The 72089-nt window shown below is 41.4% G+C and overlaps 1 long non-coding RNA gene across 1 annotated transcript; it reads left to right on the forward strand.

The window, feature by feature from the left end:
* Positions 1–18991: 18991 nt before the first annotated feature.
* Positions 18992–24300, forward strand: LOC139560155 (uncharacterized). The gene is made up of 2 exons (XR_011671874.1): positions 18992–19403; positions 19827–24300. It is a non-coding gene; the product is annotated as an uncharacterized lncRNA (long non-coding RNA).
* Positions 24301–72089: the final 47789 nt, after the last annotated feature.

Consider the following 72089-nt stretch of genomic DNA (forward strand, 5'->3'; position numbering starts at 1 on the left):
AGAGGATAAAGAGAGAATAATTATTTTTCACAGCCCGTTTTGCTCATATTTACCAAGGGTGCCAATATTAGTGGAGGGCACTAAGTAGCTGCATTTGCATTTGTTTAAGCTGTTTTCTAGTGACATTTATTTGGATACATCCATAACAATGAGCTAATGAGGCGCGATTCGCATGGCATAGAAAATGTGCTCACTTGTTAGGACGCTGTTGTTCCGAGGAGCTAGCCAACAACACAGCTACAGTAACACAATCACTTCAAACTGAAGCTGGAAAGACTGCAAATTAGCTGCCTTTCGTTTGACCTTTTTTCAATTGACATTTTTTTGTATATATCCATAACAATGATGCCAGCTGAGTCATGATTTCGACTGGCTGAGAAATGCTGCCTGCCTGTCTGTCTGTCTCGTCCCGACTCCCGAAACGTTCATTATTATGGGACAGCAGGAGATCGAATTTGAATATTGAAACAATGTTTAAATTGTCGGAGAGACAGACCGCAAAGTTTACACAAATCTACGCTTTTGAAAACTAAATGTTAGTCTAAAAGAAATGTGAGATAATGTCTAGGTGCTTTTTATAGTGGAGATCAAGTTTATAATTGCCTGGCTGTGCTGATGAGACAGTGGATTGCGCATTCAGATGGAACAGAGTAAATAGGCATTTTAAAGTAATTGATTTAGCCGGTGGCAACTTGTGAAATAGACACCTGCTGAAATGCGGTTTTAACCAATCAGCTTTCAGGATTAGACCCCCCGTTGTATAAAATTACTTAGCAAAGTTTTGTGGGGCCTGGGGCAGAGAGAAAAATGTGCAGTTTTAAAGCTAATATCATTCTATTTTACACATTTTGCCATGATGCTGAGATAAAATGTGTCTGTTTTAGAACTAATTTCCTGCTATTCTACACATTTTGCATGAGGTCGTCTAGGCAGAGAGATCCTATATATTTTGTATTTTGAATCTTTTTCTTTTCTTTTTGGTGGTGTGTGATTTATCTAATACTTTAACTAAATTGAATGCGGTAAAAATCACATTATTGTGAGAGCACCTTCTGGAAGAGTATGAATTAAGCTGTTTGAGAAGGTTTGAATCCTAAGCATCCTGCCTACACATTGTTTGAAGTACAATAGACCAACATAGCTCTGTAGTGCCTTGCGGTCAGAGGCCGAGCAATTGCCGTACCAGGCAGTGATGCAACCAGTCAGGATGCTCTCGATGTTGCAGCTGTAGAACCTTTTGAGGATCTCAGGACCCATGCCAAATCTTTTTAGTATCCTGAGGGGGAATAGGCTTTGTCGTGCCCTCTTCACGACTGTCTTGGTGTGTTTGGACCATTCTAGTTTGTTGTTGATATGGACACTAAGGAATTTGAAGCTCTCAACCTGCCTCATTTCAGCCCCGTCGATGAGAATAGGGTCGTGCTCGGTCCTCCTTTTCCTGTAGTCCACAATCATCTCCTTAGTCTTGGTTACGTTGAGGGATAGGTTGTTATTCTGGCACCACCCGGCCAGGTCTCGGACCTCCTCCCTATAGGCTGTCTCGTCGTTGTCGGTGATCAGGCCTACCACTGTTGTGTCGTATGCAAACTTAATGATGGTGTTGGAGTCGTGCCTAGCCATGCAGTCGTGGGTGAACAGGGAGTACAGGAGGGGACTGAGCACGCACCCCTGTGGAGCTCCAGTGTTGAGGATCAGCGTGGCAGATGTGTTGCTACTTACCCTCACCACCTGGGGGTGGCCCGTCAGGAAGTCCAGGATCCAGTTGCAGAGGGAGGTATTTAGTCCCAGGATCCTTAGCTTAGTGATGAGCTTTGAGGGTACTATGGTGTTGAACACTGAGCTGTAGTCAATGAATAGCATTCTCACATAAGTGTTACTTTTGTCTAGGTGGGAAAGGGCAGTATGGAGTGCAATAGAGATTGCATCATCTGTGCACCTGTTTGGGCGGTGCTACGGGTCTGTAGTAATTTAGGGAGGTTGTCTTTGTGTTCTTGGGCACAGGGACTATGGTGGTCTGCTTGAAACATGTTGGTATTACAGACTCAATCAGGTACATGTTGAAAATGTCAGTGAAGACACCTGCCAGTTGGTCAGCACATGCCCGGAGCACACATCCTGGTAATCCGTCTGGCCCCTCAGCCTTGTGTATGTTGACCTGTTTAAAGGCCTTACTCACATCGGCTACGGCGAGCGTAATCACACAGTCGTCTGGAACAGCTGATGCTCTCATGCATGCCTCAGTGTTGCTTTTCTCGAAGCGAGCATAGAAGTGATTTAGCTTGTCTGGTAGGCTCGTGTCACTGGGCAGCTCACGGCTGTGCTTCCCTTTGTAGTCTGTAATAGTTTGCAAGCCCTGCCACATAAGACGAGCATCGGAGCCGGTGTAGTATGATTATTATGTTTATATATATATATTTTTAATGCTTGATTATTTTATTTTCATGCGCTTTGAGATTCTTTCTGTAATGAAAAGCGCTATAGAATCTGAATAAACAATGATTATTCATATGACTAAGATTTTCTTTTTCAGTTTTAAAACAAGAAAGTGGAGACAATGCCACATCTTGTATAAGATCACTGTGTTCAACGTTATTAAGGAAATAATAAAACCATTTTTTGTTCTCATATTTGTTCTCACAGTAAAGGCTGGTTTAGACAGCCCTGAAGAATATCTAATAAACCTCCTGGTCAATACCAGATCTCCTACAAAACCTGGGAAGGAAATTAAAACAGTAAAACAGTACAAGTTTCCTCAGAGGGGATCTGGGTTCTGTAGTAGCCTTGTTATTGAAGCCTGTTTAATTCATTAGGAAAGCGAGGGGTGTTGGACAGTGTAGCAGCAGCATGCCAGAGAACAGGAGATAGGTTGTTATGACACATCACAGAATGAACTAACCGGAGGTAATGAATGGTGTTTCATTTTCTTTGGTTTCTGCTATGCAATATCAGATAGATGGCTCAGAATATTATTGGGCAGTGCACTCCTGTCCTTTTCTGTTCTCTTCGGTGTGTGCCCTACCTTCCGATATTGGTACAGAAGAGGAGCTGTTTTGAAGAGTTTTTTTGTGGAGTTTGGGGTAACTTTTCAGTACTGAGGGATATATTGTAGTATTTTTTATGTTGTATTTTTCTCTTTGCACCTGGCCCTTTTTGTCTCTATCCAGTTGGTTTATTTTGGATGTGACAGATAGACTTGTAGTGTGGACATTCCAGTGTTATGGATATTACGTTTGTTTGCAAAATCACAACTTTAATGTATCACAGAATAGCAGTTTTGTGTTCAAGACCACGTAAAGCGAGACCGATTCAAGGCCAAGACCAGAGCAAACCGAGTCCGAGTCAAGACCAAGACCAGACGGGGGGGCGAGACCGAGTCAAGACCGGGAGGGGGACAAGGAATCCAAGACTGAGTCCAATTCAAGACCATGATTGTAATTTTGTCAAATCACCACCATAATAAGAGTTCAACATGTCCATGTTCATATTTCAGAACAACATATGGATTCTTTAGACATTCAGAATAGTGAATAAATGCATGCTGAGGGAAGATAGAGCCACTCTACAAATTATTACTAACCCAAACACAGTGGGGAACAATGGGCCTTCTACATCTTCAGAGAAGGGCTAAGGATTTATAAAATAATTATTCAGATTTAATCTCTTTATTTTGTGTTGGAAAGGGTTAACATGAAGAAGAAACAAATCCAATCAGGATTTCTCTTTGCTGGTCTCTGTGGAGATACATCTAGCTAAATAAGTTAACCATTGGCTAGGCCATCAGAAGCTACAGTAGATAAAGGCATCTGCCATTCAACTGTATTAGGGAAAATGTTGGGAGTGAGAATCAACTAATCACATTGACTTAATGGGTGGGACCGTTTTTACAAAAACGTATGGAAACTGCTGCCTTCTTTAAGGCCAACAGGTCAATGCGCAATAGCAAGTAGTAGTTTTCCCACGGTCTAGCTAGCTAGCTTTTGTTGTTGGCTAGTTTGCAGTGGCTGCAGCAGGTGTTATCAAAGAGGATGTTCTTGCTAATTTGTTAGCTTCTCCCTTTTCAAAAATGCATTTAAACAAGTAACTTTCAAATGATCATCATCTGGTGGAACTTTGTTTTTTATTGCTGTTGTTATCCACCTCTTTGAAAATAGTTTATGTGTGTGAAACATTGTTGTATTTAAAGTAGAACTGACAGCATTTTAGCATCATGAAATCATATAAAAATCTGTTTATATACCCCCCCATGAAGAATATTACACTTTTAAAAAATGTTTCTGACAAGTGGCCACTAGATATGGTCATTTTCATGTTTTCAAAAATCGTTTGAGTGTTTGGGAATTATGTATACTAAGGCATTTGTGAAAATGTTATAGCAATATAGAGCGGGAAAACCGTTGTGCGTTTGGACAATTAATAGACAGTGCAGTAAATCAAGCCGAACAAAAACAGACTCCAGGACTGGAGTCTACACAGACTGGTGTACTATAGCCAGTCAGAACTACAATAGGCCTTTAAACAAACAAGCCATTAGCCACAGGCCTGCCATCATTCACTTTGAACTGGACTTTGTGTTTACAGGCAGTTGCAACAGCGGGACTTTAGATCCTTAGAACGCATTTGCCAAAAGCCACAAAATACACCTGAATGGATTCAAATATGTAAACAACACGAGAGTCCTCTTACATTTGGGATCTTTACAGTCATATTGATCAAGCAACCATTAAAAGGTAGGCTCTCTCTCCCTCAGTTATGCACATTAACAACAAGATCAACAACTAATGCGAGCCAGAGCAAGATGAGCTCAAATCTAACGAAGGAACATTAGATAAACCCTCTGAAACTTTTTCAGCTAGTTGGTAGTCAAAATTGCACTGATAAACGATGAGGAATTGTAGCATCCTCATCCTTCTGCAATACATGCTTGTCCCAACCATGCACCCAAGCTAACTAGCTAAAGTTGGCTAGCTAGCTACATCCAGACACAAAGGACAGAACACGTCACTGACCATTTTAGTCGCCATAGCAGAGCTGGTTAGGCTGTTTACTATCTAGAGCGTTCTTGACTAACTATTACTTTGTTGCCTACATTGACTGACACCGATCATATTCAGCGGGTGATGTGCATTCGTAAATTCAGCAGTTGTTCTGTGCTCTGGCAAGGGCTCTGAAATCGGAGTAGATAGTGTGAGAGCAAAATTACAAGATTATGTTATAATATGGTTTATGCGTCAAATAAGGTTTGATGAGTACTCTCATCTGTGTCTGTGGGTTGAGTTGGGCCTCTGGGGCTTGAGCTGACAGTTGACTTGGTGATAAAACCTAAAGGCCGCATTCCACAGACAAGATGTGGTGTAACCGAGATAGCCTGGAAGAGTAGAACATAATCCCACATTGTCTCAAAATCATCCTGGCATCTGGGAAAATAAGTCGGGGTGGGGTTAAAACAACACTGGGTGCAGCTTCATTAAATAGTACCTGCAAAGTACCTGCAACAGACGCCTCACAAGTCCTCAACAGGCAGCTTCATTAAATAGTACCTGCAAAACACCAGTCTCAACGTCAACAGTGAAGAGGCGACTCCGAGATGTTGGCCATCTAGAAAGAGTTGCAAAGAAAAAGCCATATCTCAGACGGACTAATAAAAAAAGAAAAGATTAAGATGGGCAAAAGAACACAGACACTGGACCGAGGAACTCTGCCTCGAAGGCCAGCATCCTGGAGTCGTCTCTTCACTGTTGACATTGAGACTGGTGTTTTGCAGGTACTATTTAATGAAGCTGCCTGTTGAGGACTTGTGAGGCGTCTGTTTCTCAAACTAGACACTCTAATGCACTTTCCTCTTGCTCAGTTGCGCACCGGGGCCTCCCACTCCTGGTTAGAGCCAGTTTGCGATGCTCTGTGAATATTGCATGGAATACCCTTCATTTCTCAGAACAAGAATAGACTGATGAGTTTCAGAAGAAAGTTCTTTGTTTCTGACCATTTTGAGCCTGTAATCTAACCCACAAATGCTGATGCTCCAAATACTCAACTAATCTAATGAAGGCCAGTTTTATTGCTTCTTTAATCAGAACAACAGTTTTCAGCTGTGCTAACATAATTGCAAAATGGTTTTCTAATGATCAGGCATCTCCCAGGGATGTTCTTGTCCTGCTAAGCATTGAAAATGTAACGAGTAGTTTTGTGTGTCAGGGAAATTGTATGGAGTAAAGAGTACATTATTTTCAATGTAGTTGTCAAAAAGTTGTCAAAAATTTAAATAGTAAAGTACAGATACCCCCAAAAACTATTTAAGTAGTACTTTAAATTATATTTACTTACGTACTTTACACCACTGCAGATGATATTGGTATTACTGTGCTGTCCTTTCAGAATCACAAACCTGTTGTCACACACTGAAGGCCAATAGGTTTGTCACTGTGCAAACATGTCTATAATAGATGTAAAGGCTGTTAAGATATTCATGTTTCAAGAAAGGAGTGTATGTAGTTGGCTTGGCGAAGCGTTTTTTGCGCTGACTGAATAGAAGCTGATAATTATGAATGTTTTACTCCTCTTGTCTTGGGATGAAATTACGAGTCCTCACTGTCCGAGACCAAACCAAGACCTAGCACAAATGTATCCGACACCGAGATAAGACCGAGACACTTAAAATGTGGTCTCCAGACCGGACTCGAGACCAAGAACTGTCCCGAGTACTACAACAGTGCCGAATGGACAAACAAAATGTAACTTTTGATGTGTTTGTCTATAGTACTTCTTGGGGGAGTGTATACACCAAAAAGCGGACTTGTCAATATTGACATGTTGGCGAAATAAAGAAAGTAAGAAGCGTTAAGGATGTTACATGAAATGGAATTTTGTTTGGGGGAGACTGAACATATTAGCAAGAGTTTGTAAGTCTTATGTCAAAACATGGATTGCCATTTCAAAGGAAAGGCTTGTCTGAACACTGTCAGATCTCCCCAAGGAGATGTGGGTGTGGAGTCAGGCGCAGGAGAACCAAGTTCTGAAGAAAAGGGCGTTTATTTAAACCAGCTCAAAATAAACAGGACACTGGACTAGAGCAGTAGCCACGAAACCCCACTCAGACACAGTCCAGGGAAAAACACCTGTTAAACATGAACTAACGAAAAACGCAACCCAAACTAACTGACAGTCAAACGAAAACAATCCCGCACAAAAACCCAAAGGAAATGTCGAGATAAATACCCCCCCCCTAATTAACCAAAATGAAACCAGGTGAAACACAAAACAGACATAACCAAAAGAAAAGGAAAAGGGATCGGTGACAGCTAGTAGACCGGCGACGACAACCGCCGAGTGCCGCCCGAACAGGGAGAGGAGCCACTTTCGGTGAAAGTCATGACAGAACACAAAAATTATGATTGTGAAGAAAATATTGTGATTTCCATTATTACTTTAGAGAGGAAAAAACTGTTATGGATTTTAAACCCTCCATTATGGATGTCACAAAGTCTTAAATAGACATTCAAATTGTAAAGATTTGGTGATCTAAATCTATAATAACACATTTGTTGTCATTTGGAATATTTGTAAAATGTCAGCAGAAGACATAGTACCTTAGGATTGCATAATTACAGATATTCTGAAAATAGGCCAGGCACCAGACCCTAATAGGTAATTTTTTAAAATGTTTATATAAAAATGTGCCTTTACCAGTTGAATTTAGTCACAAATAAGATTGTTTTGTATAAAAAACAAATCTGAAATATTGTAACAAAATAAGACAATATACTGTACATGTGTCTAATGCCAATCCACTTTTCTGGACACTGGGTGAAGTCAATATATTTTGGAGGGCTTTAATTTGAAAAGGACACTCCAGGACTAATCACAGATTATTGATAAACACTTTTCTCATCTTTCTTTCAAAAAAAAACTGTACTGGTATGTAAGAGAAATACATTTCAGCATATATATTAAGAGAATATATATTAAGAGAATCTTAGCTATAACACAATTTTCAGGATATCAACAATTGCTTCAGTAAAAAATCCTGAAGAATACATCACAAAACAAGCACACAAACGTACATTGTGTTACGTTAAAGATGTTACGAATAACATAATGCTGAAAAAGGATACTGACAACGAAAAGAAACAAACCAAGTGAAGAGTTTATTTCTAAAATGTTAAAAACACAATTTTTTTACATTTGAGTATTTTTCATCATAAATAATTGCTCATGGGTACTTTCACGTGTGTAAAATATTACTGTTCTCAGATTTTGAATTCATATGACAATACATTATATATCCATTGTTTAGCTGGAATGGAATGTTCGTATCCTGTATATTTGACTGTGATGTGTGGTTGTCTCACCTAGCTATCTTATTAAGATGAACGCACCTTCTGTAAGTCGCTCTGGATAAGAGCATCTGCTAAATGACTAAAATGTCAATGTTTTACAAACAGATCTCATTTTGCTGTATTGAATTATAAAATGTAGATGTCACAAATGTATCATTTGTACAGCTCTTTATTAAAAATGTAGTTATTTGTTACCTAGCAGTACTACTTGTTTCTCTGAGAGTGAGGCGGATATATGCCATTTGTCTCTTTGAAATAAAACCATGAAGTGATAGATTTTAAACAAATGCATGTCTGTCAGTTAACAACCCCATGCCATGATTAGATAGTGAAAAAACACTAATCTCTTTCATAATTTTTTTAAACAATACAAGCTAATTTACCAACATTTCTGAAAATGGATATATAGCATTTTGGAATGAAACTCGTACAGTATATAGACCATATAAAACAAGGATGAAAGTTAGCTTTACAGAGAACGTTTCTAGATGATCCGATGTGAGGTGCGTCATTTACAAAAACATTTCCTTAAACATTTTAGATGTTACATTTTCTGTCCCAGTCAGAAATGGGACAAAACTGTAGAACACACAAGCAAAACTCAAGACATTTACATTTGGTCTGTATTGATTCATCTCATCTTCATAATTAATACTTGGCGACAACTGTGAGTGACAAATCAAACTCTGTGAGACCTTTTTGAAACCCATGAAATATGATTGACTAAAATGCCTTTGAGACTTGGCCACCTACACTTTAATGTTAAAATTCATGCAATTTCCTACATGAACTCCAACATACAGACCTTAATGATAATTATGAATGTGGTTTAATTTGGAAATTACTAATTTGACTTTATTTGTGCATTCTCAGGTTATCTTTTACACGGAATCGCCCAGTGATAGTGGCTTGCCTTCAACGATCTGTAGTACATGATTGGAACACAAAGACCAACATCACAAGTCTCGATGAAATGCATTGAAAGTTTTGCCCATGATGGTTCTGCTCCATCAACATGGATATGGGAAGGAAGATCTGTCACACCCTGATCTGTTTCACCTGTCTTTGTGCTAGTCTCCACCCCCACTCCAGGTGTCGCCCATCTTCCTCATTATTCCCAGTGTATTTATACCTGTGTTCTCTGTTTGTTTGTTGCCAGTTCATTTTGTTTTGTCAAGCCTACTGTGTTTTTTCCCATGCTCCTTTCTGTCTCTAGTTCCTGTTTTCTAGCTTCCCGATTTTTGACCATTCTGCCCGCCCTGACCCTGAGCCTGCCTGTCGTTCTGTACCTTGTCACACCACCCTGGAATACTGACCTCTGCCTACCCTGAGCCTGTCTGCCGTTCTGTACCTTTCGGACTCTGCTCTGGACTACTGACCTCTGCCTGCTCTTGACCTGACGTTTGCCTGCCCCGTTGTGTTTGTAATACACTTTTGTTACTTTGAAACTGTCTGCATCTGGGTCTTCTCCTGAGCCTTGACAAGATCACATTCAACCACAGAAAATACACTAACAACATGTGATACACCCACATATCACTGAATACATCCTGTACTGAACATCCCAGTCACACTCACTGCATAAATTAGCATGTTTCCAGCAAGATATATTCTGTGATGGCATCCAATCTTCCTCACACAGAAGAGTATACTAACAGTAGATTCAATTTGACAACCAAACATTCCGTCCCAGGCTTATTACAGCAGCATCGCTTGTCCCAGTCGTATGTCACATATGCACCTCATCATACTGTGACTGCAATTGTTACTTCCCACATACAGGTAATACAAAAACCTAGTTTTCCAGAAGTGTCATGTAGTGTGGATCCATTCAGTGAAATATCATTGAATCTGTGTCCTGGTGTTATTATGGTCCAATCTCTTGATATTGTCACATACATATTTAAATTGTGTCTGAAAATAATTTCAACAAATGTTTTAACATACTGTAACAGAAAATCGAATTTAGATTGAATTGCTGTTCAAATACTGATGGCAAAGAGGAATATTACTGGAACAAGATATTGTTTTTGAAATAACATCTGTATTGTATTTGTCTGTCACACACATACATCGTATAGGCCCATGCTGGAAAATTGCAACATGATTACTACTATAAGCAATGTCAACATCAACTCAGTTGGAAGTCTTTTCAAATCTGAAGCTGTAAAGTACATACAAAACAAATAAGTATGTGATTTCTTTCCCTAGCAGGGTTTATGTTATTTCTTCCTATAGCACACGTTTCATTCTTGTAGTTTTCCTTGAGACTAGAGAGCAGACGTGAGTGAGACCGTGTATATTTTCTGAACACATCCTTATTTTTTCCCCTCTCCTCCTCGAAGGCATTCTACTCTCTCTTTTAATTACTGCTGGCTCCATGCGGTGAATGTGAATACGAAGGCAGAGGACAAATGTGTTCTCCTTCACCACACAAACAGTAGCGTCAAGACAAACAAATAGACTTTGAACACCACGGTTAACTCTACAAAACCGTATGTAAACTGTGCATTATAAAAACTAGGCAGGTTTGGGGAGAGACTGGGAGCCTCATCTCCCACCGAGACCCTCCTACTGAGGCGTTGAACTCCTCAGCCTGTATGGATGAGTAATTTTAGCTGGGCTAACCCACTCCCAACCGAAGGCAACCTCTCGGAGAGGCAAAGGGGCTTGGAGGGGAGAGAGTGTTCTATCTACCTTGAGTGCATTGCATTTATCAAGCCAAGATCTTTTGTCTGCAGGGGGAAAGAAAAGAGCAAGATGAGAAATGACGTAAGAACAACCCTATGGAGAATCCATTAGCGAGATGCTATCTTTAAAAAGAGTCAAAGAACGGAAATGAGTAAGCCTTTCTGAATTATACCGAGCTGGGATAGAGAGGGAAAGAGGGAAAAATCAGTCACTCATCAGACGATTTGCAGGCAACATCAAAGATAGCCAAATGTTTTCTTTTCAATGGTGACTCATAATGCTACACAGTGCAGTATAATATCGTTATTTCAATATTCTTCCTGCTTGACAATTCCCTATGCTTATGACTATTGTGATCTTAGTGTACTAAATGTACTCTAGTTTTCAGATTTTCCCTTTTTTTATTTCACTTTTATTTAACCAGGTAGGCTAGTTAAGAACAAGTTCTCATTTACAACTGCGACCTGGCCAAGATAAAGCATAGCAGTGTGACACAGACAACACCACAGAGTTACACATGGAGTAAACAATAAACAAGCCAATAACACAATAAACAAGTCAATGACACAGTAGATAAAAAAGAAAGTCTATATACAGTGTGTGCAAAAGGCATGAGGTAGGCAATAAATAGCCCATAGGAGCGAATAATTACAATTTAGCAGATTAACACTGGAGTGATACATGAACAGATGATGATGTGCAAGTAGAGATACTGTTGTGTAAAAGAGCAGAAAAGTAAATAAAATAAAAACAGTATGGGGATGAGGTAGGTAGATTGGGTGGGCTATTTACAGATGGTCTATGTACAGCTGCAGCGATTGGTTAGCTGCTCAGATAGCTGATGTTTAAAGTTGGTGAGGGAAATAAAAGTCTCCAACTTCAGCGATTTTTGCAATTAGTTCCAGTCACTGGCAGAGGAGAACTGGAAGGAAAGGCGGCCAAATGAGGTGTTGGCTTTGCGGATGATCAGTGAGATATACCTGCTGGAACGTGTGCTACGGGTGGGTGTTGTTATCGTGACCAGTGAACTGAGATAAGGCGGAGCTTTACCTAGCATAGACTTATAGTGGCCACAAAAACAAATGGTTCTTAATGAATTCCCTAATTCTGAAAAGTGATTTAAAGAACGGCTGTCTGTATCACCTTGGTCAGCTATAAATACACACATTAACATGACTGATTAATGGACAACCGCTGCAGAACTATACGTCCTAGTCAGTTCATAGTGGACTAGAAGTTATTTCAGAACCAAAGCTACTCCAGGGAGAGAGATTATGACTCTCAAATGGTGAAAAATCGAATAAACTGTGAAATTAATACTATTGATTGCACAAACTTAGAGAGTTCAGAAAGAGTTTGTAGAGGGGAATTTTAAAGACATGCTCTGGATATTTGGCGATTAGTAAGTACATTTTAAACCTTCTGCTTTGGGCTGGATGTGTCAATGTGTAGTTCATACATGCAGTACCAGTCAAAAGTTTGGACACACCTACTCATTCAAGGGTTTTTATTTATTATTTATATTTTCTACATTGTAGAATAATAGTGAAAATATCAAAACTGTGAAATAACACATATGGAATCATGTAGTAACCAAAAAGGTGTTCAACAAATCAAAATATATTTTAGATTCTTCAAAGTAGCTACCCTTTCCCTTGATTACAGCTTTGCACACTCTTGGCATTCTCTCAACCAGCTTCACATGGAATGCTTTTCCAAGTCTTGAAGGAGTTCCCACATACGCTGAGCACTTGTTGGCTGCTTTTCTTTCACTCTGTGGTCCAACTCATCCCAAACCATCTCAATTGGGTTGAGGTCGGGTGATTGTGGAGGCCAGGTCATCTGATGCAGCACTCCATCACTCTCCTTCTTCATCAAATAGCCCTTACACAACCTGGAGGTGTGTTGGGTCATTGTCCTGTTGAAAAACAAATGATAGTCCCACTAAGCGCAAACTAGATGGGATGGTGTATCGCTGCAGAATGCTGTGGTAGCCATGCTGGTTAAGTGTGCCTTGAATTCTAAATAAATCACAGACAGTTTCACCAGCAAAGCACCCCCACATCTCTTCCTCCATGCTTCGTGGTGGGAACCACACATGCTGAGATAATCTGTTCACCTACTCTGCGTTTCACAAAGACACTGTCGCTGGAACCAAAAATCTCAAATTTGGACTCATCAGAACAAAGGACAGATTTCCACCGGTCTAATGTCCATTGTTCGTGTTTCTTGGCCCAAGCAAATCTCTTCTTATTATTGGTGTCCTTTTGTAGTGGTTTCTTTGCAGCATTTAGACCATGAAGGCCTGATTCACACAGTCACCTCTGAACAGTAGATGTTGAGATGTGTCACTTGAATTCTGTGAAGCATTTATTTGGGCTGCAATCTGAGGTGCAGTTAACTCTAATGAACTTATTCTCTGCAGCAGTGGGTCTTCCATTCTTGTGGCGGTCCTCATGAGACCAGTTTCATCATATCACTTGATGGTTCTGCGACTGCACTTGAAGAAACTTTCAAAGTTCTTGAAATGTTCCGCATTGGCTGACCTTCATGTCATAAAGTAATGATGGACTGTCATTTCTCTTTGCTTATTTGAGCTGTTCTTGCAATAATATGGACTTGGTATTTTACCAAATAGGGCTATCTTCTGTATACCACCCCTACCTTGTCACAACACAACTGATTGGCTCAAATGCATTAAGAAGGAAATAAAATCGACAAATTAACTTTTAACAAGGCACACCTGTTAATTGAAATGCATTCCAGGTGACTACCTCATGCAGCTTTTTTGGTTACTACATGATTCCATTAGTTATTTCATAGTTTTGATGTCTTCACTATTATTCTACAATGTAGAAAATAGTAAAAATAATGACAAACCTTTGAATGAGTAAGTGTGTCCAAACTTTTGACTGATACTGTACATAGTATATAGAAGCAGAATTACTGTCATACCTCAATTAGTCACAAAATCCCTAGTGTGAGTGTTTAATGGAAGCTGTGTGGCACAATTTTTCCCAAATGTTTAACCATGTGGGCCAGACCCATTGCAATTTGGGCTCCAGCCAATGAGCTTCAGCCCTTCACAATTTGATTGACAGTTAGCAAGATCCACACACAGCAGCGCGAGAGAGATTGCAATGACGTGGTGCACATGTCTACACGAATGTGATGTAGTACACACTTTTCAGGGACCACTTTTGGCTTTGTGCGCTACTTTTAGAAGTACTGGCTAAAACATATACAAAAGTACTGTATTATCTCTTTAACCCCCAAGAGTCATTGTCCACACTCAATCCAATGCATCTCTGGTGGAAGGTGACCGAGCAACATCGGTGTTTGTCAGACTATGAGACATCTCGAAGATGAATATGACTACGAAAGATGAGACTCTCACGAACACGATGGTGTTATCCATTTTGCTCTATGACCTCCACAAGATAGCCCAGCACCAGTTAATCACATGTATGGAAGTATACATTGAGTGTACAAAACATTAGGAACACCTGCTCTTTCCATGACTGTTGATGTTGACCAGGTGAATTGAGGAGAGAGAGAGAGAGAGAGAGAGAGAGAGAGAGAGAGAGAGAGAGAGAGAGAGAGAGAGAGAGAGAGAGAGAGAGAGAGAGAGATATGCTCTTATTGTTACATATAGTTTGCACACGAACCGCTGCCCGTTTGGATTTGTTTAATTTTAAATTTCACCTTCATTTAACCAGCTAGTTGAGAACAAGTTCTCATTTACAACTGCGACCTGGCCAAGATAAAGCAAAGCAGTGCGACACATACAACAACCCAGAGTTACACATGGAAAAAACAAACATACAGTCAATAATACAATAGAGAAAGTCTATATACAGTGTGTGCAAATGAGGTAAGATAAGGGGGTGAGGCAATAAATAGGTCATAGTGGTGAAATTATTACTGTATGGTCACTAAACACTGGGGTGATAGATGTGCAGAAGATGAGTGTGCAAGTAGCGATACTGGGGTGCAAAGGAGCAAAATAAATTAAATAAATAACAATATGGTGATGAGGTAGCTGGATGGGCTATTTACAGATTGGCTATGTACCCTCAATGTGAACATACCATAGAATAACTACACAAATAGAATACAATTAAATTAATTCAATCAAAACAAGCACAACTTGTACATATCAAATACGGATCAATGTGATGTGCCAATATGCAGGTCCCTAAGGTCAATATTACAAAACGTTCAGAAAACCATTCTCTTTGCGTTTAACACTATGATCAGCAATTTAGTTTTGAATTGCGCTACACCCATGCTAAAGGCAAGACATGTCCTTCTGTACTGAGGGGACAGCAGTAAATAAGTATTAACAGCTTAGAGTTGATGCTAAATGTGGTGACAGAGAGACGTACTGTATATTGTAATGAATAAAAAAAGGGAATCAAGATCAAATGAATACTCACATACTGTATGTGATGATTTATTTGTTTTTAATTAATTCAGATTAAAAAAGGTTCAAATGATCACACACAAAATAATTCTCAACAGAACACATTGTACATAACATTTTCTACACTAGGAACAACATCTTAAAATTAAATTAATTCAATATATTGTGCTGGTTCAAATCATACACAAATTGATTCACATAGAAAACACCTACAATAGGGGTGACATGTCTTCTGAAATGTATTCAGATTCAACATACTATACAGGTTCAGGGGATCATAAAATCACAGAAAAAACGGTTAATTATGTAGCTTGGTTTAACAAAAAATTATTCACTCTGCAGTGATTTATAAAAAGAGCGTGCAGCAGCTGGTAAGTAGTTGAGCATGAAAATAAAAGAGAGCCGCACACTCTAGGAGCTCAGATGCAAAAATATTTAATTTACCAACGTTTCGACAGGCAAGCTGTCTTCATCAGGGTACAATCACAGACACTGCGGGTTGACTCGTTTATATATAGTGTCAAGACACACAGGTGTCTGTAATCATGGCCAAGAGTGGCCTAATATCATTGGTTAATTTCTCATATTAAAATGGCATAGAAAGAGCAACATACAATAAATACAAATGGATAGCATACGATCATAGACTCACTAAAGACCACAGTGAGTCTATGATCGTATGCTATCCATTTGTATTTATTGTATGTTGCTCTTTCTATGCCATTTTAATATGAGAAATTAACCAATGATATTAGGCCACTCTTGGCCATGATTACAGACACCTGTGTGTCTTGACACTATATATAAACGAGTCAACCCGCAGTGTCTGTGATTGTACCCTGATGAAGACAGCTTGCCTGTCGAAACGTTGGTAAATTAAATATTTTTGCATCTGAGCTCCTAGAGTGTGCGGCTCTCTTTTATTTTCAAGTTTTCTACTCCGCTAGCCAGCACCTCGCCTAAATAGGTGTGCGTTTCTTTTTCTTCTAAGTAGTTGAGCATGGTCATCAGATCTTGGTACTTGTTTTTTTCGATGGGCAGAGGACTCTCATATGCTCTAGGGTAGTGGCTTGCAAAATAGGGAGGTTGAGGTGTAGCTCCTTGTTTTGGTTTGGAGATCAGCCACGATTTCCATCCCTCAAATAGACTGTGGCTCTGTCTGGCGTACAGATTCCAAGGACCCTCAACTGGAATTAGAACAGAAACATGTTAAGTTCCTGACATCAATAAACAACTTTCAGTCAAGCATTAGGATATTTTATTGTTAGAACAACATCTTGCATGTTGATGGGATGTTAGTAAACTATTCTCTGTGCAATACCTGTGACTTTTAACCACCTCACTGAGGTGATCTGTAGTCCAGCTGGTCGCTTGAGGACAGAATCTGGGAGGTGCCTGAAGTCTTCACATTGCATCCTCATCACCTTGAATGGTTTTGCTGGTTGTGCTTTGAAAGATCATCAGGTGTATGAAGGACTGACACCTTGCGCCTCTTCTCGATGGTGGCAAAAGATCGATCACAAGGAAGAAAAGAATGACCAGAGACCATGAACTGACCAGAGACGAGCATCGACATCAGATTGAGCATCCGCCAGTTGTTATTCTGCCCACAGCATCTGTCACTGAAGATGATCAACTTGCGCACCTCTGGTTTGGTGAGTGGCGTGAATTTTGTCTTCACCCACTACAATATGCAGCTTGCCACCTCAATGGACCCTCGGTGTGCAATCCCCTCATGCCAAACACACATGTATGCAGGATCTTCTTTTCCAAGTTCCTGGATGCAAAGGTTAAAATTTGACAGCTGCCGCTGGTAGTAGACATTGGAGTGGGTCAGATTAGGGGTGTACATCACCCCCTGTAGATCTACAGAAATGACATGGCAGTCAGCATTGGGTTTAGCCCACTCAGTGTCAATTTGAAGCTGTGTGTAGGCCTTTTCAGCTTTTCGATGGTGCAACTCACTTTCAACTGCAATCTTCCTCTTCTCCTCTTCAGATGTTGCTGCTGACATCTTAGTGAAGAATGCATCACATTTGCCACAGGTGTCACTCCTGGGTTGGCCGAAATTGAGACTCTGCTGTTTGAAAATGTCCCTATAAACCCAGAATTTTGCAGATGATGTGGTATTCTTCTCTTTGTAGAGTCGGTACATTCGCAACAAATTCAGATCAGGGCTGAGGTATTCTCTGTGTACATCCCCCCTTCATCCGAGAGTAGTGGTTCTGGGTTCTTGGGAAAGATAGAATGTGCTCATTGATGCCCTCTTTCACTGTAGCATGTATCCGATGTGGCCTGTAAGGAGACAATAAGATGTTGTTAACTTTTTAGGGATAGGGGGCAGCATTTTCACTTTGGATGATTAGCGTGCCCAAATTGAACTGCCTCCTACTCTGTCCCAGATTCTAATATATGCATATTATTATTACTATTGGATAGAAAACACTCTGAAGTTTCTAAAACGGTTTGAATTATGTCTGTGAGTATAACAGAACTCATATGGCAGGCAAAAACCTGAGAAAAAATCCAAACAGGAAGTGGGAAATCATTTATTTTGACATAAATGGACATAAATGATGGACATTATCGAACAAAACAAATATTTGAATCCTACAGACGAAGAACCATATATGTGACATTAAAAAAAAGACATTATTATTATTGGACATCCTTTTTCTATAGTGAACCGGTTTCACAAGCTTTCCACGCGCTAATTAACCATAATTTTAAATTTAAAGATAGACTCTTGTGGAAAAACCGTTTATGTGCACCACTCAGAATGGACGGACAAGGGCACAAATTTTCTCCTGCTGATGAAAATCGCCGAAATGTGGGAAGGAAACGTAAAACAAAACTAAAAGAATGGAAAGACAGGCAAAGGAAGATCTTACGGGATGCGGGAAAACCCTATACAAATCATAAGGGTCAAGAAAAAACTGGGAAAAGCTGTCCAAAAGAGGTATGTGGAAGAACCGTATATCAAACAATCAAGCTAGCTAGCTATAGAGTACAGTAACTAACATGTATGTTCTGGGTTGTCTAATTTGTAACTATAGAGAAAACATATTAGCTAAAGTTCGTTGGCTACTAACTTATACATTATCGTTACAAATGTTATTGCTGATTATAGAAGAAACATAGCTAGCTAATCTTTCTCCGTCCAACGGATGATTCGACATGGCTACAGTAACTAGCTAGTTATAGGTAACGTTACACTGTATCCTGCAGGGAAGAGCGTGTTCCACGACGTGCAGAAAGGATTGTGGAAAGTTGACTGATGAGCGCAAGCTGCATCTGTTCAACAGTTTCTACACTGTCCCATACGAGAAACAACAAGCGTTGATTCTCTCCGGCTTAGAACAGGTTAGAAATAAGACAAAACGCCTATTATTATAATAGCTATATTGAACACTTGCATACCGTAATTTCCGGACTATAAGCCGCTACTTTTTTCCCACGCTATGAACCTCGCGGTTTATACAATGACGCAGCTAATTTATGTTATTTTTATTTTTTTCACAAGATTCACGCTGCCAAAAAACTGAGCACCGTCACATAATGTGACGTAAATCGAGCGCGCTCAAACTTCCCATCATTCTGATTACGGTAGTCATTTTGTCACCCTCATCATGGCAAAGACACGGAGAAATACATATGATGCAGCTTTCAAGTTGAAGGCGATCGATCTGGCTGTTGGAAAAGGAAATAGAACTGCTGCACGGGAGCTTGGCCTTAATGAGTCAATGATAAGACGTTGGAAACAGCAGCGTGAGGAACTGACTCAGTGCAAAAAGACAACAAAAGCTTTCAGAGAAGAAAAGCAGATGGCCCGAACTAGAAAATGAGCTTGAAGACTGGGTCAACACAGAGAGCAGACGGCCGAGGTGTTTCAACTGTGCAGATCCGACTGAAGGCCAAAACAATCGCCACCGCAATGAAGTTTGACTTTCTTGGTAGGCTACTGTTTACTGCTATTTTTTAAATTTTTGTTACAAGCCGTGTTTCGTTTAAAAGCCTATTTATTTTTGTTACAAGCCGTGTTTCGTTTAAAGGCTGTGTAAAGTTCATTTGTTTCAATGTACCGGTAGGCACTTGCGGCTTATAGACATGTGCGGTTTATTTATGTACAAAATACATATTTAAAAAAACTCAGTGGGTACGGCTTATATTCAGGTGCGCTTAATAGTCCAGCAATTACGGTAGTTTAACTTTGACAGTAATGATACGTACATTAACGTTAACTCTAAAAGTGCAGTGTTACACAATGGTGCAATACAAACTCATTCTGTGTATAGGTTGGGAGTGTGTGAAAGATGGAGGTCCTGATCAAGCAATACCCTAAATTCTGAATTTATCATTGTACATTTTTATTGCAGCATGAGGTGAAACGGAGACGTAAACCTGAGGATACAAAGGAGAACAATCGACGGAAACAAACCTTCAAATACCATGTACAGCAAGCAGGCCAGAGATTGAATGTGTGCAAGGTCACTTTCATGTCTGTGTTCCAGCTAACCAACAGCCGTCTTCAGGCAAGTGAAAATATTAATTAATGTCTATATGAATATCAATTACAAACATATTGTATTCTCTGTACTAGTTTTTAAGAACCTGCTAATTGAAATGTAATTGTTTTAGTCAGGTTATTCAGGAAAAGTTAGGAGTTCAAGCTCAGGCAGGTGAGGTTGCAGGGTCTCCAGATCAGGCTACTGAGGCTAGGTCTCCTTTAGAAGATGGAAGAGGGAAGCATAGCAATAGGTAATGCGCTATGGATTCCAGCCTGGATTATTTCACTATAGCAGTGCTCTAAACAATCTTCTAAACATTAACATAGAGTATCGAATGGATGAATAGCGAATTCTGAAACAAAAATACTTTTTTTTTTATTACTTTTAAACAAAATGATGGTAACTAAGTTGTCCAACTACAACCTGAGCATTGAGGACTGAGTGGCGATTACCTTCCCCCTCCCACCGGACGGCACTGGCCTAATTCTCGCCGCCCTACAGGACCCCCCCGGCCACAAACGGCAATGGCGTGACTGGGATTTGTACCGCGGTTATAGCAACACAGTTGCACTCTAAGGCAGGTCCCTAGACCATTGAGAGAATACAAGTTTAACCTTTCTAGGACACACGTTCCGCTAGCGGAACCCCCCCCCCCCACAACATTCCGCTGAAAAGGCAGCACGGGAAATTCAAAAATATTTTTTTTAAATATGTACCTTTCACACATTAACAAGTCCAATACAGCAAATGAAAGATAAACATCTTGTTAATCTACCCATCATGTCCGATTTAAAAAATGCTTTACAGCGAAAACACAACATATGATTATGTTAGATCACCACCAAGTTCAAAAAACACACAGCCATTTTCCCAGCCAAAGATAGGAGTCACAAAAACAGAAATAGAGATACAATTATCCTGACCCCTCCTGTCTCAGCCTCCAGTATTTATGCTGCAGTAGTTTATGTGTCGGGGGGCTAGGGTCAGTCTGTTATATCTGGAGTACTTCTCCTGTCTTATCCGGTGTCCTGTGTGAATTTAAGTATGCTCTCTCTAATTCTCTCTTTCTCTCTTTCTTTCTCTCTCTCGGAGGACCTGAGCCCTAGGACCATGCCTCAGGACTACCTGGCATGATGACTCCTTGCTGTCCCCAGTCCACCTGGCCATGCTGCTGCTCCAGTTTCAACTGATCTGCCTGCGGCTATGGGAACCCTGACCTGTTCACCGGACGTGCTACCTGTCCCAGACCTGCTGTTTTCAACTCTCTAGAGACAGCAGGAGCGGTAGAGATACTCTTAATGATCGGCTATGAAAAGCCAACTGACATTTACTCCTGAGGTGCTGACTTGTTGCACCCTCGACAACTACTGTGATTATTATTATTTGACCATGCTGGTCATTTATGAACATTTGAACATCTTGGTCATGTTCTGTTATAATCTCCACCCGGCACAGCCAGAAGAGGACTGGCCACCTCTCATAGCCTGGTTTCTCTCTAGGTTTCTTCCTAGGTTTTGGACTTCCTAGGAAGTTTTTCCTAGCCACCGTGCTTCTACACCTGCATTGCTTGCTGTTTGGGGTTTTAGGCTGGGTTTCTGTACAGCACTTTGAGATATCAGCTGATGTAAGAAGGGCTATATAAATAAATTTGATTTGATTTGAAGGGTAACAAAAGGTTCAATGATGATCAGATCATAGATATGCCGGAAAACAGGTCCGCCAAAATTAACTCCGTTAGCAAGGACGTAAACAATCACATTACTCCCGCTGTCACTCGAGACCCTATCCAGGGGCCGCTCGATCAAGAAAAAAGCCCACATGCTTTCACTATAGACTCGGATACAAATGTTGTGACGCACAACATCGCAATAGACAATTCCACTCAAAGTCCGATGAGTCGTTCTGTTTTAACCATGAACAAAATTACACATCACGCCGTTGTGAACATTCACTCCACTTTGTGGGGAATATGACTACAAAACGTAACTCAGAGGCCATACCTGGAAACAGTCCTGGAGGACTGCTTAACCTGTGATGCACTAATTGTTTCGGACTCTACAATATCGCTCATCTCTCCAACATTGTTCAATGATCTCAAAAGGGCTTTGAACCCAACTAAACGTTGGTTACAAACTGAATGATGTGACACTAAACTGAGGTTTCACTCAGACTTCCTTGCCTCTCACAATGCGACTCATGCTGAAACTACACTTCCAAGACGTATCGCTTGGTCACCCTGTGTATGTTACCAGCCTCGAAACTGAACATCTGTTACTCGAAGCAGACTTGATGGATCGTTTGGTCCCACTGATGGATTGGAAACGCAACCAATTGTGGTCACAGGTAACCGTGCCGTCTCCACTGACAACAATGTCTTCTCCTAGCGCTGGCTGCAACACAGTCACCCACAAGGAGTATCTGTCTAAAGTACCCCTTTGGAAAAATACATTTCGACACCCCTTGGTGCAAAATCTGACTCAAGCAGATATTATGATATCTTGTCACATTCAATCAGCAAACCTGATTGACTATTCTTTTCATGATTTCAAGCTAGCAGTCTCTGTGAGTGAGCAACTTCCCTCTTGCTTGGAGTCATGCAATACTGTGGCTAAGATTAACTTCTCTTGACCTTCGGACACTTCCGCAAGCACAACAACCACAACAGCCACTGAGTGTTTTGAAGCACAAACACCAGAAGATTTGGTTGAAAGGTTACAGCCAATCTACTAACAACACTGCTGCTGACAACTCGTACAAAGGGTCATACCTTTCTTACACCTGCGGGACAGGTACAGGATGGCAACAACAACTGCCCAAGTTACACCAGGAAAACACAATCCCGCCATCAGTGCTCAGACTGTCCACAATAGGCTGAGAGAGGCTGGACTGAGGGCTTGTAGGCATGTTGTAAGGCAGGTCCTCACCAGACATCACCGGCAACAACGTCACCTATGGGCACAAACCCACCGTCACTGGACCAGACAGGACTGGCAAAAAGTGCTCTTCACTGACAAGTCGCGGTTTTGTCTCACCAGGGGTGATGGTCGGATTTGCGTTTATCATCGAAGGAATGAGCGTTACACCAAGAACTGTACTCTGGAGCGGGATCGATTTGGAGGTTGAGGGTCCGTCATGGTCTGGGGCGAAGTGTCCCAGCATCATCGGACTGAGCTTGTTGTCATTGCAAGCAATCTCAACGCTGTGCATTAAGTACTGCAGTGCATCTCCTCCTCATGGACTGCACCAGATTTTCCAGTTCTTGCTGTGAGATGTTACCCCACTCTTTCACCAAGACACCTGCAAATTCCTGGACATTTCTGGGGGAATGGCCCTAGCCCTCACCCTCCGATCCAACTGGTCCCAGACGTGCTCAATGGGATTGAGATCTGGGCTCTTCGCTGGCCATGGCAGAACACTGACATTCCTGTCTTGCAGGAAATCACGCACAGAACGAGCAGTATGGCTGGGGGCATTGTTATGCTGGAGGGTAATGTCAGGATGAGCCTGCAGGAAGGACAAAATACTGTAACTTGGAAAGTATTTCCCCTTTATCTGTCAAGTTTCCATCCAATACATTGTGCATATATGAAAAATTATGAATACGATAAAAAGATAAGTATAAGATAATTTATCTCCTATAAACTGTGCATTAGTAAGTAGCCACGCCCTGAGTGAGTTCAGAGAGCGTGTCAGACGGACAGAGCCACCCCTTTGGCCAGAGTACATAAAAAGCCTTTGTAATGAAATTAATAGACCAGAAAAGCGTGGAGCGGTTGCTACATGTCTGAAATGGTTGGAACTTTGAACCTCAACACGAGGTGAAGAAATTAACTCACCTACCAGACCAGGACGTTGCCAGTCTGCAGCTGCGCGTGTGAAGTGGTTCAAACTCTGATTATCCACACAAGGTAGAGAAAGCAGAAAACTCCCCTCTTGAAGAAGTTCTGAGGAAACACCACATGACCACCAGACAACTAAGAAGGACATTGTGACCTCGTGGACAATCAGAGCCTTACACATGAGGAGACCCAACCAAACCCCTTTCCAAGGAGGCTTGGTTCCGACACAGATAAATGACGAACGAAGGAATTCACATGTAAATACATTCATGATTTCTTAATCAAAACAGGAGGTGGTTCGTGTGCAAAGTATTATGATTACTGTGAGAGTAGTTTCCAAATGTATCCAAGTGGTGTCTCTGTCTCTCTACCGGTCCCTCTTTTGGTAAACAATCTAAACAGTCATATGTTGTCAGTCCACTAGGGACCTTTGTCTCATGTAAAGGGTGTATGTTTATTCTGTGTTAATATTTAGTTAGCTAGTAAATAAATTATTAAACAAATTTGTGTAGTACTGATTCACGGCCATTGTAAGGAGGAGACCAAAGCGCAGCGTGGTAAGCGTACATTCTTCTTTATTAAAAGAACGAACACTGAACAAAGGAACAAAATAACAAAACGAACCGTGAAGCTAATATGAGTAGTGCAGACAGGCAACTAAACATAGAACAAGAACCCACAAACACCAAAGGGAAAATGGCTACCTAAATATGATCCCCAATCAGAGACAATGATAAACAGCTGCCTCTGATTGGGAACCATATCAGGCCACCATAGACATACAAATCACCTAGACCTACAACAACCCTTGACATACAAAAACCCTAGACAATACAAAAACTAACGTACCCACCCTAGTCACACCCTGACCTAACCAAAATATAAAGAAAACAAAGATATCTCAGGTCAGGGCGTGACACAAGGAGTATACAACATTCAGAATGATGACATGATAAGAGGTAAAAGGCTTCCGGTCAGGACGGGTCACCTGTCAACAATTTCCAGTGAAATTGGAGGGCGTGCAATTCAAATAAATAATCGTAAAAATTATGGATATTAAACATCTAGGTACATACAAGTGTCTTATATCGGTTAAAAGCTTCAATTATTGTTAATTTAACTGCATTGTCCGATTTACAATAGGCTTTACAGCGAAGGCATGCCATGCGATTGTTTGAGGACGGTGCCCTACATCAACATATTTTTCAACCAGCACAGACTAATATTATTCTGTTTGTCCTGTGGGTACCTTTGCCACTGTTCCACCCCTTGTGTGTTGCTCTGTCATGGTGAATTTGTTAAATAGTGATTACTTTTTGAAAATCTTCCTCTGATTTGCAATCCAAAGGGTCACAGCTACAACATGCATGGTCGTTTTGTTAGATAAAACCCTTCTTTATATCCCAAAAAGTCTGTTTAGTTGGCGCCATCGATTTGATTTCAACATCCAGACAAAGGAATCCAAAAAGCTACCGCTAAACTTTGTTAAAACAAGTCAAACTACATTTCTATTTATTCCTCAGGTACCCTAAAATGTAATTAATTAATAATATTTCATACAGAAAGAAGTATGTTCAATAGAAAAGTAAAATTAGCAAGTGGGCGTCCTCTTCGTCGCGCGCCCACAGACTGATTTCCAACTGTGACTCTCAGTACCAAAACAAAATTCTTCCTCGTTTTGGAAGAAACAAGCCTGAAACCTTGAACAAAGACTGTTGACATCTAGTGGAAGCCATATGAATTGCAATCTGGGTGCTGGAATTGCATAGGACCCATAGCTTTCCATTGTAATAGCATGGGATCTCTATTTTTTTTAACAAGTTAATAAGATGACTGTTTATTGATTAAATAGATTATACCTTATAGAGCTTAATTCGGAAGATGGTAACGCTTTAAACAACTTCTTCCGTGGTGCCCCAAATCCTAAGGAGTTAATTGTTACATGATTAATTGAATCGGTTAACAATTAACCATAGTTAGTGTATTAAATAAATAACAGTCATCAGATTAATGAAAGTAAAGTCACTTTATCAGTGTAGATGAAGGGGAGGAGACAGGTTAAAGAAGGATTTTTAAGCCTTGAGACAATTGAGACATGGATTGTGTATGCGTGCCATTCAGAGGTTGAATGGGCAAGACTAAAGATTTAAGTGCCTTTGAATGGGGTATGGTAGTAGGTGCCAGGCGCACCGGTTTGAGTGTGTCAAGAATTGCACCGCCGCTGGGTTTTTCACCCTCAACAGTTTCCTGTGTGTATCAAGAATGGTCCACCACCCAAAGGACATCCAGCCAACTTGACAACTGTGGGAAGCATTGGAGTCAACATGGATCCCTATGGAACGCCTTCGACACCTTTTAGAGAACATGTCTCACCGAATTAAGGTTGTTCTGAGGGCAAAAGGGGTTGCATCTCAATTAGGAAGATGTTCCTAATGTTTTGTACACTCAGTGTATATGGAAATAGGTTAGTGCCGAAAAAAAGGGGTTAAATATAATTTCCTTCAGATATAGGACAGACAATTTAAAACAAACTTCCTTATTCATTTAATTTTTTTACTATCTGTTTTTCCATGTATGAATTTGTTATTCAATGCATGTCTATGGGCAAATAGCAGTAAGGCCAAATGTAATGTTTCAAATTATTTTGTTACATCTTTTTTTATACCTAAATGTGTAAACAGTGAATAAGGACTGCCTTGGGGTGAGAACGCATAGAAGCTATTACGTTATTCTGTTTTTCAAAGATGGAGTGGGTTGATTAAACTTGTTTCTCTTTGCACCACATATTGAATTGAATTGCTCTCCTCTCTAAAAGTCACGAGTGCTACCTGAGTGGCTGCTAGGATACAAAAGTCAGGAAATGACTCAGGTCTGTCAACTGCAATGCACAACACAATAATGACATAGCAATGAAATCTTTGTTAGTGGAGACACTATGTGTACCTATTGACTCCTCTCCTTGAGGTGGGGTACAGTATACTTCAAACTGTTCTGTATGTTTTCTTCGGAGCCGGAAGACCTGAAGATTACTTTGTTGTATATATTTGTGAGCGGTTCCCGTTTCAATCTGATGATAGGGGGTTTTGAGAGAGACTGGTGCCCTTGAAGAGATGTATTCTGTGCAGGGGCAATAGTTCACCACTGTGTGACTATAGAAAACTCAGGTTTCAGACTCCTTTTTATGATTTCATTTCTGGTCTTTTTTTTCTTTTTTAAACCTGCCTATACAATTTATATATATTCTCAAGAGAAAATACATTTATTCAACCATTCTAATAGTTAACAAAAGGCACATCTCAATATGGTGGCCCAGGTATGCACAGAGTGGGGGGAGGGGCTTTCCTCTTTTGTTCTCTATTGCTCCTGCAAGCAAGGGGGGAGGCTGATGACAGCTCCTTGAATGGCCTTCTCCTTGATGTTTTCAGTTGTGTCTAAAAAACACTATTTTGCTCAAAACGTATATATTTTTTTACCTTTAAGTGTGTGTACATTACTGTATTTATTCTTGGGATAAAAAGAAAAAAATCAACAGGAAATGTTAAAAAGAAAATAGCTGAAGTGCGTCTTTAAAGTCTGTAGTGATGGGTGATGGGATTTCTCCCGTGCTCATAATGTTGCCATCGTTTTCATAGTCTCGTCCAACCCCGTCAGAATGTAATGTTTAATCAGCAGCATACATTGTGATGAAGAGGCAGCGCGGTGTATACCTAAGACAAATGGAGCCTGTTCAACTTCATCCTTCCTCCATGGCTGGAACGGCACATGAGGCTGTTTTGCCATCTTTTCTTCTGCTGTAAACATAATTCTCTCGAGGCTTTTGTTTTCAATGGTAAAGTGACTGACAATCTGCCTGATGCTATGTTTCACACAAACACTTGCTCAGTGACAGGCTTACTGTGACAGCCATATTGCGTAACCAATAAAGCCTTACTATCAAACGTTTTTACTTCACCATAAACCTGTATTTTTTGCCATAGTACAATACTTGACGGTGAAGCCTTTGTTTGAAAAGAGACATTTAAAATGTGGAACTCTTGTAAGCCATTATTGTCAAATTAATCATAAAGTACTTTCATACAAAACCCATGAAAAGATTGCATCGCTGAGTAAAGGAATTAATGAAACTGTCCAATAACCATAGAACTGTATCATAACAATATCATATACCTTTTGAAAAAAAGTTTGTCAAATGTGTGGATATGCTAATGATGTGCACTTAAAATATTGTGCACATCAAACAACAGCAAAAGTGATACAACAGAGATATGCTCTTTGACATGAAGAAAACTTGAAACAAGCATAACACATTGTTTCTGTCTGGTCAACTGATTTATTCATTTATTTTAACACCAAAGTGATTGCATAGCTAAATGTGCCAAGGTTCACAAAAATAATTACCTCTGTAGTCAATCATTTTATAAAATTTCATAACTATGTCCTGAAAAGGATTCCTATACAGTCAGTATCGCAAAGAACAAATAGTGAAAAACAGAAAGAAAAGACTGAGCTGTCTACCAAACCATCTCTTCCAGTGAATTTCTCCTCTATCCCTGCTGTTATTTGAGTTCCCAGTTTCTCCAGAGCACTTTAAGCCCGTTCTGACAGAGTTGCGTCATTTATTTAGAATGCCTTTCCATTTGTCAGGATCCTCGACAGGCAAACATCTGCATGAACATAAATGCTGTAGGACTGAGAGAGAAATAGAGACACACTTCAGTTCCCACATCAGCAGTGAGAGCTTCATCGAAATGCATGAGGGTAGTAATAGTTTGGACAAAAGGCCATGTTAGTCCCCGTACTTACTATGCTCCCGTACTTACTATACGGGAGCAAAGTGGAGTCAGAAGAATGCCAGGCAACTGTCCCCCGAGTTGTGAAGATGGTTATTCTTGATGGTCATTTACTGATTGTGTCAACTACATTGACAGCCCTGTTTAAATGTTACTTTAACCTTAAAAAAGACTGGATAGGATTTGTACTGTGATTTGAAACAAAAAAATGTAATTGCTGTGGATATGTACTGCAGTTGTGAAGTCTTCATATTGAGCTTAACCAATGGCATTGCACTTCACTATTTCATTCCATCAATATTTAATGTCTTGAGTCAAAATGGATCTGTGAATTCAGAGGAAGGCTGTCTGATTAATTTTTAGTTATAGCAGCATTGTGGCAAACCCCATGTGTATTCACCAGCCTCTGCATGCCTTTCTTACACATTGCCCATACAACACCAATGATTACTTCAACAAAGATTTTAAAAAAGACATTGCCTTAGCTGAGAATCTCCCCATTTCTACTGAATTGGAAATAGCAAAGTTTCAAACTGACGAGAGTCGAGTCCCAAGGCAGTGTTTTCCCCTGGTAGTAGAGTCACTAGATTTGGTCCACATTCCATCAGAGAGAAAAGAAAAGGAAACTTTTGGGCATGTTAGTAGGAGATGGGGGTAGCCTACTAGCTCTTACTTAAACATAGCACTACCAGAATCAATACACATTTAATGTCCCTACTTCTGCAGGGTGGTGTGAACTGAGAACATTGTCCCCATTTGCTTTGTCTTGTACCCATGCCCAAGAGGAGCAACCATGACGAATGGTAGAGTAGTCTCATTATGTGGAGATAAACCTTCCCTAAACTTTAGTCAATGTTATCTTCTTCGAAAATGTTCATTTTTAAAATGAGCGATTAGTAATTAAGAATGCATCCTAATAGATTACAAGATACAGGGAGTCAGGAGAATGTTTTTGGAGAATGTTTTATTTTTTATTTTATAGAGCCCAGTCATTCCCTAATTTGTGAAGATGATTGTTATGTTATTCCAACTTCACAATTCTAAAGAATACAGTCCTGTTGGAAGGCTATTTGGCTGCATCTCTTGAAATGTTTTCATTTGAGAATGAGGGACTTATTACCAACACAGTATTATGTGTAAACAGACTTTTGCGCAAATTAATGAACAACTTTATCTTTGCAGTGTCCATTTTCAGGTTTTGCCAACGGCAGTTCTTTAAAAAAAAATGTAAACAAACCTCTGTGGCTGGCCACAGATATCTCCGTTAGGACCCTTTCAGCTATTCAGTCCAATCCAATTACAGTCTAGCAAATTAGGTCGACCTGCTATCATAATAACAACCTGCTTTGCAAAAACAGTAGTTATCCTGTCAGAAGGAGATGGTGACTGACTGAGAACCTCAGTCTAAATGAGTAGGAGAGAGTGAATTAACACATCCTTATGTTATTTCACACCCCTTTCAACCCTCATTCTCATGCAGGTCTGTACCAACAAGGATTACTGCCTCATCAAAAAAACACTGCACTGCCACTGTATATCAAAGCCCAGCTGCCCCAGTATATAAAAGCCCAGCAACTTTACGTCACATTATTCTCATTCTCTCTTTCTCCCTTTCTCCTGTCAAAATGTCCAATAGGAAACATCTATTTGATTGATTGCAAACAAAACATTTACTTCCACTCTACGAGACTAAAGTCAATGTCTGTTGGCTCTGGGTGGTGGTGGTAGTGAATACCCAGCAAATCAGGAGCATTCCCAGAACATTAGCTAAGATTCCCATTAAGTTCTAGTTAGAATTTTATCTGACATTAGGATGATAACATTCCAAAAACAAACAACAAAATCCACTTTTTATATTTTTTTATTACAGAAGGGTAAGGATGAATGAGGATAATTGAAATATCAATCAAATTCAATCAAATGTATTTATAAAGCCCTTTTTACATCAGCCGATGTCACAAAGTGCTATACAGAAACCCAGCCTAAAACCCCAAACAGCAAGCAATGCAGATGTAGAAGCACGGTGGCCACAAACAATCCCTAGAAAGGCAGGAACCTAGGAAGAAACCTAGAGAGGAACCAGGCTCTGAGGGGTGGCCAGTCCTCTTCTGGCTGTGCCGGGTGGAGATTATAACAGAACATGGCCAAGATGTTCATAGATGACCAGCAGGATCAAATAATAATAATCACAGTGGTTGTAGAGGGTGCAACAAGTCAGCACCTCAGGAGTAAATGTCAGTTGGCTTTTCATAGCGGATTATTCAGAGTTAGAGACAGCAGGTGCACGGGGGGGAGAAAACTTAAATTCACACAGGACACAAGATAAGGATAAATATTCCAGATACAACAAATATCAGTGGAATGTTCTAACGTTCACAAAAACATTGTGCATCTGTATCCATCTGAATTACTTCCGGCGCCGAAAAGAGATGGCTGCCTCGCTTCGTGTTCCTTGGAAAATATGCAGTATTTTGTTTTTTTACGTGTTATTTCTTACATCGGTACCCCGGGTAATCTTAGGTTTCATTACATACAGTCGGGAGGAACTACTGAATATACGATTAACGTCAACTCATCATCGTTCCTACCAGGAATATGACTTTCCCGAAACGGATCCAGTGTTTTGCCTCCCACACAATACAATGGATCTGATCCCAGCCGGCGACCCTGTGCGACGCCGAAAAAGGGGAAAACGTGGCGGTCTCGTGGTCAGGCTTCGGAGACGGGCACATCGCGCTCCACTCCCTAGCATACTACTCGCCAATGTCCAGTCTCTTGACAATAAGGTTGATGAAATCCGAGCACGGGTAGCATTCCAGAGAGACATCAGGGATTGCAACGTGCTCTGCTTCACGGAAACATGGCTAACTCAAGGGACGCTAACGGAGTCGGTGCAGCCAGCTGGTTTCTTCATGCATCGCGCCGACAGAAACAAACATCTTTCCGGTAAGAAGAGGGGCGGGGGGGTATGCCTTATGATTAACGAGAAGTGGTGTGATCATCATAACAACACACAAGAACTCAAGTCGTTCTGTTCACCTGATCTAGAACTCCTCACAATCAAATGTCGACCGCATTATCTACCAAGGGAATTCTCGTCAATCATAATCACAGCCGTATACATTCCCCCCCAAGCAGACACATCGATGGCCCTGAACGAACTTTATCTGACTCTTTGTAAACTGGAAACCACACACCCTGAGGCTGCATTCATCGTAGCTGGGGATTTTAACAAGGCTAATCTAAAAACAAAACTCCCTAAATTCTATCAGCATATCGATTGTGCTACCAGGGCTGGAAAAACACTAGACCATTGTTATACTAATTTCCGCGACGCTTATAAGGCCCTCCCCCGCCCCCCTTTCGGAAAAGCTGACCACGACTCCATTTTGTTGATTCCAGCCTACAAACAAAAACTCAAACAACAAGCTCCCGCGCTCAGGTCTGTTCAACGCTGGTCCGACCAATCTGAATCCACGCTTCAAGACTGCTTCGATCACGCAGATTGGAATATGTTCCGCATCGCGTCCAACAACAATATTGACGAATATGCTGATTCGGTGAGCGAGTTCATTAGGAAGTGCATTGACGATGTCGTACCCACAGCAACGATAAAAACATTCCCAAACCAGAAACCGTGGATTGACAGCAGCATTCGCGTGAAACTGAAAGCGCGAACCACTGCTTTTAACCAGGGCAAGGTGACCGGAAGCATGACCGAATACAAACAGTGTAGCTATTCTCTCCGCAAGGCAATCAAACAGGCCAAGTCTCAGTACAGAGACAAAATCGAGTCGAAATTCAACAGCTCAGACACAAGAGGTATGTGGCAGGGTCTACAGTCAATCACGGATTACAAAAAGAAAACCAGCCCCGTCGAGGACCAGGATGTCTTGCTCCCAGACAGGCTAAACAACTTTTTTGCCCGCTTTGAGGACAATACAGTGCCACTGACACGGCCCCCTACCAAAACCTGCGGGCTCTCCTTCACTGCAGCCGAGGTGAGTAAAACATTTAAACGTGTTAACCCTCGCAAGGCTGCAGGCCCAGACGGCATTCCCAGCCGCGTCCTCAGAGCATGCGCAGACCAGCTGGCTGGTGTGTTTACGGACATATTCAATCAATCCTTATCCCAGTCTGCTGTTCCCACATGCTTCAAGAGGGCCACCATTGTTCCTGTTCCCAAGAAAGCTAAGGTAACTGAGCTAAACGACTACCGCCCCGTAGCACTCACTTCCGTCATCATGAAGTGCTTTGAGAGACTAGTCAAGGACCATATCACCTCCACCCTACCGGACACCCTAGACCCACTCCAATTTGCTTACCGACCCAATAGGTCCACAGACGACGCAATCGCAACCACACTGCACACTGCCCTAACCCATCTGGACAAGAGGAATACCCATGTGAGAATGCTGTTCATCGATTACAGCTCAGCATTTAACACCATAGTACCCTCCAAACTCGTCATCAAGCTCGAGACCCTGGGTCTCGACCCCGCCCTGTGCAACTGGGTCCTGGACTTCCTGACGGGCCGCCCCCAGGTGGTGAGGGTAGGTAACAACATCTCCACCCCGCTGATCCTCAACACCGGGGCCCCACAAGGGTGCGTTCTGAGCCCTCTCCTGTACTCCCTGTTCACCCACGACTGCGTGGCCATGCACGCCTCCAACTCAATCATCAAGTTTGCGGATGACACTACAGTGGTAGGCTTGATCACCAACAACGACGAGACGGCCTACAGGGAGGAGGTGAGGGCCCTCGGAGTGTGGTGTCAGGAAAATAACCTCATACTCAACGTCAACAAAACAAAGGAGATGATTGTGGACTTCAGGAAACAGCAGAGGGAGCACCCCCCTATCCACATCGACGGGTCAGTAGTGGAGAAGGTGGAAAGTTTTAAGTTCCTCGGTGTACACATCACGGACAAACTGAACTGGTCCACCCACACAGACAGCGTTGTGAAGAAGGCGCAGCAGCGCCTCTTCAACCTCAGGAGGCTGAAGAAATTCGGCTTGTCACCAAAAGCACTCACAAACTTCTACAGATGCACAATCGAGAGCATCCTGTCGGGCTGTATCACCGCCTGGTACGGCAACTGCTCCGCCCACAACCGTAAGGCTCTCCAGAGGGTAGTGAGGTCTGCAGAACGCATCACCAGGGGCAAACTACCTGCCCTCCAGGACACCTACACCACCCGATGCCACAGGAAGGCCATAAAGATCATCAAGGACAACAACCACCCAAGCCACTGCCTGTTCACCCCGCTATCATCCAGAAGGCGAGGTCAGTACAGGTGCATCAAAGCAGGGACCGAGAGACTGAAAAACAGCTTCTATCTCAAGGCCATCAGACTGTTAAACAGCCACCACTAACATTTAGCGGCCGCTGCCAACATACTGACTCAACTCCAGCCACTTTAAAAATGGGAATTGATGGAAATTATGTAAAAATGTACCACTAGCCACTTTAAGCAATGCCACTTAATACAATGTTTACATACCCTACATTACCCATCTCATATGTATATATACTGTACTCTATATCATCTACTGCATCTTGCCATCTTTATGCAATACATGTACCACTAGCCACTTTAAACTATGCCACTTTGTTTACATACCCTACAGTACTCATCTCATATGTATATACCGTACTCTATACCATCTACTGCATCTGCCATGCCGTTCTGTACCACCACTCATCCATATATCTTTATGTACATATTCTTTATCCCTTTACACTTGTGTGTGTGTGTAAGGTAGTTGTGGAATTGTTAGGTTAGATTACTGTTGGTTATTACTGCATTGTCGGAACTAGAAGCACAAGCATTTCGCTACACTCGCATTAACATCTGCTAACCATGTGTATGTGACTAATAAAATTTGATTTGATTTGATTCCACCACTACAAGACATTCCCCAAAAGTTCTCATTAGGCTTCCAGGTAATGTATTGGCACAATGCAGCAGTTGTCATGACTTCCGCCGAGGTTGGTGCCTGTCCTTGTTCGGGCGGCGTTCGGCGGTCGTTTCATTGTCCATTTGTTTTGTCTTCATTGTACACACCTGGTTTCCATTACATTATTAGTTATTCCCTATTTAACCCTCTGGTTCCCACATGGTTTTGTGCGTGTTTATTCATTGTTAAGTGTTCCCATTGTCTGTGAGCTGGAATATTGTTTCCCTGCGTGGAATTAGTTTAGTTGTTATTTTCGAGTAAAGCACGTTTTTACTCAGTCCTGTGTCCTGCGCCTGACTTCATCCTACCTGCTGCACAGTGACACCTTACAGAAACATGCACCTAAATATGGAGTCAGCAGGAGCAACCAGTCCTCCGTTATCGGTGGAGGAGCGCATCCAGCAGCACGCAACGATTCTCCAAAATCTTGGCACAGCCATGGATCGCGTGCTGCATACCATGGAGCGATGGGAGAGAGAGGTTTTTCCCACAACACCATCTTCAACCCAACCCACACCGATGTCCACCCCTACATCACCTGGACCCAGTGGGATTCGGCTCTCGCTCCCGAAGGTATATGATGGGACGGCTGCCGGGTGCCAGGGATTCCTGCTCCAGTTGGAGAGCTACCTGGCGACCGTCCACCCGGCTCCCTCGGGACACGAGAGCGTGTCCGCCCTCATCTCCTGTTTGTCGGGGACAGCACTGGAGTGGGCCAACGCAGTGTGGGGGAGAGAAGCTGCAGCGTTGGTCCACTATGAGGATTTCACCCGCCGCTTCCGGGCGGTCTTTGATCATCCACCTGAGGGGAAAGCGGCAGGGGAACGTTTGTACCATCTCAGACAGGGGATGAGGAGCGCACAAGACTTTGCACTGGACTTCAGGACCCTGGCAGCCAGCGCGGGATGGAATGAAAGGGCCCTGATTGACCATTACCGGTGCAGTCTACGTGAGGACGTTCGTCGGGAGCTGCAGGGACACCACCCTTACCCTTGACCAGCTGGTGGATTTATCCATCCGGCTGGATAACCTGTTGGCCACCCGCCGATGTCCGGATCGGGGCCCGTCCATTCCATCCCCCAGCACCTCCGATCCTACACCTATGGAGCTTGGAGGTGCTGCTCTGAGGGTGACCGGAGGGGGGGGGGGGGGGCATTTCCTGCACCACATGTGGCCGCAGAGGGCCCACTGCTGGTCGGTGCTGGGGAGGTTCCCCAGGGAGTCAAGGCAGCAGGCAGGGCACTGGTGGATCATCCCAGGTTAGTAGGCACCCGACTCACCCAGAGCTCCCTGTTGCGCACGTGTGTATATATAGAATTTCCAGATTTTTCATCGCATTCCCAGCATAAGGCGCTAGTAGATTCAAGCGCAGCTGGGAACTTTATGGGCCGTTAATTTGCACTTAGATTAGGGATCCCTATTGTTCCTGTTGATGTGCCCTTCCCTGTACATGCCTTAGATAGTCGTCCTTTAGGGTCGGGGCTGATTAGGGAGGCCACTGCTCCACTAGGTATGATAACGCAGGAGGGTCATGAGAGAATTAGTCTCTTCCTGATTGATTCTCTTGCATTTCCCGTGGTGTTGGGCCTTCCCTGGTTGGCCTATCATAACCCCACTATTTCGTGGCAACAGGGGGCTCTCAAGGGATGGTCACGTAAGTGCTTAGGGATGTGTGTAGGTGTTTCCATCGGTGCTACTACGGTGGAGAGTCCAGACCAGGTCTCCACCGTGCACATCCCCTCTGAAGGCGACTCAACTACCACCCCCTCGACGGGGGGATTGTGCGATAAATCTTCTGGTAGACCCTGCACTTCCCAGGAGTCACTTGTATCCTGTGTCACAGGAGGAGATGGTGGCTATGGAAACATATGTCTCCGAATTTCTGGGGCAGGGATACATTCACCCTTCCACTTCACCTGCCTCCTCGAGTTTATTTTTTGTGAAGAAGAAGGACGGTGGGTTACGCCCATGTATTGACTATCGAGGGATCAATCAGATCACTGTGAGGTACAGTTACCCACTGCCTCTCATAGCCAGTGCGATCGAGTCAATGCATGGGGTGCGCTTCTTCACAAGAAGAATCCGGGAGGAGGATGAGTGGAAGATGGCATTTAGTACCACCACTGGGCACTTTGAGTACCTCGTCATGCCGTACGGGTTGATGAATACTCCATCAGTCTTCCAATCCTTTGTAGACAAGATTTTCCGGGACCTGCACGGGCAGGGTGTAGACATTCTGATATACTGTACTACATGCGCCGAGAATGTGTCCCTGGTGCGCAAGGTGCTTGGTCGACTGTTGGAACATGACCTGTACGTGAAGGCTGAGAAATGTATGTTCTTTCAACAGTCCGTCTCCTTCCTAGGGTACCGCCTTTCCACGTCAAGGGTGGAGATGGAAAGTGACCGCATTTCAGCCGTGCGTAATTGGCCGACTCCAACCACGGTAAAGGAGGTGCAGCGGTTCTTTGGGTTTGCCAACTACTACCGGAGGTTTATCCGGGGCTTTGGTCAGGTAGCGGCTCCCATTACCTCACTGCTTAAGTGGGGACCGGTGCGACTGCAGTGGTCGGCTGAGGCGGACAGGGCTTTTGGTCACCTGACGGCTCCGTTTACCCAGGCTCCCGTGCTGGCTCATCCCAATCCCTCCTTGGCATTTATAGTGGAGGTGGACGCGTCCGAGGCTGGGATAGGTGCGGTGCTGTCTCAGCGCTCGGGTACGCCACCCAAAATCCGCCCCTGTGCTTTCTTGTCGAATAAGCTCAGCTCGGCGGAGCGTAAATATGATGTGGGGGACCGGGAGCTACTGGCTGTCGTAAAGGCTCTGAAAGCATGGAGGCATTGGCTTGAGGGGGCTAAACACCCTTTTCTCATCTGGACTGACCACCGCAATCATGAGTACATCCGGGCGGCGAGGAGACTGAACCCTCGCCAGGCAAGGTGGGCCTTGAATTTCACCCGTTTTGTTTTCACCCTATCTTACAGACCAGGTTCCCAGAACGCGAAGGCAGACGCACTGTCCCGGATATATGACACAGAGGAGCGGACCATGGATCCCACTCCCATACTTCCAGCTTCTTGCCTGGTGGCACCGGTGGTGTGGGAACTGGACGTGGACATTGAGCGGGCGTTACGTACAGAGCCCACTCCCACCCAGTGTCCAGCAGGGCGACTGTACGTTCCGTTTGCTGTCCGCGACCGTTTGCTCTATTGGGTCCACACGTCCCCCTCCTCTGGTCACCCTGGCATCGGAAGGACAGTGCGCTGTCTTTGTGAGAAGTACTGGTGGCCCACTTTAGCTAAGGACGTGAGGATTTATGTTTCCTCCTGCTCGGTGTGCGCACAGTGCAAGGCACCTAGACACCTGCCCAGAGGGAAATTTCAACCCCTACCCGTTCCACAGCGGCCGTGGTCACACCTATCGGTAGATTTCGTGACGGATCTTCCTCTGTCATAAGGAAACACCACGATCCTGGTCGTTGTGGATCGGTTTTCTAAGTCCTGCCGTCTACTTCCTTTGCCCGGTCTCCCTATGGCTCTACAGACTGCGGAGGCCCTGTTAACCCACGTCTTCCGGCACTACGGGGTGCCTGAGGATATAGTTTCTGATCGGGGTCCCCAGTTTACGTCTAGGGTCTGGAGGGCGTTCATGGAACGTCTGGTGGTCTCGATCAGCCTCACATCAGGTGGAGAGAGTTAACCAGGATGTGGGTAGGTTTCTGCGGTTCTATTGCCAGGACCGGCCAGGGGAGTGGGCGGCTTTCATCCCCTGGGAAGGCCCAGAGATGGCCCAGAACTCCCTCCGCCACTAACCTATCTCCTTTTCAGTGTATACTAGGTTGTCAGCCGGTCCTGGCACCGTGGCATCAGAGCCAGATCGAGGCACCTGCGGTGGATGAATGGTTTTGGCGCTCGGAGGAGACATGGAACGCTGCCCATGTGCACCTGCAATGGGCCATCAAGCGGCAGAAGGTGAACGCCGACCGCCACCGCAGTGAGGTGGGGTGTCTGGCTCTCGACCTGAAACCTGCCCCTTCGCCTGCCCTGTCGGAAGCTGGGTCTGCGGTTTGTGGGGCCATTTAAAGTCCTGAGGAGACTGAACGAGGTTTGTTATAGGTTACAGCTCCCCCCTGATTACCGTATTAACCCCTCATTCCATGTGTCTCTCCTCAGGCCGGTGGTGGCTGGTCCGCTCCAGGAGCCTGAGGTGCGGAAGGTTCCTCCGCCCCCTATGGACATCGAGGGGGCCCCGGCGTATACTGTTCGAGCCATCATGGACTCAAGGCGTCAGGCGAGGGGCCTTCAGTACCTCGTGGAGTGGGAGGGGTACAGTCCAGAGGAGAGATGCTGGGTGCCGGTGGAGGACATCCTGGATCCTTCGCTACTGCAGGAATTTCACCGTCTCCACCCTGATCGTCCTGCGCCTCGTCCTCCCGGTCGTCCCAGAGGCCAGTGTCGGCGAGCTGCTGGAGCCGCGTGTCAAGGGGGGGTACTGTCATGACTTCCACATCCCGTCACCGGTTTTCTAGCTGCCACCGATCTGCGTTTCATTGTCCATTTGTTTTGTCTTTATTGTACACACCTGTTTTCCATTACATTATTAGTTATTCCCTAGTTAACCCTCTGGTTCCCACATGGTTTTGTGCGTATTTATTCATTGTTAAGTGTTCCCATTGTCTGTGAGCTGGAGTATTGTTTCCCTGCGTGGAATTAGTTTCGTTGTTATTTTCGAGTAAAGTACGTTTTTACTCAGTCCTGTGTCCTGCGCCTGACTTCGTCATACCTGCTGCACAGTGACACCTGACAGCAGTAACGTTTTCCCAGCAAACCAAAATTGGTTCTATTAAAGTTCCCAGAACATTTGTTAGGTCGCGTCCAATGCTCTCATGACAGAAAAACAGTTCAGTCGTGGTGATGATTATATAATGTATAAAACATTTGCCTGATGTTGCAAGAACGTTCATAGAACAATTGTAATAATGTTCTTTAAAGCTTCCCAAAATGTTTTATCAGGTTGAGAGAACAGTCTGGTAGGAACATTGTGGGGACATGACAAATGATGTTCCCAAAACCCCAAAACTGTCCCCTACTTGCGGATGATTCTACAATGTTTCTTTTAGGGTCCCAAAAATATTCACCTGACGTTACAAGAACGTTCTCAGAACACATTTGGTCTGTTCTTTATAAGTTCCCCAGGATGTTTCATTAGGTTGTGATAACATTGTGGGGAGATATATTGTGCAGATATACAATAGATATATTCCCAAAAGACAAACTGTGCAGTTGTGATGACATTCATACAATGTTTAACTTCTCTGCGCACGGATCCCTTTTACGGGATAGTTTTCCTAAACAACCGCTGAATTGCAGGGCGCAAAATATTACTAAAAATATTTATAATCATGCAATCACAAGTGAAATATATCAAAGCACAGCTTAGCTTGTTGTTAATCCACCTATCGTGTCAGATTTAGAAAATATGCTTTACAGAAAAGAAATCCAAGCTTTTGTGAGTGTATCAATCCATGCTAGAACAGCTAGCCCCAAATTAGCATGGTCATGAAAGTCAGAAAAGCAATAGAATTAATCGCTTACCTTTGATAATCTTCGGATGTTTGCACTCACGAGACTCTTAATTACACAATAAATGTTATTTTTGTTCGATAAATATTACTTTTATAACAAAAAAACACAATTTGGGTTATGCGTTATGTTCAGAAAATTACAGCCTCGTTCCGGTGCTGAAAGGCAGAAGAAAATTCCCAGACGTATCAGATTCAAAAATATTACAAAAAATATTTATAATCATGCAATCACAAGTGAAATATACCAAAACACAGTTTAGGTGGATTAACAACAAGCTATCGTGTCAGATTTTGATAATATGCTTTGCAACGACAGCAATCTAAGCTTTTGTGAGTGTATCAATCAATGCTAGAACAGTTAGCCTTATATTAGCTTGGTTAGCTTGGTCACGAAAGTCAGAAAAGCAATAAAATGAATCGCTTACCTTTGATAATCTTTGGATGTTTGCACTCACGAGACTCCCAGTTACACAACAAATGTTCTTTTAGTTCGATAAATATTACTTTTATAAGAAAAAAATGCTGTTTGGGTTGTGCGTTATGTTCAGAAAACCAAAGCCTCGTTCCGTTCGACGAACATTCCATAAAGTATCCGTAATGGTCGTAGAAACATGTCAAATGTTTTTTATAATCAATCCTCAGGTTGTTTTTAACAAACCTATTCAATAAGAGAGAAAAAGAAAATGGAGAACTCCCCTCTCGCGCGCAGGAACTACTCAGAGGACACCTGACTACTTTTGAAAAATCTAGCTCATTTTTCAAAATAAAAGCCTGAAACTATGTCTAAAGCCTGATCACAGCCTGAGGAAGCCATTGGAAAATGAATCTGGTTGATACCCCTTTAAATGGAAGGAAGACAGGCCAGGAAACACAGATTCTTTTTTTTGTAATCACTTCCAGGTTATATTTTCTCAGGTTTTCGCCTGCAGAATCAGTTTTGTTATACTCACAGACAGTATTTTGACAGTTTTGGAAACTTTGGAGTGTTTTCTATCCTAATCTGTAAATTATATGCATATTCTACGATCTGGACCTGAGAAATAGTCTGTTTACCTTGGGAACGTTATTTAATTTTTTAAATAATAATCTGACCCCTACTAGCGTCAAGAGGTTAAAGAAAAGGTTGCACGGGACATTCCCTTCATGTTGTGATAATTAGTCTGTTTCATAGCATAACATATTTGTTGTAGGTTTAACATAATATTCCATTGATGTTCACGCAATATACATTTTACCTTGACTTGGATGTCCTCAGAACATTTAGAAAATGTTATATTTATGTTTTACCTTATATTACAACATTCTCAGCATGCAAATGAAAGCAGATTGGGAAAAAAAACCATTATGTTTCTCTCCAGCTTTAATGGTAATTCTCATTTGAGGACTGTAGAGAGACAGGTCATTTTAATTTAATTCATAGGACATTTGAACAGCATTTAAATCATACAAACACAAACATATTTTACATGTTGACAATCTGCACAATATTTCATTCATTGGCTAAATAACACTGTACCAGATACTGATGCATCTCTGGTTTGTTATAATGTTTTAAGATCTGACTGAGTTGTCACCATATTTACAAAGAACTTAAGTGTTTCTGTACATAGCTCTCAATACCTCTGTCCCTAAGAAATTAGAATGTCTAGTCCTAAATGTGGGCCATGCTAATAATGCCAAACTTACGCTAGCGGGAATTTATCATCCTCCCTCTGCCTCAACATGTGCTCTTAGCATGTCAGATAATTGGCTATCTAACTAAGCTAAATCTGAAATACATTTTGAGTGATCTTAGTCTGGATAGGTGGATGCCAGCTTCTGATAGGCTGAAAGATATCGGCATTAAGCTAAATCTAACTCCACTGATAACTGAACCAAGCCGCCCCAATTCTTTAAACACCCTGAAAAATCTAGCCAATTTAGATATTATTTTGACAAATACCCCTCAGAAGTATACAGCCAATGGAATTTTTGGTAATGAGTTCAGTGTCCATTGTCCCGTTGCTTGCATAAGAGATGCAAAGCTACCTAAATCTCATCCTCGCATTATTACAAAAATAAATTATAGGAATTTCAACAAGCAAAAATGATTGTCTGATCTGTGATTGTGTGAATGGCCCCCCCATTTGTGTCAGATATCTCTGACTTGGATCAGGCCCTAAATTGGTTTACTTCTTTGCTCAACTCAACTATTGCAGATAATCACAAAACTAATGGTAAGGCATAGCGCTAACCATTGGTTCACACATGAACTATCAGAGAAAATTGAGGAGAGACATTTTGCTCGGGCTAAGGCTAGGTTGACTGATTTTACAGCTGACGGATAGTCATTCAGACGCTTGAGAAATCGATGTTTCTTCCTGGTTAGAAAATCTGAAACGACATACTTCTTGAACTCTGTATTTGAGAATGGTGGGAATCCAGCTGCCTTCTGGAAGGTAATCAAATCTCTGAAACAAAACTCCATCCCCTCATTACCCCAGCAGGTTATGACAGCCTCTGGTCCCTTCATAGATAAGATAGGACATTTGTGGTACCTTTAATGACCACTTTGCTTCTGCGGGACACCTATTTGATAAAATAGCTTCCTTTACTCACCTCGAGCCAGGTTGCAGAGAGCACTACATTCCCAGATACACATTCTTTATTTTAATGTCAAATATCTGATGTCTATGATGTGCTAAGGGCCTTACCAAAAACAAAATCCACTGGGGCTGACTTGCATGATCCCTTTTTTTCTGCAGCTTTCTTGTCCCACTTATGGCAGAATCATTAACCTATATTTTGTACTTGACAATTGTTACTGGGGTTATCCCGAAGATCTTGAAAATGGCAAAAGTTCTCCCTCTACACAAAGGCGGAGATCCTTCTGACTCGGATAACTACGGTCTAATTTCCAAACTATCTTGCCTTACCAAAGTTGTAGAGTCCCTGGCCAACTCTCAGCTTAGAACTTTAACTTCTCATTCTATTTAATGAGCAGCAATCTGGTGTTAGACCTGGGCATAGCACTGCTTCAGCGGCTACACTTGTCTTAGATGATGTGCTATCCTGTTTAGACCATAACAATCATTGTGCTGCCTTATTCATTGACCTGTCAAAGGTTGACCATTTCTTACTTGTTCAAAGGCCTAGATCTGGAGAGGTCACAATCTCTGGTTACTGACGGTATCAAATCTAGTTTCCTCAATATTACGAAAGTGTGCCGCAGGGGTTGATTTTTGGGCCATGTTCTCTTCACTATTTATATAAATAATATTGGTCTCTGTTAAAACCTGTAACATTCAGCTCCTAGCGGATGACTCCTGTGCCACCTCAGTTCAGCAGGCAATTCACCTTCAACATGGTTTTGACTCAATTTTCTTTTTACTGATCATTAACAAGTGCTAAACGCTAATAAAAACACATTCATGTTGTTCTCTAGGTCTCGCAATATTGACCCTGAGCACTTGAGTATTTGCACATTGAAGGGAGCCCAAATTGAGCAAGTTCCCCATTATAAGGATTTGGTTAATTGCATTGACGATAAGCTCTCTTTTAAAACAAACATTAAAGAACTGACAAAAAAGTTGACAATTAAGATTGGATTCTTTTATAGAAGTAAATCCTGCCTCACTTTGGAAAGTAGAAGGAAGATTGTTCAAGCAACGCTTCTCCCAGTACTTATGGTGATATAGTCTACATGCATGCGGCAGCCTCTGTTTTAAAACGTTTAGACTCAGTCAGCACTGCGTTTTATCACCGGGGACAATTTTCGTACGCATCACTGCATTTTATATATACAGTATATACACACGCACTGCACAAAACTCTGTAACATCTCTGAAATTGTTGCATGTTTTGTTTATATTTTTGTTCAGCATAGTTCTGTTGGCTGGGATTCTGACTACCAGAAGGGCCCAGCAATGGCTACTTTTTGAATATAAAGCGGTTCTTCATATTCCCCCACTACCTCAGCTCATGTATTAACTGGAGATCCAGCAAATTTCAGAACTGCTCTCTGGACTGGCTGGCTCTGGCGGTCCCACAGGTCTCCACTGACCTGGGGGAAAATGTGTTTAGTTTTTATGCCCCCAGCTCATGGAATATCCTTCAGGCCACCTTGAAATTAGACTCGCAAGTTTAAGGGAGGTGATATGTGAGTTTTGATGAATCTTGTATGTATTGTATTGAAATTATTTATTGTATGTTCATGTTCACAGGGTTCCCTTGCAAATGAGACACTGGTCTCAATGTTGAAAGTGAAATAAAAAATACAATAAATGATATGCTGCGTACTTCTGGGCCCATATTTACAAGGTATACAAGCGTTCAGATCATGAAAAATAAGCCAGGGGGTACCATATCAAGCATCTCAAAGTAGGAATTATATTGGGTGCATTGTTTAAAGTTGAACAGTACATTTTTACATGTATTTTTTACAGTTAGTCTCAATTCTACTTATAAATCTGGACAAAATAAAGACATCCTCCTTTAGTAGAGTATATCTGAGCTTCAATTTCACCCCCCCAAAAGTAACATGGTTGAAGTATATGTGGGATTGAACCTGCAATCTCCAGATCTGCAGCAAGATCATGAAACCTCTGCAACATCAGGGGATAGTAGTGACCTTTTTTCCCAGTCAAATATGGTCAATCAGGACACACGTAAAATGTTCCCATCCTCTTCATATGCTGTGCACTTCTAACACTATTTTATGATTTTCTTCATTACGTCCTGAAAGTCTTTTTAAAAGGTGATTTTAGTTCGATATGGCTTTCTTTAAATAACTTGTATTCTTGTGTATTCATATGGTTCTTAAATACAGACTCAGAACCAATATGACCTTTTCTCAATTTCCAACTCACATTTCATAAGACTTTCAACACATCTGATTAAATAAGAAAATCATACAACACAGTGTATTACTTCCATGGCAATATACAGAAAAAAGAAGGATGTAAGAGAGCTTCCCTGGTGGTGATGTAGGATACAATACCTGTATTGGGGACAGACAATTGCAGGTTCAAACCCCACATGTGCAGATTGTTAATATATCAAGTCTAAACAATGTGTTTGTATGACTCAATTATGTTTAAATGAATTAATGTGCAGATTATCAACATATGAAGTTCAAAAAAATACTCTTGTGTATGTATGATTAAAGACTGTTCACATGTCCTGTGAATGAAATTAAAATGTTGTGTTTCTCTACAGTATATCACCTAAAATACAGCCCTCAAATGTGAATTACCATTGAATCTGGAGAGAGAGAAACAATAATAGGGATGTATTCTAATCTGCTTTAAGGTGCTACAAAATTGCATGCGGAGCATGTGGTAATATTAGGTCAAACTTAATTGTAACATTTTCTAAATGTTCTTGAAATGTTCTGAGGACCTCCAAGAGAAGCTAAAATGTATATTGCTTTAACATCAATGGAATATTTTGTTAATTAAGGTTAGGCATCCCGCTAGCGGGACAACTTCCAGCGCAATTCAAATAAATGATCATAAAAATTATGGATATTAAAGATTTAGGTACATACAAGTGTCTTATACTGGTTGAAAGCTTAAAGTCTTGTAATTCTAACTGCACTGTCCGATTTACAGTAGCCATTACAGTGGGAACCGATTTTAGCAGGTGCGTCTGGTCTTCATTGTGTGCTCAAACACTAATTTTCAAGACTGTGTCCTTCTAATAAAACTCATATTTCTTATTTGTTTTGGAAGTTACAAGCCTGAAACCTTGAACATAGACTGCTGACAGCCATAGGAATTGCCATAGGAATTGCATCCTGGGAGCTAGAATTCAGTATGCCCCTATACTTTCCATTGTGAGAGCATAGGCTCTCTCAACAAAAACAAATTCAGGTTGGTTGTCCTTTGGATTTTCTCCTACCATATCTATTGTGTTATAGTCTCCTACATTATTTTAACATTTCTACACCGTCAAAGTATTTCCTTTCCAATGGTACCAATTATATGCATATCCTGGCTTCAGAGCCTGAGCAACAGGCAGTTTACTTTGGGCACGTCAGTCAAGCAGAAATTGAGAAAAAAGGACCCTAGCCCTAAGAAGTTCTAAAAATAAAACAGATGCTATAAACGTCATAAAAAACTGTCTGAAGGGAATGTCCTGTGCAACCTATCTTAAGCATTGCATGAATGTAATCACAACTGATCATCTCTTTTAATGTACCCACTGTTCCCACAACCTAATTACATGTTCTGAACCTTTAAAGGCTTTGGTCAACATTCCTGCACATATTCTTTTGCACCCTGATACAAACATCTGAATGTCAGCACAAGTGGACAGTTTGTGTTTTGGGAACATCTCTCCTATCCCCACAAAGTTCCCACAAATTAAATAAATGTTTTAGGAACTTAGAAATGTGTTCTGGGAATGTTCTTACAACATCAGGTGAATGTTTTTTTTCCCAATCTAATAGAAACATTGTAATAATCAGCACAACTGGACAGTTTTTGTGTTTTGGGAACATATCTTGTCATGTCCCCACAATGTTACCACAACCTAATGAAACATTCTGGGAACCTTTGAATAACAGATGAAATGTGCTCTGGAAATGTTCTTGTAACATCAGGTGATTGTTTTTTTTGCACTAAGAGAAACATTGTAGAAACATCTGCACAACTGGCCAGTTTGTGTTTTGGGAACATATCTTTGTGATGTCCCCACAACGTTCTCACCAGACTGTTCCAACATTGGTTCTGTGAAAGTTCTGGGAACCTTTAAAAGAACAGATTAAATGTATTATAGGAACATTCTTTCAAAATCAGTCGAATGTTTTATACAAACATTCTAATGGTTACCACAACCGGTCAGTTGTGTTATGAGAATATTTGCCGTGACCTAACAAACTTTCACAGAACCAATTTTGGTTTGCTGGGTACCTCCGTCACAACACAGGAAAGTTCCTAAAGTGTTGTTTATGGTGCTCTCCAGTGACTTTAAATAGCTAAATGCAAAGATTATTACATGTCATGCAACAAGAGAGCGAGTCCACTTTACCTTGCACATAATGTATTTTTGTTCCCTTTGCCATACACTTTGAAAGGCTATCTTGTTTCAGAATGTAAAGTTATGTGCTTGGTTAGGACAACATTTTACATGAAAGTACTTTTTCAAAATACAGGAACCAACCTTTTTTCTCTTCTTGTTCTGTGCATCTGTTAAATTTTGCCTACGGGTTAAAAAGTTAAAGGTCGCAGTTGTAAATGAGAACTTGTTCTCAACTGGCCTACCTGGTTAAATAAAGGTGAAATAATAAATAGAATGAAGAGAAATGGTTTTAACCATCATTCATATATGACTGACTATGGATCTGCTTTTTATTATATATTCACTTCACATATATTACATCCCTCAATAGACCTACAAAACTCATGATAAAATGTAAACAGTGATCAGGAAAAATAATATTTCGGAAAAACATACGGAATGTTCACTGAAGCACCATTCGTGCTCTTCTAATGTGCCTTTTCTTTCCTACAATGGAGGCCAAAGGCTTTGCACAAAGTGCTGCTATTTAAATCAATACATCCCTCATTACAGAATAATGAATATTTCATCAAAGACTATTACTTCAACTGAATAATTTAGTTGTGTTATATCAGTCAGGGATGGGGAGGGTTCAGCGTTACCCCTGGTCCCGGCCTGGACCCTCCGTTCTAGACCCACTGACACATCATTAAGGTCTTTAAACCAACTGAAAGGTTCTGGAATGGGGTTCATGGCTTGTCAGTTTGCAAATGCCATGCGGGGTCACAGTTCAGTCCTATGACTGGCGAACTGGATCCACACATCCAATTAGTGATGATACACACGACTTTATAAGCATTTTTCGTTATTATAATGAGCCACTTGCCTCGGTCAAATCCCCTGGTGGATGAATAGCTTTTGAGCTCATTCTGAAAATCATAAACCCTAGTCACCTCATAATTATATACATCAGGCTGTTACTCAAAGAGTTGTGAAGAACCAATAGAACCAAGGGACAATATGGGGTACATTCAGCAGTGAAAACAACCCACTATAACGGTTTGTGATCTGACCAATGTTAAAAGGACAAGCAAATTCAATGACATTTAATTGGGGTATATCAAGTGATGGTGCTTTCACCATCCAGGTGACAGACAGATAAATGTGCTTCACCCTTTATGAACTCAACCACAGTGGAGATAAGACTATTCTTTAGCACAGAGCTGTGCTTTGGTTTAAATGAAACTAGGGCGGTTCCACCATTCCTGTAAGATTATGGAAATGTCAGCTACTCCCCTGTCTCTCATCTCTCAATGGGTAGCAGTAGAATGAGTGACACTAAAGGCGCAGTGGGATAAGGACATGTCATCGCAAGCAAAGCGATATGGTGATTGTGATGAGTGCCTATTTCAATCAGATCTCTACTCATCCTCAATCTTTCAGTTAATCTGACTGACAATATAATTTGTGTAATGTTCTCCATTAGCGATTTACTTTTCAGGCACAAAGCGGTATAATGATACGTCACATGTACATACTGACGTCAACAACTTTCATTTCTTCCTTCAAAATGAAGCAATATTTTAATGACTGTTCTACAACTGTATGAAAGACTGACATTTTAGCCATACATACAGTATGAGCAGCTAACCCTATCCTTACCAGATGCATCAACGTTTAATTACTGTAATCTATTTTCTACAAATTCTATAGGGCTTGGGTTGAGTTTTAGTAGACACTGAAGACATCCACAGATCACCACAATCCATAACCGTCTCCTTCCCACCCCTCCATGGTGACAGTCAGCAGGACTGAGACTGTTACTTACACTCTGGCGATGACCCAGCCATATTCTCTCTAACAGACTGATCTCACAGAACTCAGGGACCACATTGATAAGATACTAGTCTAGTGGTTGACTTCTCTCATCTCTGCACCACATCCATCTCTCTAGCTACATCCTAAATGGCATCCTATTCCTTTTATGTAGTGCACTACTTTTGACTAGGGTACAGCCTGACCTCAGAGCCATACAAAACATACTATTTCTGAGCACCTGCAAGACCTATGATAACTACTTATGGTCTAGTTAATTTAGACAGAAAAAGTAGGGCGTTGGTCGGGGAGAATGGGTCGGCGTGATCCGGGACCTTCTAGCAATCCATAGGTTGCATGTTCAAGTTGCTTTGGGGACAACTGTAGCATTTTTCCCTAACCCTTATTGTAAACCTAACCCAATTTAACTAACCTGCTACATTTATTCACCTAACTTGTGTCATTTCAGTTTGCCTAACCTTTCACATAATTTATCCTTACCTTGTCGTTAGTTCACCTTACCACCAGCGTAAATTCTCCACATAATGCACCTTTGATGTTACACGCAACCTGGTCTCAGAGAAAGACGTATAGTACTATACGTCCTCAAGAAATATGTTAAGTGGCTTCATCCATATCTGATTGTACAACCGGGAATGGCATATAATACTATAAGTCCTCCAATGATATTGTATGATGATATTTCATTCATAATGTAACAAAACATATCATACTAAACGGGCACCACGTTGAAAAGTAGTGCCATTCAGGACACACTCTGGCTGCCACCATCTCATACTGCAGTTCCTTGCCCACCAGAAGACCCAAGAAGGATCAATACCTGTTACGTTCCCCAGCAAACACCAAAATGTTGCTCAAACAGAACGGGGAACTAACAAAGAGTCACTGACCAACAACCAAAATGAAACAGGTGGGGTTTTAGGAGGAGTTCTGAAAGATACTCATGGTGTTGTCCACTGAACGTTGACTAGCAACAACAACTGCAACCTAAAAGACACTCACCATGAACACCCACTCAATTTGCGCAAGAAGAGGCAAACAAAAGAACAACCTACACCAAAACAGGAGGCAAACTGGGGTGGCAGGTAACCTAGTGGTAAGAGTGTTGGACTAGTAACCGAGTGGTTGCAAGATCAAATCCCTGACAAGGTTAAAAAAAAATCTGTCGTTCTGCCCCGGAACAAGGCAGTTAACCCACTGTTCCTAGGCCATCATTGAAAATAAGAATTTGTTCTTAACTGACTTGCCTAGTAAAATAAAATGAATAAATACAACAACAAAAAAGGTGGCGCAAAATCAGATAAAGGATTGTTTGTCACTCAAACTATGCCACGCCAACTAATGGTGTTGACCCTCCACATCTCTCAGGGCACTGGGCTAGCCACTCTTAAATATCACCTGGGCTAGCACAGGTGAAACACCTTACCACTAACAAGATGGCAACCAGCACAGGTGTAACATATACTGACCAACGAGGTGACACCAATTGGCGCACACTACAGAGTACGTGCTAATGATCTATACGCGCTAAAGTCCATCGCAAAAACAAAGCCTGTAACAATACACCTATAAGTATAAACCTATTTCCTTTACAAACAGTTTGCAGGGAGAGGCCCTGCAAATGAGAGAGAGGCCCCACGCTGACAATGTGGTGTTCTACTGTTCATTATGCTTGGTTTGTTGTGAGAGCATTAGCACAAACATATTATAGCTGCATAGACCACCCAGCCACGCAAATATACAATAACAGGTAAATCATTATAATAGTGTTATTAACACATACTCAAGTGACAAGAAGAAAATGATGATGTCCATAAATGTACCTAACTCCATTTATGGCAGTGTTAAAATATCCAAGGGATTTGATCTGCAACGCTAAGCAGTGCTCATGGTGTGATGGTCACATGTGATGAGGCCAGATCTGACTGAAGTTAAAGTAGAGAGTGTGTAGCCTAATTATTTTGTTGTTGTTTACCGATTCTGTTCTTGTGTGGGGTCTAATCAAAATAACTCTCGTCTGGGGTTTGTGTAATGATCCATCATATCAAATGGGAGAGAGCGATGTAGTGATAGAGAGATACACTACCCCAGGGGGGACTGCCTGCCTGGCTAACTGGCTGTGTTTGAGGAAAACTCTATAGATTTACCATGTGAGGCTTTTGCATGTTTGAGCTGTTCAGTATACCCCCTGTTTATGTCAAGTCAAGCTCTTAAAGGCCAAGTGCAGTCACAAACGTGATTTTCCTGAATTTATATATACACTACATACACTACAAACTACAGTTTGTGGACACCTGCTCATCGAACATCTCATTACAAAATCATGGGCATTAATATGGAGTTGGTCCCCCATTTGCTGCTATAACAGCCTCTTCTGGGAAGGCTTTCCACTAGATGTTGGAACATTGCTGCGGGAACTTGCTTCCATTCAGCCACAAGAGCATTAGTGAGGTGGGCACTGATGTTGGGCGATTACTGTGCTGTACACTAGATAGAGGTACATTTCCACGTGTCGCTTAGGCCGCCCATTGTGACTCGCTTGTGGGCGTATTGGCAGCATTTGGCAGCATATAGCATGTTCGATTGTGCGTCAAGAATTCAGCATAGCAAGTTTGTATGAAGGTCTGGTTATTAAATGGGTACATAGTTCAATAGTAATATCCTCGAAAACGCTCTAGTGACAAACAAACTTTGCTGCCCTGTTTCCAATTGTCCAAATGGCTGGGAGAACCTATTCAAGTAAGAAAATACATTTTGAAAATGTAAAAAAATAACAATGCATTATTAGCTAACTAGCTACAGTTGTAGGCTAACGCAAATGAGCTAGCTAGTTGGCTAGTTAGCTAACTAGCCAACTTCCCATACTGTATCGATAGGTAGCTGGTGATATTTAATTCACTTAGCTAGTTAACTTCGTATTAGCTAGCTATCTTGATATATTTATCACTGTAAAAAACAAACTCCAAATGCATTTGTTGGTAGCTAGCTAACAGACATGGAGGAGGGTGAAAGGATAGCAGCTCCAACTGTCAAAGTGAGAGTGCAGGCTATTCTGGACAGGGCAGGTACTTTTGTGTAGGTCCTGTCCCTAGAAGTGAGGACGGAGAAAATAGTAACATAATATTCTGTGCGGTGAAATTTGACTATAATGAAGTCTGTTTCTTGTGAGGTTTTCTGTCCTCAGATAAAGAGAGCTATGAAAGCCTGTCTACATATGAAGAGCAGTGGTTCTCAGTCCTGTTCCTGGGGACTCAAAGGTGTGCACAATTTTGTTTTTGCCTTAGCACTGCACAGCTGATCACACGGACGACTGTGTGATCACGCTTTCCGTAGCCGACGTGAGTAAGACCTTTAAACAGGTCAACATACACAAGGCTGAGGGGCCAGACGGATTACCAGGACGTGTGCTCCGGGCATGTGCTGACCAACTGGCAGGTGTCTTCACTGACATTTTCAACATGTCCCTGATTGAGTCTGTAATACCAACATGTTTCAAGCAGACCACCATAGTCCCTGTGCCCAAGAACACAAAGACAACCTGCCTAAATGACTACAGACCCGTAGCACTCACGTCTGTAGCCATTAAGTGCTTTGAAAGGCTGGTAATGGCTCACATCAACACCATTATCCCAGAAACCCTAGACCCACTCCAATATGCATACCGCCCAAACAGATCCACAGATGATGCAATCTCTATTGCACTCCACACTGCCCTTTCCCACCTGGACAAAAGTAACACTTATGTGAGAATGCTATTCATAGACTACAGCTCAGCATACAACACCATAGTACCCTCAAAGCTCATCACTAAGCTAAGGATCCTGGGACGAAACACCTCCCTCTGCAACTGGATCCTGGACTTCCTGACGGGCCGCCCCCAGGTGGTGAGGGTAGGTAGCAACACATCTGCCACGCTGATCTTCAACACTGGAGCTCCCCAGGGGTGCGTGCTCAGTCCCCTCCTGTACTCCCTGTTCACCCACGACTTCACGGCCAGGCACGACTCCAACACCATCATTAAGTTTGCAGATGACAGTGGTAGGCCTGATCACCGACAACGACGAGACGACTTATAGGGAGGAGGTCAGAGACCTAGCCGGGTGGTGCTAGAATAACTACCCTCTACGTAACCAAGACTAAGGAGGTGATTGTAGACTACAGGAAAAGGAGGCCCGAGCATGCCCCCATTCTCATCGACGGGGCTGAAGTGGAGCAGGTTGAGAGCTTCAAGTTCCTTGGTGTCCACATCAACAACAAACTAGAATGGTCCAAACACACCAAGACAGTCATGAAAAGGGCACGAAAAAGCCTATTCCCCCTTAGGAAACTAAAAAGATTTGGCATGGGTCCTGAGATGCTCAAAAGGTTATATAGCTGCAACATCGAGAGCCTCCTGACTGGTTGCATCACTGCCTGGTACGGCAATTGCTCGGCCTCCGACCGCAAGGCACTACAGAGGGTAGTGCGTACGGCCCAGTACATCACTGGGGCTAAGTTGCCTGCCATCCAGGACCTCTACACCAGGCAGTGTCAGAGGAAGGCCCTAAAAATTGTCAAAGACCCCAGCCACCCCAGTCATAGACTGTTCTCTCTACTACCGCATAGCAAGCGGTACCGCAGTGCCAAGTGTAGGACAAAAAGGCTTCTCAACAGTTTTTACCCCCAAGCCATAAATACTCCTGAACAGGTAATCAAATGGCTACCCGAACTATTTGCATTTTGTGCCCCCCCCCCCCCCCCCAACCCCTCTTTTACGCTACTGCTACTCTCTGTTCATCATATATGCATTGTCACTTTAACCATATCTACATGTACATACTACCTCAATCAGCCTGACTAACCGGTGTCTGTATGTAGCCTCGCTAATTTTATATCCTCGCTACTGTTATTTTTCACTGTCTTTTTACTGTTGTTTTATTTCTTTACTTATTATTGTTTACCTAACACCTTTTTTGTACTATTGGTTAGAGCCTGTAAGTAAGCATTTCACTTTAAGGTCTACACCTGTTGTATTCGGCGCACGTGACAAATAAACTTTTATTTTATTTGAAATGTCCAACTCATCATCAAGCTTCAAGTGGTTTTAATGTATTAATTTGTGGTGCTATGATATGATCCTGTTATTGTCACATGATACACATGCACATATGTGTGCCCATGCATCTATCAATCCAATGTTATCATGATTTGTTATCAGGGATATTATACTTTAATAATCCACAATGACCTGGTGATGTAAAAGTCTAAAAATTACATTGTCTTCCATATTCCTACCTTGTAGCTGGAGATTCCTTCAAAACGATTGCCTACAGTTAACGTGTAGGGCACAGCAAGACTGGGTGACGAGGGCCATCTGGGACTGCCTCCTGGAGGAATTCAGGTGTGTGAAGGCTACCTGTGTCCTGCATAACTTCCTGAGAATGGACGCGGGGACCAGGAGGGGATCTGCAACTCGCCGCCGTGTGCCAGAGGAGAAGTCTGCTGCTCGGCAGGATGTTTCAAGGATGGGGTCCAACAACGTAGCAAGAGAGGCAATCCGTGTGCGGGAGATCTTCACCTCCTACTTCTTCGATGAGGGTGCTGTTCCCTGGCAACACCATAGACTACACTATGCACAACCAAAGGCTATTTTAAGAATCATTCACATTGTAATAAGACTATTCTTCCATTTACTTAGCTACATATGTCAACTGCAGTTATCCAATTCCCAGTTTCTCTCCCTTTGATTTCTACTTCTCAGGTGAGGGTGCTGTTTAGGTAAGGGTGTGATGTCTGTACAAAAACAAATAAGGCTATTTTAAAAATGTAGAACAAATAGACACCCTATAACCCACACCTACACACTCATGTATCTATCTGATTGATGGATTGTGTTGTGCAGTAAGGAGGCTCAGGTGTAAAACTGTGGCTCCTTCTACCTTCAAAGAATAGGCAAGAGGGCCAACCATGGAGAATAGTAACACAATTCATTATTTCTATAACTACGCTATATTGTTTGTCCTCGTGTGTCCATTCATGTTTTTTTGCATAAAGTACTCTGCAGCCACTTAGTGTGGTGTGGCCACCAGGTGAGGCTACACACACAGATTCCTGTTGAACTACCTTATTTTCTCAATAAGTCTCTCTCCTTCACTTCATCCCTCTCTCCTCTTCTCCCTTAATCCTCTAGGTTATATCAGCTGTGTCGATAAACCCCTCCCGCATCTGAACTGGCTACATAGAGGGCACAGCATGATCAGAGGTGAGCGGTCACTTGGTCAGGTCAACAGGAAGTACTACTAAAGAGATTCTTTACATTGAAATACAGATAGAGATGCAATAGTCCCATAGTTAATTATCCAAGGACAGTTTTGCATTTCACCTCCTGATTATTATGATGACTAACAATGTTAGAATAAAAAAATAAATCACAAGGCTTAACTTCTCTGGGGCAGGTGGGACGCAAACGTCAATAGCCAGGGAAAATACAGTGCGCCATATTCAAATAACATGATATAAAAATCTAACTTTCATTAAATCACACATGTAAGATACCAAATTAAAGCTACACTCGTTGTGAATCCAGCCAACATGTCAGATTTCAAAAAGGCTTTTCGGCGAAAGCATAAGATGCTATTATCTGATGATAGCACAACAGTAAACAAAGAGAGTAGCATAATTCAACACTGCAAGCACGATACAAAACGCAGAAATAAAATATAAATCATGCCTTACCTTTGACGAAATTCTTTAGTTGGCACTCCAATATGTCCCATAAACATCACAAATGGTCCTTTTGTTCGATTAATTCCGTCGATATATATCCAAAATGTCAATTTATTTGGACCGTTTCATCCAGAAAAACACAGCTTCCAACTTTCGCCAAGTCAATACAATATATATCAAAAGTTACATGTAAACTTTACCAAAACATTTCAAACTACTTTTGTAATACAACATTAGGTATTTTTAAACGTTAATTAATAAATTCATCAATTTGAAGACGGGATGATCTGTGTTCAATACAAAAAGAAAACAAACTGAAGCAACTTTTTTCGTAACGTGACTCTCTCAAAACATTTACTTCATGTGACCCTCATTTACGATAGCCCTACTTCTTCACTACACAAAGGAATAACCTCAACCGATTTCCAAGGACTGGTGACATCCAGTGGAAGCGGTAGGAACTGCAAGCAAGTCCATTAGAAATCTGGTGTCTCTAAGAAACTGTCTTTTCAATGAGTTGACATAAAAAAAATACAAATTCTGAATGGTTTGTCCTCAGGGTTTTGCCTGCTACATAAGTTCTGTTATTCTCACAGACATGATTCAAACAGTTTTAGAAACTTCAGAGTGTTTTCTATCTACTAATAATATGCATATCTTATATTCTGGGGATGAGTAGCAAGCAGTTGAATTTTGGCATGCTATTTTTCCGAAAGTGAAAATGCTGCCCCCTGCCCTCAAGAAGTTAAACATGCTATCTGTCTCTCGTCTGCAGATATGTTTTGATGTGAGAGAGGATGCCAACCCCCAGTCCCATCATCGCCACCTCACCTGCTTTTAAGATAACCTTTGGGCCAACTATAGACACTATTATGTAAATGTGATGAACCGAGATAATATTAGGGTAGCACTGTGATTTATTAATCATGTGCTGTCTTCCCTGCTCCTATGTTCTTTCCTATTTCCCTTTCTTTCTTTTACACCTCTCTCTCCGCCTCCTCTTTCTTCCTCTGTTTTATAATGCACAACAGATGTGCATTGAAGTACAGATTGAACTTGTATTTATAATACTACAATTATAATATATATATTTATAACACTTTATAATGAAATTCTTTCAATAAAGAACATTCTCTACTGGTTGAAATTAAGTCTTTCATTTGATGAAATACTACACCTATCCTGTTTATCAGATCAATGCAGATGAAGGGCATTAGATACTGAGATGAACTGTTTTTTAGAGTATTTACATAATGCATAGGAAGTGTAGTGTACTGTTTAAAAAAATTATATTTCTGTATATATGAATTACAAATCAGCCTTTAACTAGTTAAATCCTGTTTTTAGTCTATTAGTTACAATGTGTAACCATTGACGTCCCAGGACCAAGATTGGTAAACACTGTTAGCCCACGCTAGGCATTACGCATGGTAATCTTAGGTTTGTTTGCGGCTGCTCGGCCATGGGAACCCTTTCCATGAAGCTCTCAATAAACAGTTATTGTGCTGACATTGCTTCCAGAGCCAGTTTGGAACTCAGTGTGTCAGAGTGAGCAATGAGCTGTCACCCACTCTTAGCTAGGATGTGGGCGTGCCCCAAGGGTCAATACTGGGGCCCCTCCTGTTCAGCCTGTACATTAATGATCTGCCTTCTGTCTGTACTGGGTCTGAAGTTCAAATGTATGCAGATGATACAGTGATATATGTGCATGCAAAGAGCAAACAACAAGCTGCACAAGAACTCACTACTGTAATGGTCCAGGTTACAAAGTGGCTCAGTGACTCGTGTTTGCATCTCAATGTGAAAAAAACTGTTTGCATGTTCTTCACAAAGAGGGCAACAGATGCTACTGAGCCAGATGTCTATGTGTCAGGGGAGAAGCTCAAGATGGTATCTGATTTTAAGTACCTTAGCATCATTCTTGATTCCAACCTCTCTTTAAAAAAGCATGTGAAAAAGGTAATTCAAATAACCAAATTCAACCTAGCTAATTTTCGATTTATATGAAATTGTTTGACTACAGAGGTAGCAAAACTGTACTTCAACTCTATGATACTCCCCCACTTAACATACTGCTTGACTAGTTGGGCCCAAGCTTGCTGTACAACATTAAAACCTATTCAGTCTGTCTACAAACAGGCTCTCAAAGTGCTTGATAGGAAGCCCAATAGCCATCATCACTGTTACATCCTCAGAAAGCATGAGCTCCTGAGTTGGGAAAATCGTGTGCAATACATCGACGCATGTCTTGTATTCAAGATCCTAAATGGCCTGGCTCCCCCTCCACTCAGTATTTTTGTTAAACAGAAAACCCAAACATATGGCAGCAGATCCACAAGGTCTGCCATGAGAGGTGACTGTATAGTTCCCTTAAGGAAAAGCACCTTTAGTAAATCCGCTTTCTCTGTGAGAGCTTCCCATGTCTGGAATACAGTGCCATCAGACACACATAACTGCACCACATATCACACTTTCACAAAATGCATGAAGACATGGCTAAAGGTCAATCAGATTTGTGAACATAATCCCTAGCTGTGTATTGCCGCTTTCCATGTTGTCTGTTGTCTGTAGCTTGTGAGGTGTGGAAACACTTTGTTGCTTTTATGAATTTTGTCTTGCTGCTTTTTGTTCTGTGTTGCTCTGTCTGTATGCTACGTCTTGCTTGTCCTATGTTGCTCTGTCTGTATGCTATGTCTTGCTTGTCTTATGTTGCTCTGTCTGTATGCAATTTCTTGCTTGTCTTATGTTGCTCTGCGTGTGCTCACTGCTCAATGATTGTCCATATTGTAATTGTTTTTAATAACCTGCCCAGGGACTGCGGTTGAAAATTAGCCGGCTGGCTAAAACCAGCACTTTTACTGAAACGTTGATTAATGTGCACTGTCCCTGTAAAAATAAAATAAACTCTAACTCAAACTCGGTAGTGAGTGTCGCAACCGAGAACATACGTTTTTACGCGCTACACACTTCAGCACTCGTAGGTCCCGTTCTGTGAGCTGGTACGGCATACCACTTCGCGGCTGAGCAGTTGTTGCTCATAAATGTTTCTACTTCACAATAACAGCACGTACAGTTAACCAGGGCAACTCTAGCAGAGCAGAAATTTGACAAACTGACTTGTTGGAAAGGTGGCATCCTATTTTTTTTTATTTTATTTCACCTTTATTTAACCAGGTAGGCTAGTTGAGAACAAGTTCTCATTTACAACTGCGACCTGGCCAAGATAAAGCATAGCAGTGTGAACAGACAACAACACAGAGTTACACATGGAGTAAACAAGAAACAAGTCAATAACACAGTATGAAAAAAAGAGTCTATATACATTGTGTGCAAAAGGCATGAGGAGGTAGGCAATAAATAGGCCATAGGAGCGAATAATTACAATTTAGCAGATTAACACTGGAGGGATAAATCATCAGATGATCATGTGCAAGTAGAGATACTGGTGTGCAAAAGAGCAGAAAAGTAAATAAATAAAAACAGTATGGGGATGGGGTAGGTAAATTGGGTGGGCTATTTACAGATGGACTATGTACAGCTGCAGCGATCGGTTAGCTGCTCAGATAACAGATGTTTAAAGTTGGTGAGGGAAATAAAAGTCTCCAACTTCAGTGATTTTTGCAATTCGTTCCAGTCACAGGCAGCAGAGAACTGGAAGGAAAGGTGGCCAAATGAGGTGTTGGCTTTGGGGATGATCAGTGAGATATACCTGCTGGAGCGCGTGCTAGGGGTGGGTGTTGTTATCGTGACCAGTGAACTGAGATAAGGCGGAGCTTTACCTAGCATGGACTTATAGATGACCTGGAGCCAGTGGGTCTGGCGACGAATATGTATCGAGGGCCAGCCGACTAGAACATACAGGTCGCAGTGGTGGGTGGTATAAGGTGTTTTAGTAACAAAACGGATGGCACTATGATAAACTGCATCTAGTTTGCTGAGTAGAGTATTGGAAGCTATTTTGTAGATGACATCGCCGAAGTCGAGGATCGGTAGGATAGTCAGTTTTACTAGAGTAAGTTTGGCGGCGTGAGTGAAGGAGGCTTTGTTGCGAAATAGAAAGCCGATTCTAGATTTGATTTTGGATTGGAGATGTTTAATATGAGTCTGGAAGGAGAGTTTACAGTCTAGCCAGACACCTAGGTATTTATAGATGTCCACATATTCTAGGTCGGAACTGTCCAGGGTGGTGATGCTAGTCGGGCGGGCAAGTGCAGGCAGCGAACGGTTGAAAAGCATGCATTTGGTTTTACTAGCGTTTAAGAGCAGTTGGAGGCCACGGAAGGAGTGTTGTATGGCATTGAAGCTCGTTTGGAGGTTAGATAGCACAGTGTCCAAGGAAGGGACAGAAGTATACAGAATGGTGTCGTCTGCGTAGAGGTGGATCAGGGAATCGCCCGCAGCAAGAGCAACATCATTGATATATACAGAGAAAAGAGTCAGCCCGAGAATTGAACCCTGTGGTACCCCCATAGAGACTGCCAGAGGACCGGACAACATGCCCTCCGATTTGACACACTGAACTCTGTCTGCAAAGTAGTTGGTGAACCAGGCGAGGCAGTCATTAGAAAAACCAAGGCTATTGAGTCTGCCGATAAGAATATGGTGATTGACAAAGTCGAAAGCCTTGGCCAGGTCGATGAAGACGGCTGCACAGTACTGTCTTTTATCGATGGCGGTTATGATATCGTTTAGTACCTTGAGCGTGGCTGAGGTGCACCCGTGACCGGCTCGGAAACCGGATTGCACAGCGGAGAAGGTACGGTGGGATTCGAGATGGTCAGTGATCTATTAACTTGGCTTTCGAAGACCTTAGATAGGCAGGGCAGGATGGATATAGGTCTGTAACAGTTTGGGTCCAGGGTGTCTCCCCCTTTGAAGAGGGGGATGACCGCGGCAGCTTTCCAATCCTTGGGGATCTCAGACAATATGAAAGAGAGGTTGAACAGGCTGGCAATGCCACTTTGAAAGTTACTGAGCTCTTCAGTACAGCCATTCTACTGTTTGTCTATGGAGATTGCAATGGCTGCGTGCTTGATTTTATACACCTGTCAGCAACGGGTGTGGCTGAAATAGCTGAATCCACTCATTTGAAGGGATATCCACATACTTTTGTAAATATAGTGTGTATTTCCACACTATGAGGTTGTGAAATGTATGATAATGCCCTTAAGTGTAATAGCTGTTTGAAAAGATGTTTGTGTTATTGGCTTGTTTATTGTTTACTCCATGTGTAACTCTGTGTTGTTGTCTGTGTCACACTGCTTTGCTTTATCTTGCCAAGTCGCAGTTGTAAATGAGAACTTGTTCTCAACTAGCCTACCTGGTTAAATAAAGGTGAAATATATATTTTTAAGATTGCCTGCTAGCTGCCTGTTTTGGTGGGATGGAGTATTGGCCTGCCTAGTGATGTAGTGTAAAAATGAGAGAAGGTGATACTTGTGACTGGCTAGTATGGGAGCACAGTGTGATGACTCAATCACGATGTATGGCGTTGTTTGATTGACAGACCATCTATGGGCTTTCACAGGGGTCAAACACACCTGTGGAAATCTCGATGAAGAGACATTCCCGCAGAAGTCCTAGGTTCACTGAAGCCAGGAGGGGTGAAGACTGATGAAACTTGAATTGACAAAATGAATGTTAGCACGTGAATTAAGTTGTCATGTTTGGATTGTTTTAAGAGTTCATAAATAGCTATGAATTTTGATATGTTTCATTGTATTATAAGTGCTATTGATTTATAGTTACAGAGAAACCTTGTTATTCTGTTCGTCAGACGACATAATTTAGATAAGAGTTGTGATGATTAGATCCAAGAATGTGTGTCTTTTTTCATGCCTTGATTTTTATGTTTTGGGAGATGCAAAATTATGTTAATTAGACGATAGGATATACTAGGAATTGGCACACTTAGAAAAATAAAAGCTGGACTTAAACTTAGATCTCCTCAGCATTAGTACTACCCACCTATAAGTACTAGAGGTCGATCGATGAATCGGCATGGCCGATTAATTAGGGACAATTTCAAGTTTTCATAACAATCGGTAATCTGCGTTTTTGGACGCCGATTATGGCCGATTACATTGCAATCCACGAGGAGACTGCGTGGCAGGCTGTCCACCTGTTATGCGGGTGCATCATCAAAAGGACCTTGTGGCTGCAAGGAGCCAAGGTAAGTTGCTAGCTAGCATTAAACTTATCTTATAAAAAACTATCAATCTTCACATAATCACTAGTTAACTACACATGGTTGATGATATTACTAGGTTAACAAGCTTGTCCTGCATTGCATATAATCAATGCGGTGCCTGTTAATTTATCATCGAATCCCTGCCTACTTCAATTTCGCCAAACGGGTGATGATTTAACAAAAGTGCGTTGGCGGAAAAAGCACAGTCGTTGCACAAATGTACCTAACCATAAACATCAACGCCTTTCTTAAAATCAATACACAGAAGTATATATTTTTTAAACCTGCATATTTAGTTAAAATAAATTCTTGTTAGCATGCAAAATTGGAAAATAGGAAAATTGTGTCACTTCTCTTGCGTTCAGTGCAAGCAGAGTCAGGGTATATGCAGCAGTTTGGGTCGCCTGGCTTGTTGCGGACTGTGTGAAGACCATTTCTTCCTAACAAAGACAGTAATTCATTTGCCAGAATTTTACATAATTATGACATAACATTGAAGGTTGCGCAATGTAACAGCAATATTTAGACTTAGGGTTGCCACCCGTTCGATAAAATACGTAACGGTTCCATATTTCACTGAAAGAATAAACGTTTTGTTTTCGAAATGATAGTTTCCGGATTTGACCATATTAATGTCCAAGGGCTCATATTTCTGTGTGTTTATTATATTATAATTAAGTCTATGATTTGATATTTGATAGAGCAGTCTGACTGAGCGGTGGTAGGCAGCAGCCGGCTCGTAAGCATTCATTCAAACAGCACTTTACTGCGTTTGCCAGCAGCTCTTAGCAGTGCTTGTGGCACAGCCTGTTTATGACTTCAAGCCTATCAACTCCCGAAATTGGGCTGGCAATACTAAAGTGCCTATATGAACATCCAATAGTCAAAGGTATATGAAATACAAATGGTATAGAGAGAAATAGTCGACGTGTCATAATTCATATAATAACTACAACCTAAAACTTCTTAACTGGGAATATTGAAGACTCATGTTAAAAGGAACCACCAGCTTTCACATGTTCTCATGTTCTGAGCAAGGAACTTAAACGCTAGCTTTTTTACATGGCACATATTGCACTTTTACTTTCTTCTCCAACACTGTGTTTCTGCATTATTTAAACCAAATTGAACGTGTTTCATTATTTAAGACTAAATTGAATTTATTTATGTATTATTTTAAGTTAAAATAAAAGTGTTCATTGTTCATTCAGTATTGTTGTAATTGTCATTATTACAAATATATTTATAAAAATCGGCCGATTAATCGACATCGGCTTTTCTTGGGCCTCCAATAAATCGGTATCGGCGTTGAAAAATAAAATCATAATCGGTCAACCTCTAATAAGTACCCACCTTCCTTGGAGAGTAGACATCTCTCTCTGAGTCACGTCCCAACTGCTGCTGAGAAGGAGTGATAGAAGGACAGAGCCAGATGTTCCCTAGAATCCCTAATGAAACCACAGCAGCAGTAGGGTCCATTACTGGGGGGACCACACCGCAGTCCACATCTGTTACTGTTAGAGGTCGGGGCAGGGTCATGCCCCCTTTCCAGTAACGCAACGCCTTTGATCTTCAGAGCAAATATTCAACCATAATCCTCCTCCGGCAACTGTTTACTTTTATAAATAATGTTAAAGTTCTTTCTTCTGAGGATTTTGAAGTGGTTTATTTATTGGAAAAGCTCATTCCTGAGCAGAAACTGATGTTGTTATGTCCTTGGATACTCTTCATCCTTCTATAACTCCTACAGCCTTTATTTGACAGAGAGCATCTTGGGTACTTTAAATCGCAGCTTGTTCTTATTTGAGGTCGTCCATAGGGACATTTGGTTCCTTTCACTTACTTTTCTGACCCTCATATACACAGTAGTACAGGGACACAATACAAGACTCAAATCATCAGTAGCTTTCATCAGAATCAGCACAATAGCATGACACAATGTTGCCATGGACACATCTGTACAGCCGCGGAAAGATCTGAAGCCTACAAGACAATTCTGAAATTACAAGTTGCGGCGGACACAAACTAAAATTACTCCATTTCTGCCGTTAGTAAAGGCACTTGCTCTGCCTTAGACCTGATATATCTGAGATGATTTCTTCTTCCTCTCAGCCTCTGCAAGATGACATGTGAGGGCCCTTCAGCTAGTTCAAGAAGAGAGAGAAGAAAGAGAAAAATAGTGAGAGACTCAAGTACGCTCTAGAACAGGGCTGTTCAATGTCGGTCCTGGAGGGCAAAAACACTTCTGGTTTTCATCCTCTCCTAATCAGGCACTGATTCAGGGCAATTAACTACCAGGTAGAAAGAAACAAAAACCAGAAGTAGTTTCAGCCCTCCAGGATCGGAATTGAACAGCCCTGCTCTAGAACAGGATTTCCCAAACTCGATCCTGGCCCATGCAGTGCAACCACAATCATTGGCATGTTCATTCTCCTTCCCTGTTTCATCCTTCCTAATTACATGGCAGGAGAATGAACACCCTTGCTGAGGCAGATATATCCCACTGGTTGAATCAATGTTGTTTCAATGTAATTTGTGAACGTATTGTGACATGGAGTCCACGTTGATGAAAACTGAAAAATAATAATCAATGTAAACTGTTGTTTTGAGGGTGAAATTTCAACCACAGGATTATGTCATCATTGTAACTCATTTTCAACCTAGACAAACCTTGTATAAAATGTTGAATTTGTACCTTTGAAACAATATCAGATCTTCAACTTCATATACACTAGAATTTGTTTTTACTATTGGCTGGGCAGCACTTCCTACGGGAGAGTTGATCTACAGCTATTCATTTGGTCTCCCATCCAGGGTTTCAACCAAGCCCAGCTTTTATATTCGTCACTGATTACTAACAATGTGCTATCATGTGAATGACTATTGGGAAACGTCTTAATAACAAAATATATTGACTGTTACTATCGAAGTCATTCCAAACGATTGGTTTAACAGAGCAACTTAAATGTAACCATACTGTATCACTTATATACATAAATGATACTATTGAAGCCTATAATACTGTAGCATTTGCAAATTCATCAACAGCTATTGTTTCAATTCAACCCAGGGCTCTAACTAAAAATTGAAAATACATAGAGTTGAAGTCGGAAGTTTACATACACCTTAGCCAAATACATTTAAACTACGTTTTTCACAATTCCTGACATTTACTCCTAGTAAAAATTCCCTGTCTTAGGTCAGGTAGGATCACCACTTTATTTTAAGAATGTGAAATGTCAGAAAAATAGAAGAGAATGATTTATTTCAGCTTTCATTTCTTTCATCACATTCCCATTGGGTCAGAAGTTTACATACACTCAATTAGTATTTGGTAGCATTGCCTTTAAATTGTTTAACTTGGGTCAAACGTTTCAGGTAGCCTTCCACAAGCTTCCCACAACAAGTGGGCCCATTCCTCCTGACATATCTCATTTAACATAAGTATTCACACCCGAGTCAGTCATTTGTAGAAGCACCTTTGGCAGCGATTACAGATGTGAGTCTTTCTGGGTAAGTCTCTAAGAGCATTCCACACCTGGATTGTGCAGCATTTACCCATTATTCTTAAAAAATAATTTCAAGTTCTGTCAAATTGGTTGTTGATCATTGCTAGAAAACCATTTTCAGGTCTTGCCATATATTCTCAAGTAGATTTAAGTCAAACTATAACTTGGTCACTAAGGAACATTCACTTTGTTCTTGGTAAGCAACTCCAGTGTAGATTTGGCCTTGTGTTTAGCATCTGGTGGAAAGCAGACTGAACAAGGTTTTCCTCCATTCTGTTGCTTTTTTTTGCCCGAAAAATCTCCCCAGTCCTTAACGATTACAGGCATACCCATAACATGATGCAGCCACCACTATGCTTGAAAATATGGAGAGTGGTACTCAGTAATGTCTTGCATTGGATTTGCCGCAAACAAACCACTTTTGTATTCAGGACAAAAAGGGATTTTTTTGCCACATTCTTTGCAGTATTATTTTAGTGCCTTGTTGCAAACAGGATGCATGTTTGTGAATATTTTTATCCTGTACAAGCTTCCTTCTTTTCACTCTGTCAATTAGGTGAGTATTGTGGAATAATAATGTTGTTGATCCATCCTCAGTTTTCTCCTATCACAGCCATTAAACTCTGTAACTGTTTTAAAGTCAATTGGCCTCATGGGGAAATCCCTGAGCGGTTTCCTTCTTCTCCGCCTGTATCTTTGTAGTGACTGGGTGTATTGATACACCATCCAAAGTGTAATTAATAACTTCACCATACTCAAATGATATATATTCAATGTCTGCTATTTTTTTTGTACCCATCTATCAATAAATGCCCTTTGCGAGGCACTGGAAAACCTGGTCTTTGTGTTTGAAGTCATTAAAAAATTATGTTAAACACTATTATTGCACACAGAGTGAGTCCATGCAAGTTATTGTGTGACTTGTTAACCACATTTACATTTCAGCTTGTCATTTTGAATGAATTTGTAAACGTTTCAAAAAACATAATTCCAATTTACTTTAACATATGGGGTAATGTGTGTAGGCCAGTGACGGAACATTTCAATTGAATCAATTTCAAATTCAGGCTGTAACACAACATTATGTGGAAAAAAGTCAAGAGGTATGAATAATTTCTGAAGGCACTGTGGCATGCAAAGGTCGCAGGTCTGTGGAAATCTTCACAATTGCTATAATAATCAGCGCTGAATCTCGAACAGCATTGATCACTTGCACTATGTACTTTTTATTTAATATCAACTACAATGCAGGTATTTTGTTTGTGCTATTAAATGAAGCACAGTGATAATACATCAACTTTCAAGTTAATGTACTCATCAATATCAGTGTAGTACTAATAATACCATGAGGTAGAACAAACACACGAGAAATAAAAATAAGAATTAAGAAGAACACGAGAAGTAAGTAAACTATACGTATACAAGGTCAGTTCCAATACCATATTTACAATGTGCAGGGACACTGGAGTGGTAAAGGTAGATACATAATGTATAAGGGTAAGGTGACTAAGCATCAGGATATCAGACATTGTTTTTCCATTGGAATATCTTTGTGTTTTTAGATAGTTGAAAGCATAGTTAGTGATAACACATTGGGAATTTAACAAATGGTTGAAATTTAATTGATCAACGTCTCAATCAAATATTACCCAAATTTCCACATTGAAATTGCGAGGTGTGCACAGTGGTATACTATGACTGTTGACTTTTGTTGTCCTTTGTTTCTGCTTGCAGACAGGCAACAGCCACTTTCCCATCATTGCAGAGTGAATTGAGGTGGTTCCTGAGCTGCTTGGGATTTCATAGAATGCCAAGTTTGTGTTGATTCATTACAGAATGAGCTTTTAGTGATATTTCTCTATTTATTTATTTTACCTTGACAACAAATTCATTAATTTCATATTCAATGGAACTGCTTTGAAGATTTTAGCTGTAAATACATGGACAATATTCACATTTGAAGCAGATTACTTTATGTGACAATAGGGGCCAGTGAGTTCTAACCGAACATCCTTTCACTCTATTAAACTAAGTGATCACAGGTAATATCATTGTAAAGACCTTGACAATATGACTGTCTTTCATTTCATTGGACTGTATTATTATTCATTGAATGGTCAAATTAATTAATCACATTCAGTGAAACGTCTTTCTTTTTGACTAGCCTTGTGTGGAGGACAGGAGTATTATACATTTTAAAGAGTGAAAAGTGATTGAAGCAAAATTAATTTAGACACTTTACTGAGATTGAATTCCATTGTGTTTCTGGGAAGATATCTGTACTGAACATTTAGCTTGGCCATTTTGTTTGTCCATGAGCAGGAAGGAGCCTTTCACTCTGATACACTTTCAAAGAATTCTAAAGGGTAGATGAGTCTATGTACTGTCGATAGCCATGGTAATAGACACTAACTGGATGACTGATTGTACAGTATTGGATCAAAACAAATCTCTCCCGTTTTAATTTATGTTTACAGTCAATATACTGTATAACTCCGTGTGCATGTGTACAATCTTTACTACAGTATGTTTCCACATATTTTGTCATTCATACATGCATACAGTATATACACAAGAGTATGTGGACACCCCTTCAAATTTGTGGATTCGTCTATTTCAGCCACACTCGTTGCTGACAGGTGTCAATTTGAGCACACAGCCATGCAATCTCCACAGACAAACATTGGCAGTAGAATGGCCTTACTGAAGAACTCAGTGACTTTCAACGTGGCACAGTCATAGGATGCCACCTTTCTAACAAGTCAGTTTGTCAAATGTAAGTTCTGTTATTGTGAAGTGGAAATATCTAGATGCAACAACGGCTCAGCCGAAAAGTGGTAGGCCACACAAGCTCACAGAACGGGACCGTCGAGTGCTAAAGCGCGTCTCTCCTCGGTTGCAACACTCCCTACCGAGTTCCACACTGTCTCTGGAAGCAACGTCACACAATAACTGTTAGTCGGGAGCTTCATGAGATGGGTTTCAATGGCCGAGCAGCCACACATAAGCCTAAGATCACCATGCGCAATGCCAAACGTCGGCTGGAGTGGTGTAAAGCTCGCCACCATTGGACTCTGGAGCAGTGGAAACACATTCTCTGGAGTGATAATCACACTTCCCCATCTGGCAGTCCGACGGATTATTCTGGGTGTGGTGGATGTCAGGAGGATGCTCCCTGCCCCAATGCATAGTGCCAACTGTAAAGTTTGGTGAAGGAATAATGGTCTGGGGCTGTTTTTTATGGTTCAGGCTAGGCCCCTTAGTTCCAGTGAAAGGACATCTTAATGCTACAGCATATAATGACATTCTTGACCATTCTGTGCTTCCAACTTTGTGGCAACAGTTTGGGGAAAGCTCTTTCCTCTTTCAGCATGACAATGCCCTTGTGCACAAAGCGAGGTCCATACAGAAATGGTTTATCGAGATCGGTGTGGAAGAACTTCACTGGTCTGCACAGAGCCCTGACCTCAACCCCATCGAACACCTTTGGGATGAATTGGAACTCCGACTGCGAGCCAGGCCTAATCGCCCAACACCAGTGCCAAATCTCACTAATGAACGTGGATGAATGGAAGAAAGTCTCTGCAGCAATGTTCCAACATCTAGTGGAAAGCCTTCCCAGAAGAGTGGATGCTGTTATAGCAGCAAAGGGGGGACCAACTCCATATTAATGCCCATGATTTTGGAATTAGATGTTCGACGAACATCCACATACCTTTGGTCATGTTGTGTATGTACACTATCTGCACTCTGTTCATGCATTGACAATCACATAATATAGCCTGGTCATGATTTGAAGTGTTTCTGAAGAGGACAGAGATGACAGTGGTTAAGTGCCTAGGCTAGCTGTCACTGTACATGGACAAACAGTGCAGTGAGGAAACGAAGGAGGATAAGGCAGCCGATTAGGTGGAGGGATCACTCATAATGCACTCTCAGGGGACCATGCAGTGTAAGGCAAAGCTGGCAGCTCATGAAGCTGATTCTGTGCCAGATTTACTGAGCAATTAAGACAGGTAGGAGAACCACTGTGGCATAGCCCTTTACACACGTACCTGTATACGGGTTAAAAATGGCAGATTTGGACACTAATAAGCGCCTAAAATGGAACGTAGTGGATGTACAGTAACATGCTGTACATGACATCAGAGCTCTGGCTCTGCGCTTCACGGCGCTGCATGGGTTTTGACTGACGGCCATTCTGAACTTGAGCATTGCACACGACAAGAAGTTGCCCCCATCCCTCCCAGTAATTGGGCAACTTTTGCAAACTTTTTATTGTCTGAATGAAGGAAATGCTGTAAATTGAGATGACTCAATGTATTATTATAATAAATACCGCTTTGATATCATATAAGCAGGCCAAACACCTGTGAGTCCAAATATGCACATTTTTAACGAAAGTCCTACACAGTGTCAATGATTAGGATCACTATGTTTGATGTATAGTCACAAGATGACATGAAGTCATAAACTGGGTTGTTCTGAACAGAATTAGCCTATTTGTTAATTTTGAAGAACATTTGCTGTGGCACATGCACCTGAATGCACTCATGACTCCTTTTCTATGCACACCAAAATTACGATCTGTTTCTCTGAACTGCCTTGTGAAAGCATAACACTGTAAGATCGTATTTTATAACTTAGCTAGTCATGTTGGCAGTAGAACAAGCTCTCCCGGAGAGTAAGCATACTGGTAAAAGGATGACTGCAATACAATTATATGGAAGACATCATTTGGCCTTTTATTGAGATGATTTTCAAAAGATGCCTTAATGTGTCATGCAGTATTTTGAGGCTTTACAAACACTTACACGCAGCCAAGGTTGCACTGACTACAACATGCTTCACAGTACTGTATAAAAAACACAGAATGTTTAGAGAAACTGTAAGAAAGCCTGGCTCACCAGAGTAACTCATTTCCAATGTGTTAGTGGTGGAAAAAGTACCCAATTGTCATATTTGAGTAAAAGTAAAGATACCTTAATAGAAAATATGACTTAAAAGTCACACAGTAAAATACTACTTGAGTAAAAGTTTAAAAGTGTTTGGTTTTAAATATACTTAAGTATCAAATGTTAATGTAATTGCTAAAATATATAAGTATCAAAAGTAAAAGTATAAATATTGAGCAAACCAGATGGCACAATTTTTTTAATTTTTTTTTTTTATTTACTGATAGCCAGGGGCATACTAACACATAATTTACAAACGAAGCATGTGTGTTTAGTGAGTCCGCCAGATCAGAGGCAGTAGGGATGATCAGGGATGTGTGTGAATTGGACAACTTTCCTGAACTGCTAAGCATTCAAAATGTAACAGGTTCTTTTTGGTGTCAAGGAAAATGTATGGACTAAAAAGTACATAATTGTGTTTAGGAATGTAGTGAAGTAAAAGTTTTGAAAGATATAAATAGTACAGTAAAGTACTGATACAAAAAAAATTACTTAATTCATTCTTTAAAGTATTTTTACCCTTACAAAAATGAATTTGTTGCAGCAAACATCTGCAAATGTGCCACAAAATGTTGCCCGAAATTTGCAAATGTTTTTCAGTAGTGGTGAATCTGCGGCAAACCTTTGGCAACAATTATATTTATTACCCATAGTCGGAAACAGTTCGCCAGAGTTTTTTTCTGGCAGTAAATTCTCTCAAGATTCAATTTGAGTCTGTGGCAAACCTGTGGCAACATTTATTGCCACAAATGGCAAACAGTTTACCAGAAGTTGTTTCTGGTGAAAACACGTGTTCCAAGACCAGTAACCGGTGATGACCAATAAGGGGAATTAGAAAATTCTGTTGGAAAATGGAAACCAAGCTATTTAGCTGGCTATCTACCAAAGTTGAGTGTCTAACTTATTAAACTTCCTAATAAAAATTAAAATGTTATTTGCTAAATGATGCCTAGTTAGCAATGTCATGTTTTATGGGATAGAGTGTGAAACACATTTTGTTGATACTAGTGTCAATCTGTCAGCGCCACTGACTGGCTAGCGCTTAGCTAGTTAACGTTAGCTATCATATTTTTGCACAATTAATATGATAGGTAGTTAGCTAACCAATTATTTGCCTCACCACTCATCACCATTTGCCTTCATTTGTTGGTGAATACGTTGCTGTCTTTTAATAACAATATGCATGTTAATATGCATTATTTTTTTAAATAGTACATAGTACAACCATAGTGGAACCATGAAAGACTTAAATTCACCAGAGCCTCTAAAGCCTTCTTCACACTGCAGGCCTTAACCTCTCTGGCATTTGTGGGACGCGACAACAGCCAGTGAAATTGCAGGGCGCCAAATTCAAACAACAGAAATCTCATAATTAATTCAGTTTGGTTTTTCAAATCTATTTTGGACTACCCACTGTCCTAACTAGGCTTGTCACGATACCAACAATTTACAAACGATACGATACCAGGCCAAGTATCACGATACCGAGTATTAATGCGATACCACAGTGAAAACAATTCAGTGACCTAGCATCCTGTTTGCCCCGGACGCTTGTTCATGTTTTCTAAACTATAGTACCCTTAAAGGCTTCTTAGAATTACGACTCATGAGACTTACGTACGGTTTAGTATTTAATTGTAACTTAGAATTACATTCTCTTATGCACCTGGCTTAAACTACCTGAAGCTTTCTTAATCATAGTTAAATAGGCAGACATAGGAAATAGCTACGGATAGCGGGAAGCAAACCCCCGTCTTGAGTCAATACCTCCATCTATTGGT

Source organism: Salvelinus alpinus, chromosome 30 (genome assembly GCF_045679555.1).
Source record: "Salvelinus alpinus chromosome 30, SLU_Salpinus.1, whole genome shotgun sequence".
In the NCBI taxonomy this organism is placed as follows: Eukaryota; Metazoa; Chordata; class Actinopteri; order Salmoniformes; family Salmonidae; genus Salvelinus; species Salvelinus alpinus.